General features: G+C 42.8%; 1 protein-coding gene across 1 annotated transcript; it reads right to left on the bottom strand.

Annotated features, from left to right (window-relative positions):
* Positions 1-17,496: 17,496 nt before the first annotated feature.
* Positions 17,497-57,223, bottom strand: Pold3 (DNA polymerase delta 3, accessory subunit). Its single transcript, XM_005073994.4, has 12 exons — positions 57,057-57,223; positions 56,293-56,348; positions 48,919-49,021; positions 45,495-45,534; positions 43,530-43,662; positions 36,786-37,047; positions 34,813-34,885; positions 31,564-31,729; positions 28,701-28,807; positions 23,437-23,543; positions 22,316-22,394; positions 17,497-19,417 (listed from the first exon to the last, which is right to left on the bottom strand). Exons 1-12 carry the CDS (start codon positions 57,114-57,116, stop codon positions 19,215-19,217), a joined length of 1,389 nt encoding a protein of 462 aa, XP_005074051.1. The 5' UTR covers positions 57,117-57,223; the 3' UTR covers positions 17,497-19,214.
* Between the last annotated feature and the right edge of the window lie 14,866 nt (positions 57,224-72,089).

Genomic DNA, 72,089 nt, shown 5'->3' with positions numbered 1-72,089 from the left:
ATGGGAGGAATGGCTTAGTGGTTAAGGATGCATACTTTTCTTTAAAAAGACTAAAGTTGAATTCTAGCACCAATGCGCAGAGGGTTACAACCACCTGCGACTCCAGCTTCAGGAGATCTGATGCACTCTTGTGGCCTCTACAGGAACTGTACACACACACACACACACACACACACACTCACACACACACACACACACACTCACACACACACACACACACACACACACACACACACACACACACAAAGGCTTATTCCTTGTTCTGAAGTCTACTTCATCTGATGCCGTTCCAGGTTTTTCCGCTATTTATTTTATGTAGTCTATCTTTTTCTATTCCAGGAATCTTAACCTATCTGCATACTTTATGCTTAACATGCTGTCTTACTTATAGCATAATTGGATCTAGCTTTTTTTATTATTGAGACAGGGTTTCTCTGTGCTAGCTCTGGCCTCAAATTCACAGAGATCCTCCTATCTCGGCTTCCCACATACTGGGATTAAAGGTGTGTGCCACCACCTTATTTTTTTCTCCTAATCTGTTCCGAGGCTTCTGCTACTTAATTGGAATATTCAGTCTATTTACATTTTGTGCTAATATGGTTATGTTTGAATTCTGCCAACTTCCTTTAAGTTTTTGCTTATATGTATATATGTGTGTGCATGAGTATATATGCATGTACATATGGTTTAATTTTTTGCTTATATGTATATATGTGTGTGCATGAGTATATATGCATGTACATATGTGTGTGAGTGCTCAAATCCCCTGGAACTAGACTTATAGGTAGTTATGAGCTGTCTGATGTGAGTGCTGGGAACCAAATTTAGGTCTTTTGCAAAAGCAGTACCCACTTATTTTTAGATAGGGCCTCACTATGTACATCACATACAATTTGTTGCCATATAACAACATGGTAGGCTTGCTTTCATGTACTTGTACAGGCATGTCTTAAAGCAATTGTGTGTATATGTATGTGTATGTGCAGGTGACATATGTGTACATACATGTTGAAGCCAAAGAGCCAACCTTGGATACTGTTCCTTAGGCACTTGTTTGTTTGTTTGTTTGTTTGTTTGTTTGTTTGTTTTTAATACAAGATCTCTCATTGGCTTGGGGCTTGCCAAGTAGGCTAGTCTATCCGACCAAGCAAGCCCCAAGAGACCTGCCTGTTTCTACATCCCAGGTGCTTGAGATTACAAATGTATGCCACCAAGCATAACTTTTTCTTAATGTGGGTTCTGGGAATTGAGCTCCAGTCCTTATGAACTTTACTAACTGAGCTGTCACCCAAGTCCCTACCACATAGTTCCTGATGTCACATCAAGCATTATACTAGCACACTGAACTTAGAGATGTGCATGTCACACATTACCCTGCCAGCTTTCAGCCCACATCTGCCTTCTGTAGTCTACACATTATCTTTGGCTACTGAGCACAGCACTCAAGGCAACTATATACCTCTCAAATTCACCAAATAACATTTCACAAATGTTGCTTTTCTACAGCCTCTATCACCAATCCATGTAACTTAGAACAGAATTTGGGGTTCTACTTGGGCAACCATCATAACGATTCTTGCAGAAGCATTGTAATGTCTTGTCTGACTGATTTCAATTACCTTTTAAGAAGTGAATAAAACAGGAAAACATCTTTAATGCTGACCACATATGGGGCATTTCCAGGATCTTCATGCAAGCATGTAAAACTGGGTCTCCACCTCGGAGTATGTCTCTCCAGCCTGCAGAACCTCCTTTAGTGTTTTCTACAGCACATCTCAGGAATGACAAGTTCTGTTTATCTGCAATGTCTTGTCTTAAATATTTTTTTATTTTTAATTGTGTGCACATACACAAGTTCAGGCACCAGTGAAGGCCAGAAGAGGGCATCACAGCCCATCGAGCTGGAATTACAGGTGGTGTGAGTCTCTTGACCTGGGTCCTAAGAAACGAACTTGGGACCTCTGCAAGAACAACTCCTGGTCCATTTCTCCAGCCCCTGCCTGTGGTGATATCTTGTTTGTTCTCTAACAAATGAAGCTTGCCTGAAGATCAGAGGGCAGAACTAGACACTAGTTAACCATAGAGATCTGGAGGTCTGTACAGACAGACAGGAAGTGATATGACTGGACAGAGAGAGGAATATAAGGCAGGAGGAGACAGGAGCTTGACCTTTTCAGAAAGAAGTTGGCAAGGTAAGGTGTGGATGTGGCTTGCTCCTGTGTCTCTCTGATCTTTCAGCATTTACCCTGATATCCAGGCTTTTATTATTAAGACCAATTAGAACTCATGCTATACCTACCTTGAAGTCCATTTTATCTGGATACAGAGTTATGGATTTTCTTTCTTTTATCACCATATTGTATTGTCCTCTAGTTTATGTCATTATTTGCCTGCACATAATGATATTTCATTCCATTGTTGCTTTCTATCATTTGTTTGTTTACAAAAATTATTATTATCTGGTACTAGGTATCAAATCCAGGGCCTTGAGCATGCCAAGCAAGTGAGCTATATCTCAGCTCTGTTGGCAGAAATTTTACTTTGCTACCCCAGTGTAAGTTTCTTTATTTCATCCTGCTAAGGGAACTTCTTGGATCTATAGACTTAGAATTTCCATAAAATTTGTACTTTTCCAGTCATGACTTCTCTAAATATACTGAAGCTTTATTATTTTCCCCTCCTTGTGTTTTAAGAACATCTGTTGCTTGTTTATTTGTGGTTTTGGTCTTATTTCAGTGTTGGAGTTAAAACCTTGTACATGCTAGACAAGAGCTCCAACACTGAGCTACATCCCTACCAACTCTGTTATTTCATTTCAATCATTTCCACTTCTTTGCTTCAAATTCACCAATCTTTTCTTCTACAGTGTCTGATCTGCTGTTAATTTTATCCTGTAAACTTTTTTTAAAGATTTTATTTTTAATGTGTATCTGTGTATATGTGAATGAATGCAGGCGATGACAGAGGCCAGGAAATGTTATTGGATCCTCTGGAACTGGAGTAAAAGGTGTTTGTGAGCCACCATATATGAGTACAAGAAACTGAACTCAGGTACTCTGCAAGAGCAGCAAGTGATTTTAACCACTGAGCCATCTCTTTGGCTCCCAGTACAAGATTTTTAAAAGACCTTTTTATAAAGTAAAGCTTCATATTCTCACCAGGACTGGTGTTTGTCCGCTGAACTTGGGTTATTCTAATGGTGTGTGGTGGGGGCTTCGTTGTTGCTTGGCATTCCTAACAAAGGATGTTGAGTATGTCCTCACTTGCCACCTGTATGCCTTCTTCACTGAGGTCTTACTCAAGTGTTGTCCATTGTGGTGATTTGAAAGAAAATGGTCTCCAAAGGGAGTGGCACTATAAGGAGGTGTGGCTTTGTCGGAGTGACTATGACCTTATTTGAGGAAGTGTGTCATGTGGGGGTGGGATTTAAGGTCTCCGATGCTAAAGATACACCAGTGACACAGTTCACTTCCTGTTGCCTGTGGATCAAGATGTAGAACTCTCAGCTCCTTCTCCAGCACCATGTCTGCCTGCATGCCACCTGCCATGCTTCCAACCATGATGATAATGGAATAAACCTCTGAAACTGTGAGCCAGCCTCAGTTCAATGTTTTCTCCATAAGAGTTGCTGTGGTCATGATGCCTCTTCACAGCAATAGAACCCTAACATACCCACTAAAACAACAACCGTAAAAACAACAAAACAAAACAAATAAACAAAAAACCCCACAGAGGCTGGGGAGACAGATCAATCTGTAAAATGTTTGCCCTGTAGGCACCAGGATCTGGGTTTGGTACCCAGACCCACAGCGTGATACAGGCAACCCCAGTGCTGGCGAGAGTAGACAGGATCCCTGAGGTTCGCTGGCCAGCCACATTAGTCTACCTGGCAAGTTCCAGGCCACTGAGAAACCCTGTTTCTAAATAGGTAAAAATGCCTTCAATCCCAGCACTCAGGAGGCAGAGGCAGGCAGATCTCTGTGAGTTCGAGGCCAGCCTGGTCTACAGAGAGTCCAGGACAACCTCCAAAACAATACAGAGAAAGCCTGTCTTGAAAAACCAAAAAATAAAATAAATGGATTAAAAGGTATATGGTGTTGGAGGCTGTTCTCTGGCCTCCACATACATGTACAGTTGCACACACATAAACATGTATGCATATGCACCCATGTAAAAAAATCAGTTTATTCTCTTAATGTATTAAAAAATCCCTACATTCTGAATAATGGTCTTTTTTTTTTGATGTCTTCACAAAAATTTTCTCTCATTCTACGGTTTGTCTTCTCATAGGTTTAAAAATATGTCCTCCAGAACACATGTTCTCGTTTTAGTGGAGTCCAGTTTATTGATTCTTACACAAATCTTGCCTTTGGTGTTACACAGCTGAAAGGTCATCACCAAATCCAAGGTCACAAGTTTTCTCTTGTTTCTTAGAGTCTTGTATTTAGGTCTGAATTGATTTCTATGGTGGTCATAAGATCTGTAACTTGGTTTTCTCCTTTTGTACATGAATGTTCAGTTGTTAACTAACTTCATTATCTAAAACACCGACTTTCCTTTAACCTACTGCCTATGCCTATCTGTCAGTCATTGGCTGATTGCTGTGGATCTATTTTCTGGATTCTCCTGTTCCATTGATCTATTTGACCATTCTCTTACCAAATTACACTATATTTTGTTTTGTTTTTGGGACAGAGCCTCATGTAGTTAAGTCTGACCTTGAATCCTCTTGCGTCCACCTCCTCAGTGCTGAGGTTACAGGGATGTGCTACCATGCCTGGCTTACATAATCTTGTTGCTGTGTTGTCTCATGTCTTACTTAGGGTTTCTATTGCTGTGAAGAGGCACCATGACCACAACAACTCTTGTAAAGGAAGATATTTAATTGGGAGGCTACATTTTCAGAGGTTTCAGTCCCTTATCATCATGGTAGGACTTGGCATGTGCAGGCAGACATGGTCTAGAGAGGTAGCTGAGAGTTCTACATCTTGCAGACAACAGGTAGTAAGCTGAGATAGCCGGCAGGATCTTGAGCATATATGAGACCTCAAAGCCTGCCTCCACAGTGACATGCTTCCTGCAACAGGACCATACCTACTTTAATGAAGCCACACCTCCTAATAGTGCCACATGCTTTGACAGTCATTTTCTTTTAAACCACCACATAGCTTTACATTAAAAATCACCCCCTTTGATGAGAAAGAAATCAGAGAGACATCACCCTTTACAATAACCACAAATAACATGAAATATCTTGGGGTAACTCCAACCAAACAAGTGAAAGACATGTATGACATGTATGATAAGAGTCTGGTACAAAGAAGACTTGTATTAGACAATACTCATGTATGTGGGCAAAAAAACTCCAGGACTCTATTTGTGACTAATTGTATAACAGGTTATTTTAGTTTCTGTTCTGTGGAAAGTGTAAAGCATTCCAACAAAGGGTTTTACTGTAGACCATTTTTCACCCATGCTGTTGATTCCTAAATGTAGTAGACTGATCATGACACTGAACAAATGTGTCTTTTTTTAAAAAAAGTCTTTGAAGAAAGAAATTGAAGAAGACATCAGAAAATGGAAAGATCTCCCATGCTCTTGGATAGGTAGGATCAACATAGTAAAAATGGCAATCTTACCAAAAGTAATCCTCAGATTCAATGCAATATCCTGCAAAATTCTTCACAGACCTTAGAAAGGACAATACTCATCTTCATATGGAAAAACAAAAAACCCATATAGCCAAAACAATCCTGTAAAATAGAGGAACTTCTAGAGGTATCACAATTCTTGGCTTCAAACTCTACTATAAGAGCTACAGTAATGAAAACAGCTTGGTATTGGCATAAAAACAGATAGGTAGGCCAATGGAATGGAATCAAAGACCCTGATATCAATCTGCACATCTATGAACATCTGATTTTTGACAAAGAAACTAAAATTATAAAATGGAAAAAAGAAAGCATCTTCAATAAATGGCATTACTGGGTGTTGACACGGAGAAGAATGCAAATAGATCCATATCTATTGCCATGCATAAAACTCAAGTCCAAATGGATCAAGGACCTCAACATAAAACCAAGCACATTGAACCTCATAGAAGTGAAAGTGGGAAGTAGCCTTGAACACAAGGGCACAGAAGACCACTTCCTAAACATAGCACCCGTAGCACAGACACTGAGAGCAACAATGAATAAATGGGACCTCCTGAAACTGAGAAGCTTCTGTAAAGCAAAGAATATGGTCAACAAGACAAAACGGCAGAGTGGGAAAAAATCTTTACTAACCCCACATCTGACAAAGGACTGATCTCCAAAATATATAAAGAACTCAAGAAACTATAGACATCAAACTACCAAATAATCCAATTTAAAAAATGGGGTACAGATCTAAACAGAAAACTCTCAACAGAGGAATCTCAAATGGCCAAAAGACACTTAAGGAAATGCTCGACATCCTTAGTCACCAGAGAAATGCAATCAAAACAACTCTGAGATACCATCTTACACCTGTTAGAATGGCCAAGATCAAAAACTCTGATGATAGCTTATGCTGGAGAGGATATGGAGTAAGGGGAACACTCCTCCATTGCTAGTGGGAGTGCAAACTTTCTCAGAAAATTGGGAAAATCTACCTCAAGACCTAGCAATGCTACTTTTGGGCATATACCCAAAGGATGCACACTCATACCACAAGGACATTTGCTCAACTATGTTCATAGCATTATTCGTAATAGCCAAAACCTGGAAACAATCTAGATGCCCCTCAACCAAAGAATGGATAAGGAAATGTGGTACATTTATACAATGGAATACTACTCAATGGTATAAAAAAATGACATCTTGAAATTTGTAGACAAATGGACGGAACTAGAAAAAGTCATCCTGAGTAGTAACCCAGACCCAGAAAGACAAACATAATATGTATTCACATAGGTAGATATTAGACATGAAGCAAAGGACAACCAGACTACAGGCCACAACCCTAGAGAACCTAGGTAATAAAGAGGACTCTAAGAGAGACATAGGAAGGGGAAAAAGACAAGATCCCTGTAGGGGTGAGCCCAAAAGGGGTGTGGACAAGGGTACATAGAACAGGTAAGATATCTAAGGAAAGAGAAAGAAAAAGAACTCTCTCTTGGAAGTTAGCCATGATCCCAGAGCTTCTATCCCTGTTTATCTTGTAAGTATATTGAATAAAAATATTAGACCTCTTTTTCAGATAGCGTTACTTCCATCCTCAGATCTCCTGGGTAATTTGGAGTGGGGGAGTAGAGGTAGGGGGAATGAAAGGAGAAGGAAGGAGAGTGGAGAAAATGTATAGCTCAATAAAAAAAATCACCCCCTTTTAGCTGGGTGTGGTGGCACACACCTTTAAACTCAGCACGTGGGAGGCAGAGGCAAGTGGATCTCTATGAATTAAAGGCCAGTCTGGTCTACAGAATGAGTTCCAGACAGCCAGAACTACAGAGAGGAACCCTGTCTCAAACAAAACAAAACAAAACATTTATCCCTTTCCCTGCTTTGAAACATGGTCTTGCTGTATCAACCCACTGTTAGGCAAGGCATTGCAGAAATTCAGAAAGCATGTGTCCCATCATCCTTAGGAACCAGGTGAGGATGAAACAACAGCCATGGGCCTGGCTCTGGTTGCTAATGGGGCTCTCTCCACTCACTGTGAGCCTTGACCACTGCTCTCCAACTCAGTCTCTCAGTCCTCCCTCTCTCTGTCTCTGTCTCTTTCTCCCCCCCCCCACCGTGTGCATGAATGTGTGTGTGTGTGTGAACCAGTGTGTGGGTTCATGTGTCCAAGCACACACATGCTCTTGGAGACCAGAACAATGTCTTCCTTATTGTTGTTTGCCTTACCACAACGAGACGGGGCCTCTCACTGAACCAGCTCACATTTTCAGCTAAGTTGGCTGACCACCTTAGTCATAATATTACAAAGGTGCCTGTTTCTGTCATCCAGTGCTGGCGTTAGAGGCACCAGCGGCCACACCTGTCCCTTTATACTGGTGGTTCTCATGTTTGCAGAACAAGCACTCTGCCCGGCTCCCTCTCAGACTTTCAAGGCCTCCAGGGTGAGAATTCTGACAGCTTTAGACTCACAAGCCTCCAAGAAGTATACCATCTTCTGTGGTGGCAGCAGCACACACAAGACTCTCTCTCTCTCTCTCTCTCTCTCTCTCTCTCTCTCTCTCTCTCTCTGACACACACACACACACAGAGGACTTTCTCTCACACAAACATACACACAAGACTGTCTCTCTCTCTCACACACACAGAGTACTGTCTCTCACACACACATATACACAAGACTGTCTCACACACACACACACACACACACACACACACACACACGCACACGCACACACGCACCACACCATCCTGTGAGGCCTGAGCCTTTCCACTTCCTCCTCTGCCTGCTCCTTTGGACACTGTCCTAAAGTTCAGCCTTCTTCCTTCCATCAATCACAATGTCAAAGGCTCCAAGTGAACAAAACCAGTCTGATAAAGATCTGGGATCTACCGGCTTATTCAGATTTGGTCTCTGTGATTTGAGGCAGCAAGGAAAACTCTGTCCCTATGTTCATGTCCCTATAATGAGCATAAGAATGATAACAATCTTTGGGGAGGCAATCTGGAAAGATATCTTAAGAGTTTCTTCAAGTGTCTACCCTTTGGGGACTGGAGAGATGGGGATAAGGGCAGAGCACTGGCTGCTCTTGCAGAGGACCCAGGTTTGATTCCCAGCACCCACATGGTGACTCACAACCATCTGTAATTCCTGTGCCAGGGGATTTGATGCCCTCTGCTGGCCCCTGTGGACACTATGCATGCACCTAGTACACAGACATACATGCAGGTAAAACATCCATGAGTATAAGATCTGTTCTAAGAATGACCTAAGGGCTGGAGATGGTTCAGTGGTTAAGAGTACTGGTTGTTTTCCATAGGACACTGGTTCGATTCCCAGTATTCAAACAGCAGCTCACAACTGTCTGCAACTCCAGTTCCAGGGATCTGATGCCCTCTTCTGGATTCTGCAGGTACTGCAAGCACATTTGCACAGATATACATGTAGGCAAAACACCCACACACATAAAATAAGCAAATAAATAAAAAAGAATGATTACGCATTTAAAAAAGAAGAATGACCTAAAATGTTTCCAGGGTTTGGTTGTGGTGTCTCCCAAGCAGACCCCTGTATTCAGGAAGCAGGTGCAGACCAGGTCTGCTTAGACGGCATTAGATCCCATATTTAGCCATCTGGAAGACAGAAAAGGGATCAGATCGAGTCCTTCTCTTTTTAAGCAAGCACTGTGTTAACTGAGTCATCTCTCCAATGATAACTTGATATTTCTTTATGTGGGCAAGTCCTGTTTCCGATTGGTCATTAACTGTCTTTAAGGCTTTCCAGAATGTTCAGAGACATGGGGGTAATTTCTTGAAAAAAATTTTAATAGAGTCTCATGTATCTCAGACTGGTCTTGAACTTGCTATATAGTTGAAGATGACCTTGAACTTCTGATCTTCCTGCCTCCACCTTGCAAGTCCCAAGTTTACAGGAATATGCCAAAATGCTGTTTTATGTGGCGCTGAGGACTAACTCTGGGGCTTCTTAAATACTAGGAAATACTTTACCAACTGAGACACATCATCAGCCCCTTTGGATAAACAATTAAACCCTAGTGTACCCAGGAGAGAAGCCTTCGTGTTAGAGATGACAAAACTAAACCCAAAGAAGATAAATGACTTTCCAAGAATCACAAGCCAATGAATCAAAGAGGCAGTTTAGAACTCATTGATTCATTCATTCATGCATGCATCCATGCATTCATTCACTCATCTGTTGTTTCTAAGTGCCTGCTATGTTCCAGGCACTGTCTCAGCTTCAGAGATAGAATGATGGACAAGAAGGTCCTGACTGCCCGAAAAACTGGTAATGTCGTAGAGACGGCCCATAAGCAGATGGCCCAACAGATGCTAACAGCTGGCTCAGGGATGAGTGCTACAAAGAAAGTAGTGCTTCCCAGACTGAACCAGTGAGCACTCAAACCCTGGCTTTTGGCTTCTGAGAGCAAGGAGGGCAAGGCTCTTTTCACTCCACCACTATGTCTGCCCGAAGTAAACAAAGTCATAATTTATGAGGCTCCCTCAGCTGCCCGTGTGTGTGTGTGTGTGTGTGTGTGTGTGTGTGTGTGTGTGTGTGTGTGCACTTGGTGGAGCTGACACCCCATGCTGTCCTGAAAGAGGGCCAACATCAGCAGCAGCAGCAGCTGGCTGGCTTGCCCACAAAGCAGGTGTCCCAGCACTGGCCAGCCTGGCCTCTGCTGTCTTGAAACTTCACATCTGGTGCCCAAGAGTGTGCTGGAATAAGACAGCTATTGAAGCAGTGAGCTAGGAGGGCTGGAGTTGGCTGATTTGGGAAATGATGCAAACCACAAGGGGACAGTACTCAGGAACGACCAGGGAAAACAGAAGGACTTGAGCTGCAGGCGTAATTACTGCCTGAGCACCCCCTATGCATCACTAGGGAGGACTCGCCACTGCTGGGGACCTGTTCATTTTTGTGTCCGTCATGGCATCCTCTGATGTCTGTCTGCACTTGGAGAAATAGATTGTGCACTGAGACCACTGGCTTCCCTCTGTCCAGGTAGAGCTGTGGCTGAGGCAAGTGTTTTCTATACACACACAGAATGGCACACAGTCCACAGAAGGCAGGGGAGCTGACGGAGTAGAGGGAGCTATGGGATCACAACTGGGCACTATCCCAAGGACACCCACTCAAACACTGGGCCCACCAGCACTCCCTCATCATTTTGTTATGACGTCAGTTTTGAGGCTTACATGTTGTTTTGTAATATAAAGTAGACACTTGAATAAAAATGAATTGGAAAAAAATTAATGAAGTATGACAGCTCATTTTTCTTACAGTGGTAAGATTAATGGTCAAAGCATTGCTCTAAAAATAATAGTACTTGCTGACCAACCACTGGGAACATTTATTATCTGTCAGTCCTCACAGTAACCTTTAGGTAGTAGCTATTAGCTTAGCATAGCAGGTGAGCACCGAAGACTCAGAAGCTATCTCTGAAGCCGCACTTAGGCTGGGAATGCAGCTCCAGTCGTAGCGTGATTGCGTGGCATTAATGAAGCCCTGGGTTCAATCCCTAACACCACATGCATCGGCAGTGGTGGCACATCACAGCACTTGGGAGAAAGAGGCAGGAGGTTCCCTTTGACTACTTAGTGAGCAGCCTGGGATACAGGAGACTCTGTTTCTAAACAATCCATGCTGGTGGTAAACGGGCACTGAGCTTCATCCAATCAGTACAACTCTGAAGGTCAAGTCTTTTCTATTAAACCACAATGTGTCCATTTCTAGGTGCTTTGATGCTTCTAAAGTGTGGAGTCTGGGAATCTACCTCATACCATGAACTCAGGTATGTGCCAAGCTAGGAGATGGGAGTTATATGCAGTTGCCATGTTTTAGGGGTGAACTTTGGGGATCATGGCAAAGGTAGCCCTTATTGCTTGAGAAGCATTCTCTCATGGTGCTGTCCCAAGTCTGAGGACTGTTCGGTGGATGGCTAACACAAACATCAACTCTAACATGCAGAATTGTGTACTGCACTTCCCAGTGCTTGGGAAAACCGGTATCAAGAATGGATGGCAAGAGGACACTCATCCCGCCTCTTGACTCCCAGCCCTGCCATGTCGTAGCCGGGCAGCCTCTGGACTTCTTAATTCATGAAACTGGGCTAATCACACTTCATAAAACTATTATCAAGTTCACAGCAGCACCTGGCCATCCAGCAGGCTATGGCAAACATGACTGGGGCTAGGCCTAGCTGGCCAGTCTGTGAGTATGGGTCACTTTGGCCCAAAACATTCCAGAGAGCTGCTGTCATTCCAGGTTTAAGTCAGAGTGTGTACATGTGCGTCAGAGGAGGGCCTCCTCGAGTCCTGAGAGGAGCCGTGGAACCAATCCCATCTCCATGCTTTAACCAGGACCATGGCTCAGGCAAGAGCCAAAGGATTTCCAAGCAGGAGGTGACCCAACGATGGCTAATCACTCCACACTGAAGTCACTCCTAATGTTTTCCCGTCCTGAGTTTCCAGCAGGGTCAAGGGAGTCATCTGCTGAAAACAGAACAAAATTCAACTTCAACTCCTTCCCTCCACTTGCTCTCAGAAGATGCAGTTGCAGTTTGGCTATGGCTTCGTACTGTAGCTCACGGCTCTCTTTGGGCCATTAAGGGCGATTTTCTAATGTATGAATCTGACACATTAAGATTCTTTGCATAGTGCAAAGTCTAAACTACTTAGCAAAGACCCTGGATTGTCTGGCGTTATAACCCACTGCTTGGCCTCACTGAGACACTTGAAGCATTGTGCTCTTGCACACCCTACCCCCCCTGCCTGCCATGTGCATCCCTCCTTCCCAGCTGGCAAACTCCGGTCTGCTCATCAGCCTGAGCACTGCCTCCTGCGTATATCTCCCCTTAATCCCTCAGGCAGGCGTGTTAGAAAAGCTTCAGGCTTCAATCCACCTTTGGCCCTTCTTCCAGGGCAGCCAGATTATCAGCCAAAGGAAAAGGCTTCCTTCTCCAGCCCAGGTGCAGTTTTCCAGGTAGGGAGATAGATCTGGGGGATTACAACCAAAAGGCTCAGGGTCCTGAACCACCCACCACCTCTCAACCATGATCAACAACTTTAAAGGTGTGATTTATGTAGGTGGAGATTCTTTCCTACCAACTGGTTCTGCATCTTCCTCGACACCAAATAAACACACAGATGCTATATTAGTTATAAAACTGTTGGCCGGTAACTTGGGCTTATTGGCTAGCTGTGTCTTAATTATTAACCCATTTCTATTAATCTATATACATCCACCTGGTCTTGGTTTACCAGAGAATGCCTGGCGTGTCCTCTCTTACCCAGGCTCTACATGACCGTCTGCCTACATTCCCCAGAATTCTCATCTCCTAGCACTGCCTGTACTTCCTGCCTGGCCAATAAGCCAATCAGTGTTTTACTCATCAACCAATAAGAGAAACACATATACAGGACATCTCCCATCAGATTTGTTTGTTCCTCATGAGGAGTCAATATCCACACAGGTTTCTTAAGTGCAGTCGCAAGTTTTGTTGTTTTGCATGTATGTGGACGTGCAGGTAGGTGCCTGTGCGTGTGGAATCCCGAGATTGTGGTCACTGTAATCTTCCATTACCTTCTACTTTACTTCCTGAGGTGGATCTCTGGGCTAGTCTAGCTAGCCAACCAGCCCCAGGGAACCCTATCTCTGCCCCCCAAGTGCTGGGACTACAGACAGGCAAATATGCCCACCTAGCCTTATCTTCAAAGTTGCATGATAAATGCTTTATACATTGAACCCCAGACCCAAGGTTCTGATCCTTTAAATGGAGACTATCACTATGGCCTCACCTATTTGCAGTCATGGGCAATAATTGTCACTGGGCCACTTTCTACCTGTGAGCCTGTAGCATTGCTTACTTAGAGCAAAAATGCCTGAGTCAAAAGCAAGGCCAAGAATTGGATGAACTTTTCGAGGCAAAGAGTATTCTTGACTTCAGCTGAAACCAAATTGATGAATTCCTTAGGAAGTTTCATTTGCAGGAGTTTCCTGGTGACCTAAAGGACTGGAAAACTTACTTTTGTCCAAACATCTGCTAAATTCTTCTTAACATTAGTCCACTTATCTAGCTTTGTAAGTTAGTAAGTGTGGTATACAAAACATAATAACTGTTTGTTTATAGAGTCAAGGGCACCTGGCAGGGAGGCTGCATGGGCTGAGAAACAGTGAGGCAGGCTTTAAACTGGAGCAATGGGATCTGAACAGCCAGTATCCTTTCACTTAATAAAATGAGCATCTCCAGTTGGGCTGGAGTGATGGCTCAGAGATTGAGGACACTGGCTGCTCTTCCTGAGGATCTGGAGTCAATGCTCAGCATCTACATGGTGGCTCACAATCACCTGTAACTCTAGTTCCAGGGAATCTGATATCCTCTTCTGATCTCTATAGGCACCGGGCATTCACATGGTGCACAGATATACTTGCACACACACACACACACACACACACACACACACACACACACACACACACACACAAATGAGCATCAGCCATCATTGGACAGTATGAAGTGATAAACTCATATACAAACAACATGGGATACTGCATGAGGTTAGTGGGCAATGGAGTCCAACTGTCACAATGTACATATCCTGACTCTGCCACTTCTGAATTCTGCGATCTTAAGCAAACTGCTTCAGTTTCCTCATGCAAGAATGGGAATAAAAGAGCCTGTGGACTAGAGACATAGCTCAGTTAGCAGAGCGCTTGCCTAGTATGCACAAGCCCTGGGTTTCATCCCAGTACCACACAGGCTGGGTGTGATGATTTATGTCCATAGTCCCATCACTCAGGAGATGGAGAGGATCAGTTTAATGTCATTGTGGGCTCTACAGGGAATACAGGAGACAGTGCCTCCAAACCTAAAATACACACACACACACACACACACACACACACGCACGCACGCACGCACGCACGCACACACGCACTCACATTCGGGTTATCTCACTAATGGTTTGCAGCAAGGCAGGCGGCTGTGGATTTTAAATAGAGAAGCTGAGGTCAGGGCAGCACCTTGCCCACAGGCCCTGCTGAACACAGGTCCTTCTGCTTCAACCCTGTGTCTCCATCGGAGCACTCTGCTGTCCAGCATGCCAAAACTGGTGGGGTTCTACATAATCAAGTTCAACCTACAGAGAACCACTGTACAAAAATGCCTCGAAATAATCCTGGTTATCTGCTCCAAACTTGTCCATAACTCTCGAGTCTCAGAGCGGACAGGAGCTATGTTAGATACCCCCAATTCATGCTTTCTTTACACAAGACCACAGTATGTAGGCGAATGAAGTACCAGCCCAGCCGACTGAGAGAACGCACTCAGCCGGGAACCCTTCCCCAGCGTTCCCCTAAATTCTATGATGCTCTTGGCAGGGGACTAGGAAGCTCTGCCCATTGTGCTCACTCAGGTCTCTGCTCAGCTAAGTGCTGTCACTGTTATAGACATCGTTAGTGTGTATACAACTGGTCTCCAAAAAAAGACAACTTCCAGGCTCTTACAAATGCAGTCTCTCGTCCAGAACCAAGGTGGCTATCACTCAGATGCTTTGCATTTGAAGGATCCAAAGCAGACGCCAGACAAAGTGGTTTTTCCATCCTTCAAGTGCAGTCCAGGAAAAGACATGCCACATGGAAGAACTTTGAGAAAGCCCGAGAGACCTAAGGAAAAGCTGAAGGGCTAGCCACAGAGAACTCGGAGCCTTAAAAAAGAAGGTGGCAAGAGCCAAGGAACGAGGAGCCTGGCAAGATTGAGAGAAAAATAGAGGAGGAGGGGGAGTGTGGCACCTTAGGCTTGAAATGGAAGGGCAATTCTGGAGTTACGGTGGGTTCTGATCCAATGGAAAATGAGACCAGAAGCCTTACCAAGCTTCTTGCTAAGGAGCCTGGGTGGTCATCTGTGGGTGGCCCACACTAAAGGACACACACAAAAACTGGACAGGGACACAAGAGGGGAGAAGTGTCATGTAGTAGGGAGTGGCGGGAGTCGATCCTAAACACGGTTATTTGGGTACAATGTGCCCTTCAGAGAGGGCATGGTGACAGCATGGGCTAATTTACAGAGCCGCCAGGGTAATAACTCAGAGAGCAGCGTTGCCTTCTCACAACAAAACGAGGCAGTCCCTGAAGGTTTCATGGTGGTAAAAGCTGCATTAACCAGCATACTGAGATCCCGGAACCAATGAAAGGAGAGACAAGTTTACCAAAACGAGCCTGACACTGAGTACATTTCTGGCAGATCCGTTATTAGGTGCTCGCTCTACCCTGTCCTCAAGAAACCATTTGTTTCCTTATAAGGCTCCTCTCCAGCTCCCTGTATACCAAGCACTGTCTTCTTAAAGGAACAAAGCGAGCACAGAGAACGTGTCCCGCCCCAGCCCACTCCCTGTGTTTTGAGTAGTTGAGGCCCCTATCATTGAAGGTGTCCAGGAACTACCAGTTTTTAAACCACTTTTTATAGATATTCAAGTTGAAGAGGAAAGTCTGCAGAACAATGCAACTGTCTATGCCAGCTGCCAGAATGAGGCAGTCTGGCTGATGACAGTTTCTTAAATCCCATTAGCACTTTCCCCCTACTTACTAGACCTCAGATACAATGTACACTTACAGCTAGATGTGGTACACAGGAGCACAGGCATGCAAACTGTGACTCCTCAGAGAACTGGCTTCTAACGGAATTATAAAAATTCTCTCAACGTTTTTCAGTTGATCTCCATTGTCTATGAGGTTAATCCAAACTACTTAGCAGTACCCCAACTTCACATCTCAATGTCTTTCCCCATTTAAAAAGTTTACAATCCGGGGCTGGAGACATGGCTCAGAGTTAAATCACTTGGTGCTCTTGCAGAGGACTCCAGGTTCCATTTCTAGCACCCACATGACAGTTCAGGGGTGCCTTCTTCTGGCTTCCAGGGGCACCAGGAACATATATGATGATACACATACATACACGTGGGCAAAACACTAATACACATAAGAAAAAAATATAATTGTACAATTTACCCCTTCACCCCCAAAGCCATGCTCTTCTGCTTGGGAGATCCTACCCATTCTCCTTGGTAAGCTCACGTGTGTCCTTCAAAGAACTATGTGGTTCACTTCTTCCTAGACTCTAACTTTGAGACCCAGCTTCTTGAGAACACTGGCCCTGCAATTCCATTATTGTCTCATCTCCAATGGATCCTGAATACAAGAAACCCATTCTGCAGTTCCTATTGTATCCTCTTGTCCTCTGTCATGTGTTACACAATACACGTTTTAATGAATAGTAAATACTGCCATCTATAAATCTTTCCTTCAATTAAAAATGAACATTCTACTCTTTAAAACTTGCCGTAAAACAGGACAACCATCTTCCCCTTTGATCAAGTGTACTGCCGGGAGGCCTCTGGGAGAACGCCATTTGGGTCGTGTGCTGGGTGACAGTTCAAGAAGCTGGTAGCTGCCTGCATCCGCCATGGGTAGAAAAGCAGCACCCAGTACCTGCTGCTGTGGACCACAGTCAGGCTATAGCTACCAGTTCAGCTCAGCACACACAGTGGCTCAATTTAGTTCAACTTTGTTAAGGGAACCAAGGCTCAGAAATTTGGTCACCCAGCCAGCAAGGGATGAAGCCAAACCAATACAAAATGCAAGATCAGGACTAGGTTTTCTTCTATAACTAAGATTTCCCAGAGGACTGAAAAGATGATGAAGACAGCAAATAACTTGTACATTTCAGACCATGGCTATGCACTTTTAGCAACATGAACTGAAAACCAGCCTGCTCCCAGTCAGCATTTAGATAACTACACACCCTGCCACCAGTGTCAAGTAACAGACTTGTCAGACATTCAGTTTAAAGTACTGTTTCAAAACAGCTTCTCGAATTTATTGAACTCGTGGTTGAATACTATATAAAACGGACAGACAACACCACCACTCAATGCTTGCTTAGCTTTGCAGGCAGCTCGAAACCCAGGTGGCGTGTTGGGTACAGGGATCAGAGACTTGCAGTCTCCTTGAGAGGCGCAACCCCAACTTCCACCAGAGCTCCGATTCAAATTCAGTTTTATTAGAAATCCCACCATAATCAGATTTCTTTAAAGACTGAATTGTTGCCTTGTACTTTTCCATTCCCATTTAGAAAAATGACTAGAGGCAATGACAAAAATAACCACTTAAAATAAGGGATTCTTCTCCAGAAGTTTTTTTGTCAAGTTTAAGTCCAGGCATTCCACTCTTTTCCACTTTCAAAAAAAGCCTTTACTCAGTTTGGTGTGTGAAGCCTCTGCCCTGCAGCCTTCGACGTAAGGCCAGGACTCATCTCCCAAGCTGCTGGTCTTAATCAAGCCCATTCTTGGTTGCTAAAGCAGCTATGTTAATGCCAAGGTCAATCCCAACCCTAACCTCCAATGGTGGGCAGCTGCTTACATCTCTTACGACACAAGCCAGGCCTTGGTGGAAGGGTCGGGTCAGACACCCCTCATCAGCTGAGAATGAATCACACGGACAGTCACAGCTCTGCTCCCTTCCCAACAGCTCACTGCCATTGCCACACAATCTTAAGTGGCTCTCACCTCCTGCCCAGCCATGATGGAAGGTGCTTTGAAGTTACTGTCAGAACAAACAAATGTACAAAAGCAAATGTTTTAATTACTGTCTAGGTTAATAACAGTCAGCGTCCCATCTCCTCCTGGGGAGCCTGTACTGCTGAGCAAATGGAGAACCTGAAAATACAGAGGAGCAGCATCCGTGTAGAAACATGTGCCTGACGTTCTTCACTCCTTCCCGGAATGGGCAACCGCCATTCCTCCTTACTCGTCACCTCACCTTATTGGTTCACTCTCTAGGTATTAAGAATGGGAAATATGGGAGAAAGAAACCAGAAACCTAAGAGTATACAGAATGTCCTGGCTGGCAACATGGCGGTTCTGCCAGTGCCCGTTTTGCTGACTCGTGGCCGTTTGGTGAGGTTGGGTACATCAGGAAATTTCTATTTGTGCTCTGTCCCGCCACTTAGTGTGAGGAAAGTTCCGGAGAGCTTCTGTGGAAGGAACAGACACTTCACACTGGCCTGCCTGGAGCTGAATGTCACTATTTCAGTTTTAGCTTTTCATCTGACCAAGATTTAAAACATTTGCAGAAAATAGATTTGTGGGGTCAGAAGTGTAGCGGCACAGAGGAAAGTGAGAAGTGGTGAACACATCCAGTAGAATTCATAAAATAAAAACACTGTCATCACACAAGTTCACAGAATACAGAGGACCAGAGCAGGAACATGGCATAGGGTGAGTGGGGCCCAGCAGGTAATTCTCGAATGAATTCTCCTAGGCAGGTCAAAGATTGTGCTTTATAAACTCAATATAATGTAACAGCTTTTAAAATATCTTCTGCCTCCTGCTTCTAGGTGACTCCCTTTTGGTTGAAAAAACCCAGAATAGTACAAGTGTCACATGATGGCAGAGCAGCCTTTTGATACAGGTGAGGCAGGACTAGGCGAACTTACACAGTAAGTGAGTCTATGCTTGTTGGTCTTCTCCCGTGACCACCCCAAGTCCTGCTAGGGACAGCATTTACTTCTTCTGGAAGAAGCCAGTAATGGACACTTGTCTGTTGGCTTTGCCCAGAGCAGTAGTCCCTTTCTTGGGACCCTTTCGTTCTTCCTTGGGCTCCTTTCTCACAGCAGCAGCAGGGGGTCTGTGTACCGCCGTCACCTTCATCTTACTCTCCTCTTCACTGTCTGTGCACGATTCACTCTCATAGACTTTTTCAGTCACTGGAATAAGGAAAAGACAGAGACATGGTGGCCTGAGTCATTCACCAAGGGAAAGTTGTTCTGTGCATCAGGTCCTGCGTTTTCTCTTACTGGGAGAACACATCTAGCTTCAGCTAGAAGATACCCAGTGGTCACATGGCATCTAAGTGGGGCTGAGAACCGCTCCCCCCCCCCCACTCCTACACAGCTAAGCCCCAGGTCATCTGATGGGCCTTTGTCATCTAGTTGCCCAAGCCCATTACTTGGGTCCATGTCTACACTGGCTAACTTCCTAAGCTCTACACAAGGACTGTCTGTATCTCAAACAGCTATTCCTAACTCTATGCTCTGACTGGCTTCCTGAGTCCTATTCCCATGGCCCCCACACTTGCCCATTTCCAATGTTCACTTTCCTAGTTCTTCATTTAGCCCATCAGAGCCCTCACTCTCCTAGCCATCTCTCTCCATGGACTCTACTAGCTTGCTCCATCCTAATGTCAACCACTGCCCCCATCTGAAGCCACACCACAGTTTGTTACTCAATTGTTCCGTTCTTGAGACTAAATAACTACTAATGAACCCAAAATTTACTTCAGCTTATATCATGAAAAAAACTTCCCCAAACAAACCATTCTAGATTATATATTTGAAAGTCTTAAAACAATGATAAAATAAGCAAAGTTACCAATTTTCTTACTTCCTAGCAGCCAAAGGCATATTTAGCCTTCTCCTCTGCCATTAAAATGGGCCGGAGTGTATAAAATAAAATGACACAATATGCTTTTATTGGTTTTTGAAATCAAAAAAAAAAAAATGGGCCGGAGTGACAGCTCTATGGCTAGAAGCACTTGCTGCTATTGTAGGGAATTTAAATTCAGTACCCAGAATCCACATGGCAGGTCACAACTGTCCATAATGCCAACTCCAGGGTTCAACTGCCTTCATCTGATCTCCTCAGGCACCAGGCACACATGTGATGCACACACAAGCATACAGTATACATATAAAAAAACTAAAACTAAAACTCCCAAAGGAAACCTGGGAAAGAACTATGTCGATGAGTAGTCACAAAGAGACCCAGTGTGCACAGGCAGAAGCAGTGGCTTCCAATCATGCTTCCACAGAGCAGATGGAGAGGCTTTCCGATGCCACTGTAACATATGCACCAATCATAGGTCACATATAGTGACCTCCCTGTGATAAGGACTAAAGCAGAAGTACCTAAATTCTTCTTCAGCCTTTCTGGATGCAGCAAATGATAGATACAGAAACAGTGAAGGGAAACATCTCCTCACTGAAAAAGTAACCTCATATGCACAAAAGTGCTTGAAGCACCAGGCAGTGGTAATCCCAGAGCTCCAGAGGCAGAGGCAGGTGGATCTCTGTGAGTTCAAGGCCAGTCTGACCTGCAGAGTAGCTACACAGAGAAACCCGGTCTCAAAAAACAAAAGAAAAACAAATAAAGATATAACTCATAGAGGACTCTTTCTGGTAATCTAACTAGAAATGCAGCATCTCAGTCAGGTGTGGTGGCAAAGACCTGAAATCTATGTCCTTGGAGACTGGTGAGAGAGCCCTGATGAGACCAGTCTAAGTTATATGGTAAGACCATGTCTACAAAGGGAGGAGGAAAAGAGATAAACAAGAAAAATGAAGAAATTCCAATTTTAGCAAGACTTTCAGGTATTTCACATGGCTAACAATATTAGAGCAACGTGCCAATCGTTTGAGAATACACTTGAAACATTCCCATGAAATACCTATAGCCCAGCAAGCACAATCCCAGAACATCCTCCAGCCCCAACACACACTATGTTACATGCATCCTACAACTCAATTCAATTTCTGTTAGGAAGATCTGAAGAGCCATTATAGAAAAGAAATTTGACTTCATAGTTGGTAGTAAGCGCATTACGTCATGAGCTGTATTCTCCACTCAATGGCAGCATGGTTATGGCATCATATCTTGCTATTTCCTTACTGACTGAAACCACTGGCTGTCTTGTGGCTGATGTCATGTGTACATTGCTTGCAAAGTTAAAAGCCAGCCAGGCCATATCAACCCAATGTCTTGAGCATCACACTTGGTATATCAAAATTTAAAAGAGCGTTTCTATAGTCAAAGCTGTTGCTACTTCAAATTATAGGACAAATGAGATTTGAACTTCAAATCACAGCACCTTGGCTGCCATTCCAAGAAGCCTGCTTTGTGTGGACAGCATTCCATTCAGCTTCTCTGATCTTAGAAATCTATTCCTTGATCAGAAATTCATCCCAACCTAACTCAGGACCCAACTCCATAGTTCCTGCTACAAACCCACAGGAAAAAAATATAATCTAGCAAGGGCGGGGCTAGTCCCTGTGCTAGTCAACTGGCACAGTCAAAGCAGAGTGAAGAAAGCACTACCTTGGCTGCTCACCAGAGCCAAGATCCAGCAGGCTGCACTTGGACTGAAAACCTTGCAAAAAAGGTGCTATGTGAGCATTCTCATTACTGCCTCCAAGCCTGTTAACAGTCCATGTGGAGAAAGTTGCGAAAACAAGCCCAAGTCCCACACCTTGTCAAAACCTTAGGGCTTGGTTTTGAACATCAGCCACAGAGTCCTAATGAACTCTCACTGCAGTCTTCTGTGCACTCTGCTCCTCTGAGCGTAGGCCTCAGACAGGAGCAGCAGCCCTGCATGGCCTAAGCTCATGTGCGCTCACACCCGAGACAGCCTGCTCTGCAGGGATTACAGCAGCCCTGCATGGCCTAAACTCATGTGCGCTCACACCCGAGACAGCCTGCTCTGCAGGGATTACAGCAGCCCTGCATGGCCTAAACTCATGTGCGCTCACACCCGAGACAGCCTGCTCTGCAGGGATTACAGTGCCTCACTAAGGTACGAACTCAAGCCCGGCACCAAACAGTTGCCTTACCTATGCAGCCTTCTTCATCCACAAAGGTTTTAGATTTCAGTACACGCTTTCGTTTTCTTTTGTTTTCTCCACTTGAACTCTGAAAGATCAGAGAGTAACAATACTAAGCTGACCAGTGAAACTAAAGAGAAAAATGACAGAAGATTTAAAATCTACAACATGCCATTATGATAAAAGGTAGCACGAGGAACTCTCTACTGCACAGGCACGGAATGCTTGCTGTATACACAGGCCTGGCGTCTTCCTGTTTACACAAAGAGGAGCAGTATGCTTAGGAATGATCTGTGTTCCTCCTGAGAAAGACATACAGATTAAGGACCTTAGTGGAAAGGAGACAAGGAAAGCATACCACTGCAATATGCTGTGTAAAGGCTTTCTAGGACACTGGGCAGAGATGCCCCTAGACCAGACCAGGGGCTCTCATGACTGCAGAAGATACTTACATGTTCAGCCTTGGCATTTGAACATTACACCCAACTAGTTTAGCCAGAAGCACCTATTACTACCGTCAGCTCCCTTTATCTCCACTGTCTTCCATCCCGTTTCTTTGGCTATGATACAATAGTACGAGACTTACATTAAGTCTTACCAGAATGAATTAAAGAAAACTACTGGTTACAAAGCAAAGGAGGCGTCTCGGCACTCATCTTTTCAACACTTCTCCACCCACTACTGTCTACTAACTGACAAGTCACAGCTAAAGAGTGTTCAAAACTGCATGCTGCTGTTTGTTGTGGCTTTTCTCACTAGTCCTTTCCCTAAGAACAAATTTAAGTTTTGTTTCCTTTTATCTCTCACAATTTGCCCTGATAGAGGCAGAGCCTCTTTTTGGATTCCAACTGCAGCTGGGTAGTACAGCAGCCCTGATGGTGATGATCACAAAAAAACCAAACAGTTGCCCAGAGCTAGCCCTGTAGCCTTCCTAAGGCTATGCTCCACAGCAGGGTACCCCTCAGTAAGAGGAGAATCGTGTCCATGTGGCCAACCTGAAGGGAATCATGATGAGACCAGAGCCAGCTATAGGCACTGGAGAAGCACAGAGAAAGGCACACATGACAACACAATGACCGTAGGGTCCCGAGAGAGAAGACACACAGGATGGAACACTGTGGTGGGTTTACCTTGACAGGAGGGGGCTCGGTTTTAGGCACAGAATCAGGAGGTGGAGATGCAGGAGGAGGTGGGGGTGGTGACTCTGCTTCATACATCTCAGGAGAGTCTTGGAAGACTGGGGAAATAGAACAAGCTTAATGAAGACAACTACAAGCTCTAACTGGCACAATACCTCCTCCACTGCATCTGCCTTCTGCAAACAATAATTCATGACAAACAAGGACTGCAGTCAGAGACTTAAAATATATATTAATACAATTGGAGAGTCAAAAACTTCTAAAGTTGGTTGACATATACTGACCACTTACCACATGTCGGGAGTTTCACTTTTTTCTCACCACAACCCAAGAGACAGATCTTACTCCATCATACAGTTGAGTAAACAGAGGTTCCAAGAGGCTCTTCACTTGACAGAGGCTTACAACTCATAACAACAGGGTTTAAACCCAAGTGTGATTCCACAGCCTTTGTGACCCACCCATCCATGTCCTCCTCTCACTCAGTAGAGACAGCCTGTTATACTCAACGCTCCACAGCAGCATCTTTGCCACGATCGTCTGAGGATGAGTTGCAAATGCCTGACATGACTGTTAGACCCAGGCTGTCTAGCTGACATTAAGCACAAGACTGTGAGAAGAATCACCTTTGAAAGCTGATCTCCATGAAAGTTCTAAAACCTGCTGTGTGAGACTATTTCTAGTGACTTCCCTACAGATGAGCCTTATAAGCTTTGCTTTGCCACACAGAGAACGGGCAAGAAAAAGTTAGGAGAGAAACAATGTTGTGGAAATAGTACCCGACAGTGGAGCACCATGGGAGGGATCCCGGTTTCTCAGTAAGAAACAGGTCTGAGAGAAGGCCACCAGGGAGGAAGAGAGAAGCCTCAGCAGACCTACTGCTTTTTGCTTCTTGTTGTTAATGTTGTCATCATCATCTTCCTCGTAATTTTATCTTCCCCCAACCCTGGAAGCTGAACTGAGGTCTGAACCCAGAGCCCTGTACTTACTAGGTGAGCAAAGAGCTAATCTCCCTAACCCCCAACCTACTGCTTAATCACCACAAAGAAACTGCTGGCCATGGGCCTGGGTAGCTGCTTAGCCTCACCTGCTCCCTGAATCTCCTGGCTACATTAATTCTTTGCACAAATCTTGGATCTGAATTTCTCCCAACTGATTAGGTCAGTGTTAAAAATTATGACAGTGGAGGGTTCATGAGCAAATGACCTAAAGAGGTGAAGCAGAGTAAGAGCCAGAATAAAGCAATAAATTAGATACTTCAAGTATGAAATGGGCCCTAACTTTATAAGCTCGGTGAAACAAGAGACAGAAACAGAAGGGAAACAGAGCAGCTTCAGTCCAGCTATTAACCCAGCTCCGTGAAGTCAGTTCATGATGGGAGTCTAAGCAAGAGCAGTGACACCATAGAACCAGGAACTCAATGTTCTGAAGTAACGGCTCATTACAAAGCTGGGCCATAGTTGTCTGAGAAAGTCTAGGCAGCAAGGAAGCCAAAGAAAAGGACTTTTGAACACTCGGTGATAAAGCAAGGTATTCCGTTCCTCAAAAACATGACTTACCCAAGGGGACACCTTCAATGGTACCACCTCAGACCCCTCCCAGCACTGCATACGGCTGTTCACCTAAGCCCCCCTCACTTATAGTCCAAAGAGGCAGGGATGTCACCGTTGTTCTGGCACTGCACACAGAGCAACAGTACCTCTGATGTTTTAAATCAAGGAGAATAAGTACTTCCTCAATAAAATTCGGGGTGAGGAATATCCAGGTCAAAGGAAGACCCCAGACAGTTCCCACTTCCCACTTTCCAGCTGCCCACCTCCCAAAGAATCAGACAGTAATAAAATGTCATAATCCCCCTGGAAGAGAAGAGAATGAAAAAGAGATTTCAACACATCTGCGAGATGGAAGACAGCTGGGGAACACCGACAACAAAAGTCAGCTCCGTGATTCAGACGGTAGGGATTATCATCATAAACTTTGTTTTATCTGACTTTAAAAACTCTGTATATGTAATACTGTGTTTAAACCTAAATATTTTAAGGATAAGCAACCAACATTTTCTACTTTATAAACATCAATCATTCATTTTATAATAACTCCACAAATCATTTGTTTCGTATAGCTGAGGTTCAAAGAAATTTTTTTAAAAACTTGTCCATACTCAGTCTTTACCATTAAGTCAAGCATTCTGACTCAACACGCTCCTACTGACGTAAACATAATGATGCTTTGTGCATTAGTGTACTCAATGACAAGAAACATTCCGGTGGCGAAGCTTCACCTCAAGGAAGCAGCTTTTACTGGGGCAGAGTAAGAACTGTGGGAAAATTCACTACAGTGAACCAGCAATGTAACCACTTGTTTGTCAAGAGTCCTCTGGCAGAGACTAGTAATTCCAATTCCTGGAAAGCAGGCACTGCTTCCTAGGACTCAATATATATTCCTGTAATACCTATCCTTACTTAAAAAAAAAGTGTGTGTGTGTGATGTATTTAATATTCTCCACAAACAACCTATAAGGACTGAAAATGTTAGCAAATACTTAACACAGCCATAAAAACTGTTTCTTCCTAGCAACACACTGTTTTGTTTTGTTTTTTAATTACGCAGAACTACTAAGGGTGCTTATGACACTTCCAGGGTGAAGGAGAGCCTTTCCAATAAGAAGGTGAAAGGAATTGCCAAAGCTCATATATAAGGATCTCTGAACATTCAATGGAGGGTGGGGGGGAGAGCGCCATGAGAAAAGCTACTGTGTGTCAAGTGCTGTCATGGCATTTCTGATGTGTTGTTTAATGTCCAAACAGCTAGTATGTAGTAACACTGCAGTTCTGGGAGAGTAAACAAGGACTGGAGGTTAAGGCACCTGCCTAACATCAGCTAGTAAACGGTGCAGGAAGATTTAACCCCAGTCTGTCTACCTCTAGAGCCCCTGCCGTCTCCTGCACGCCTGCGGCACATCTGCTAATGACTAGCCTGAGACAGCACATCAAGCCATTATAATCAGTGGAACACAAGTAAAGAGACCGTGTAAACATTCAAAATAAAATCCTGCTGGCCTTCAGACACAGAAACTATAGAATAAAATGGTAGACTTTTATAAGTTCACTAGGATGCCAAAAACTATCTCTGCCAGAGAAAAGAACCTGAGGGCTTCTGCTCTCTGTCATCTTGTCACGTGCTGCTCACCTCCACATTTCTTCACAGTTCTTTCCCAACTAAGCAGCCGCAGTCACGTTTCTTACAGCCCTTGGTTATTAGAAATGTGGGCCACAGAACAACAGAGCATTTCAGAAGGATGCAATAGTGCTCATTCAACCCAGGAACTCAATTCAGAGGGGGCGCTTTCAATAGCACTAGACTCTTCAGTCTTAGCTTTGTGAGTAGAAGGAGTTGTGTGCATGTTCATGTGTGTGCAGGTATACATGTTTGTACATGTGTGTGGAGGCCAAAGCTCAACCACGGATGCTGTTCCCCGGGAGCTGTCTGTGTGCTCTGAGTTGAGCTCTGCCGCTGAATCATTAGACTAGGTTAACTGCCTAGCCAGCTCTGGGGATCAGCCTGGCTCCATCTCCCCAGTGCTGGGATGACAAGTGCATATCTCTTACATGGGTGACAGGAGAGACCTTTGTGCTTGTGAAGCAAACACTTATTGGTGAAACCATTTCCCTAGCCCCTATCTATCTTCTCAATGTACATTGAGCTTTTGGCTTAAAGTCTTTCCAGAACCCTCTCCCCAGCTTGCTTTCCTGGTTGGTAACTGGGAAGGCTGCTCCAGCTATCACATTTTCTTGAGCTTACTTCCTACTTATTTTCCCACATGCCCACAGAGTTTCACATGTTTTAATTCTTAACTGGCCAGGTGTCTCCCTCGTGAACTTCATTTATATGCTCTAGAATACTCTTTTAAGTAATCTCACTCATTTATTTTCATAAATGGTATGAAATGAAAACACATTAACTACCCCTCTGGGGAAGCCCTGCCCCTGCTTGTTTCAAAAAGCCATTAAGACCCATGCTTCTGAAAGGTCCTGTTTCCCTCCCAGGACATCAGAGGCTGTAATCCTTAGCCTCCACTCATGACTAGGATTCTCTCAACCCAGAAAACATGCATCTAGCATAGACAGGTCCAAGCTCCCGGTACTAGTTCCCAAGTCTGCTCATACTTCTGCGTTTCTGGTGTTCTTTCCGTTCACTTATATAGTTAGTGCCCTTTGGGGCAGAGGCTCTATTACCTTTTTCAGTTACTCCAGCAACTGTTTTCAGCAATTATTTCATCTTTAGTTTTGTCCTTTGACAGTCAGACTCCTTTTTGCATTATCATTCTTCTCTCTTTAATTAGTTTATTTACATTGTTCATGTTTGTTTCTATAATGCTGGATCTCTTCCAGTTACATAAAATGACCAGATACATTATACCTTAATTCTTGGAAAACTGCCTATGACAGCTCCAGGTTTAGCCCAGCTCTCTCTGCTCAGATTCCTGGATAGCACAATGTAACTCAAGAACCTTTCTCTTTAGTTTTTTCTGTATACTTTACATGGTTTGGGGTAAGGTCTTAAGAATACGTGATATTGGGGTTGGAGAGGTGGTGCAGCGGTTTAAGAGCACTGGCTGCCCTTCCAGATGATTTGGGTTCAATTCCCAGCACCCAGATGTCAGGCAGGTCACCACTTTCTGTAACTCCAGTCCAGGGAATCTAATGCCCTCTTCTGAGCACTATGTGTATATGATGTACATATAAACATATAAACAAAACACCTATACATACTTTTGAAATTGAAAGTACTCGATATTTGTTTTAAAAGCATATTAATTTCCCTGTAGAGTCTCCTGTGTTTATTCTGCTTGCTTATCTTACAACACTGCCTACATCCTGACCCCGGGAGGTTCACAGTGCCACTCCCTTTCAACAGTGACACTATATATATGACCTTCCAGTTTTACTGCAGTTTTATTTTTTAGTGTGTCTAAAATATGTATACAAAGGTAGCCAAAGGAACACTAGCCTTAAAGAGAAAAGAAAGGGCTTAGATAATGTGTAAAAGTAGTCACACTTTCTGTTTTCTGCATTTTCACAAGTTACCAAATGATCACTATTCAGATCAAAGGACTACAGCAGATTTCAAAGAGAGCTATTCTAATTGCTAGGATTACTGCTCCCATTGTAGTTCATAGTAAGAGAAAATTTTAGATCCTTGAGTATGAACCAAGAAATGATCCCTTAACAAAAATTATTAATACCAATATCTACCTTCATCTTCACTGCTATCGGACTGAGGAAGCTTGATTCTTCTCCTCTTTTTCTTCAGGTTTTCCGTTTCCTTTGCTTCATCATCAGACAAGTCTACTCGTTTCCCCCTGTTGCCATCAGGGAATAAATGAAGCACATTACAAAACAAAAAGTATGCATATGTCTAAGTGTGCATTTGTTCCTACGAAACTTCTTTCAAACTCACAGTCATAACTCCAGAAGGTAGAAAACAACAAAGTAGATGAGGAAAAACTGATCTGTTTTTAATTGTTTGTTTGAGTCAGGGTTTCTATGCAGCCCTGGCTGTCCTGGAACTCACTATGAAGACCAAGCTGGCCTCCAACTCAGAGATCTTCCTGCCTCTGCCTCCTGAGAGGTGAACCACCATGCCCAGCAGGAAGATTGACTATTTGAAGATATATACACTATATAAAAGGTTTCATCAGTTCTCTCTCTATAGGTCAGATTAGAGTCCTGTCAATGCCTTTCCCCCTCCTGGCCTTTCAGTCATTTAACATGCATTAAATAAGCAGCTAAACAACAGTACTGCAAAGACCAGAAAAGAAATACTGTTCTCAAAAAGCCCCGGGAGGTCAGATGTGGCACACATCTATAATTTCTGCAGAGGGGGGAGGATTCTAAAACTGAAGCCAGCCTGAGACACACAGTTAAAACCTTGCCTCAAAAGACGAACGTACTTTGGCCAACTGCACTAGCCATTATACAACATGATAAAATTTAATGGACAAATAACATTGAGGGACACAACTGTTAAAAGTTAAGTAGATATTCAACAGGTAGGAAGGGAAGATAATATTCTAAAGTTTAAAGAACACGGGCAAAGGCATAGACAAGACCATAAAGCCATTCTAATGATGTCATAAAAACCTAGACTCTCTCTCGACATTATTTAGCTTCTCTGTCTGCTTTCTCCATTACAGCACTCATCAATAAATAATTTAAGGGCCTGCTGTGTGTTAGAGACAAATACGTGCAAACCATAGTCTTTCTGTCACTGAGTACCTATCTTATTTGATTTTGAATGTCAACTTTTTTTCCTACTTTAGCTAGGAAAAGAATAAAATAAACCCAAAGTAAGCCTAAGGGAATAAACATTAGAGCAAAAAGCAAAGCAATAGAAAGGAAAGAAAACTCACGAAGCCTAAAGTTGATAGGTTAAGAAGAAAAGATTAATAAGCCTTTTACAATAGAGGGAAAACATGTATTTCCAAGTGGTAATTAAAGAATAAAAGAATCTGTAGTCAAAACTATAGTCTGCAAATACTCCAAGAACAAGGCTAGATTATGAACAACTTTAACAAGCTCAAGCACTTAGAGAAAATAAATTCCTTTAAAAGCACAACTTACTCAAAACTGATCCAAAAAGAAGTAGAAAATTTGAGTAACACTATATAAGGAAGCTCTCTCATACACATACACACACACACACAAACACACACACACACCCTTCCTATAAAGAAAATCCAGGTCCAGATTCACTGATAGATTTTATTATACATTTAAATGTATCAGAAATATATCTACATAGGGCTAGAGATAGCTCAACAGATGAAGGTGCTTGCTGCCAAGCCTAATGAACCAAGTTCTCTTCTAGGACCCCACACTGTAGAAGCAGAAAACTGACTCCCACAAGTTATGTCCTTTGTGCCATGGTATGTACATACACACGTACCACACATACACTAAATAAATGTAAAAGGGGAAAAAAAAGATTCACAAACTCCTTTGGAAAACTGAAACTCCTTTTAGGAAATTAACACACATTTGATACTAAAACTAGTCAATTACCAAGAAAGAAAATAGCTGAACTGTGGCCCTCAAAAATATAGAAACAACCCCACCCCAGGGGCAATGTTAACTAATCTAGCAGTGTGTAACGACAATAAATACAACCAGAGAGCCAATCCTAAGAATTCAAGGCTGGCTTAACATTTTCATGTCAATCAGAATAACCCAGCATAATTAGCAGAAAAACTGTATCAGCCAGAAAAAGCATGTTAAATTTTAAAACCAATGAGTAAAAGTCTCTCAGAAAACTTGGAGTAGAAAAAAAATTCAGAAAAAAAATCTTAACCTGGTACAGGACACCCACTAAAAATCTATACTTAACTTGCTATTTAGAGGAGAGATGCTCAGTACATGCCTGGTGACAGTCTCCAGCAGTGAGTGTTGTGATCATGGTTAGGGACATTTTAATCCATGTATATCATGTGTTCCTGGGAGGTAGGCCCACTGGACAGAGCCTTAACACTCTGAAATGTCACCATTTTGTTGCTCCAACTTTACCACAAAAGTTGGTTCTTTGTGGGCCTATCAGTGCTGACAGTGTCCTTTAAAATTTCTTTCAACAGACTAATTCCTACCAGCTATGAGGTAGTGTCTCAAACTCCTGGATCCATTTTTAACAGCTTGTGTGCTTTTTATTTTCTTTTCTAATTACATTTTACCACTTGAAAAATAAACTCATTGATATAAAAAGAAAACAAAGAACTTCTTCTCTTAAACTGGACTGGAAACAGTAACTTCTAGCTGGGTAATTTGATGTGAAACACACACATACAGGCACATTTTCACGGTGTCTATACACTTAAACTGAAGTCTCGGGGCAGAGAAGATCAATTTGCATTAGTGGGGACAAAATGTGGTCCTGGTTCCTAAACTACCCGTACAGGCTGCCCTGTGGTCCTGCTTCACTAGATGAGCTGTGGGGCTTCTCTCTTCGTACTAGCAGTATTAACAGGATTTAGTACCAAGCTGAAAACTGCCTGCTGTACAAAGTCCAAACAGACCTTCTCACCTTCCCAGGACACTCTCCCTCCCCCAAGTGACAAAATTTTCCTACCATTTTTTTTCCTTCAGCTGCATCTTCACGGACTCTGCCTTCCTGCTGGATTTCTTCAGAGCTGTGGGAGCTGCCAGCTTTGGTTCAGTGACAGATACTGGGGGCTGCTCCACTGTTTTGTCTTCTTTCACTCCTTGCTCTGAATCCAAATTGACTTTAAGTTTATCTACAAATAAAGCATAGCAGACGATATATCGCCCATCATGCAATATTAATCCATCATTCTTGTACAGTCCACTACGGGCCAGGTAACATGTTAGGAGCAAGGGATAAGAAACAGTGCCTGTCCTAAAAAAGAGCATAGTTGATTGAAAAACATCTATGATCTTCACTTCCGATTCCCACAAATCTCTCATTACACCATAGCCATAATAAGCAAACACAAGGCTTAAAAGTACCAAATTCAGCTTTGGGATTTAAAAATTTTTTAATTACATCTATGTAATTATTTTGTATATGCTGGGTGTGTATATGCCATGGTACAAGTGTAAAGGTTAAAGGAGTATGTTCTCTCAGCCGGGCGTTGGTGGCGCACGCCTTTAATCCCAGCACTCAGGAGGCAGAGGCCGGCGGATCTCTGTGAGTTTGAGACCTGCCTGGACTACCGAGTTCCAGGACAGCCTCCAAAGCCACAGAGAAACCCTGTCTCGAAAAACCAAAAAAAAAAAAAAAAAAAAAAAAAGGAGTATGTTCTCTCCTTCTACCATGCAGATCCCAGGAATCAAACTCAGGTCCTCAGGCTTCACAGCCCCTAAATTCAACTCTGTGAATTATCACCTTACTTTCAAATGAGGACAACGGAGCTGCAGGTAGTCATGATGTTCAAGAGTACAGCTTAAAAAATGGGCTAACAGCTAAGTTTGTAGCAACATCTTTTCTATTCTACCTTTTTAAAAAATCATTTTTTTGCTTGTATGGGTATTTTGTCTGCACGTATATCTATGTACCACATGCAAGTCTGGTGCCTGTAGAGGCCAGAAGAGGCACTGGATCCCCTGTGACTGCAGTTACAGATGTTGTGAGTCACCACTTGAGTGCTGGAAATTGAAACTGGGTCTTTAGAAAAGCAGCCAGTGCTTTCAACCATTGAGCCATCTCTCTAAGCCCTGTATCCTACCTTTTAATGCCTGGATAGTCCTATCTCACTACTACTTCCAATGAGAAAACGAAATTAATTCAAGTCCTGCTTTCCTTAGACAAGTCTAAAAGTCACTTTTCTTTGTGAGAACTGGGATAATATTTATAAGACTACTATTATGTGTAAACATTAAGGGCATTACCCAAGGTATCACTGGGAAGAAAAGTAAGCGCTGGACATGGGCCTTAGTTAGCTCAACTCCTGACCTGGGTCCCTATATTAAGCTGAGACACCACATGTAAGTGACCATGCAGGACAGGAATGGCCCAGCCATCTGAGAAATACAGAAATGCATAGCCTAGCCTTGTGTGTACCCAATGATAGCTTTTTATAGGCAAAGTCACAATATATGGTTAGAGAACTAACACAGTGAGAGGTTCTTCAAAAAGCCATTTGGCATTACCTGTTCTTTAATAGCTTAATCATCTACCACATGGAAAATCACCTATCTTAGTCTTGACTGATATGCCCAGGTTAGTACAATAGTTTTTAAAAGCATGTATGTTCTTTGATAGTATAGATGAATTGGAATATAAAATAAACTCTACTCATATTTCTGAGAGTTTATGTGGAAAACCTAAATGGCGGACTTTTACTAGCCCAATGGTGGTACTGTTGCTTCAATTTTGGATTCTGTTGTTCTTACCTGTGCTTTTCAAACTTTCCCACTAAAATATCCCAAATTGACTAAGGGAAGTGAACATTTTGCAAGTAACAGAATTTCATTCTTTTTAAGGCTAAGTACCCTTTCATTGCTTGCATCTATCTACAGGCAAAGGTTTATTTGTCTTATTTTCCATTCCATCACTAGTGTGCAACAGAGTCAAGCACATAGTAGGTATACAACCAACATTTGCATAATTTGGTATTTTTTACTATTAACAAATATTAACATATTTAATGTATTTTTTTAGATGATAAACAAAAGATTCTTCACTGGGGACTGGGGTGGCTCAGTGGTTCAGACCATGTTCTACCTACTCTTCCCAGCACCCACATCAGGAAGCTCACAAGGGTCTGCAACTCTAATTCCAGCAGATGCCACACCTTCTAGTGGCTTCCATGGGAAACTGCACTCATGTAACTTATTCCCACAGATACACGCAATAATCAAAAGAAGTTGTAAAAGGTTACACACACACAAAAACAATAACAAAAACATCAATTGTCAAGAAACAATATCAAACAGTACAGTGAACCAGTACCAGCCATGCAGGCTAATGACATGACATTACGATGTGTGTTCACAAAATAGGAACCTCCTGTGCACTGTTCTGGCACCATCACCAAAGCATGTTTCTGGATAACTTACAAGTGCCACATTTTTCATACTTTTACAACACAAACACATTCTTTTCTGAGAGTCTCCACAGCAAATAAAACTCCCCATGGAGTACCAATCTGAGCACCGTGGAAAAGCAGAATTCAGACTCATTTTGCATGGAAAGGCATGCAACAAAAGGTAAAACTGATGCTCCAAGAAAGTGTGTGGTAAGTACCCTGTGGTTCCTACATTCTCCATGGCATTACACCACACACCCCAGGGGATGTGGACTTGATATGAGAAGTATAAGAGTATGTAACTATTGGCTCTTTCCATTAAGAAAGAATTCTTATTTATATAAAAGAGGTCTTTCCTTCCTCAAAAAAAAAAATGCATTTAAATGGCCTGGCTATTATGGCCTATATTAACATTCACATTTAATTCAGTGCTGTGAGTAATCTTAAAAAATAACTTAAGAAAGGCAAAATATTTGTTTTTGTGGTCCCTGGAGAGACATTAGTAGTTAGGGTCACACCAAACAAACTGATGCCAGCATCCACGATACTAAGTGCAACTCTATATAAGCAGCCATTCTCCCACTTTAATTACTTACTTTCAAAAACTTCATGAAGCACTTTATTTTCTTCCTAAGACAAGAAGTAAAGGCAGAAATACCCTCCAGGAGCTCTCAAGTATACCCAGAAAGTTCTCTGAGTGGTTGGTTACTTTCATCAACACTGGTCAGTACACTGCGAGTATGTTAGGAAATGGGAATGCCTAGATGGTCTCCACCTCAAGCATATGTTACTCCAGTAACATTCATCAAAGAAATTAAGAGCATGCTTACTCATAGCAGCTTTTCCAAAAAAGTTGCTCATCACATTCCCTTTTCCTGGTGCTTTGCCCCCAGCTGAAGATGCCTAAAAGCATAAAAAAGAAAACATATCATTTCTAATTTTGTCTAATATATAGGCTGTTCTTAAAGTACCATGGCCTCAATCATCTCGAGCAATACAGCACACTAAAAGTCAGAGTAATTCCAGAATAAGGGAGGTGGAATTTGGAAGATCAGGAGTTCAAAATCACTATCAGCTATATAGCAAGATCAAAGCTAGAAGGGGCCAGGTAAGGAACTGTCAGGAAAACAAAGCACCACCTCGATAGTGTCAACTCTATATTAACAGCACAGACTGTATGTCATGGCATAATGTGCAGATGTTAGCTATAAGAACCTAGAACAGGCCAGGCGTTGGTGGCGCACGCCTTTAATCCCAGCACTTGGGAGGCAGAGGCAGGCGGATCTCTGTGAGTTCGAAGCCAGCCTGGTCTACAAGAGCTAGTTCCAGGACAGCCTCCAAAGCCACAGAGAAACCCTGTCTCAAAAAACCAAAAGAACTTAGAACAGGAATCCAGAACACCAGACAGCACTTGATGTTAACTCCCAAAGCTTGCTTTCTGTCTTTACAAATTATTTATGAATACACCTGAGCTTTTCTTGAGCACAGTTTAAAACTATTTGTCTTAAAAGAATTAAATCAGAAGTGGTATGTATAGTAAACAATGGGGAAGAACGAAAAGTATCTTTAATTATTAGAGGTGGGTCTGAATCCTGGGCCTACCACTTAATAGCCGTATGACCTGCAGGCAAATTATTTTACAAGGCTGGGCTCTAGTTTTACACATATAAAATAAAAACAAAACAGTAAGATTCCCACAGAACTGATGAGAGCTTGACACAAAGGTTGGACTGTTGGTGCACAGGGTTCCATGCTTGCTTGTTTCCTGCCTTCCCTCTTCTTTCTCAAAGCAGAGACTTGGAAATGACAATGGGAGGAAGGGTTAGTAGTAACAGCAATAACTGTGCTTTTCTGGATTTTTAAAATACTATCTTTATATTTCTCTTTCATTTTCTTTTTGAGATACTCTCATTCAGGCCTCAACCTCCTGAATGCTGGGATTACAGTCATGTACCACCAAACCAAGATATAGTTACTTTTCTTAATGCCCTTAAGTTAGTTCAGAGTACTGAACAAGAAAAAACAAGAGAAATAAATGAAGGATGAGGACAAGAAGGGGGAAAAAAGCCGGGCGTTGGTGGCGCAAGCTTTTAATCCCAGCACTTGGGAGGCAGAGGCAGGCGGATCTCTGTGAGTTCAAGGCCAGCCTGGTCTACAAGAGCTAGTTCCAGGACAGCCTCCAAAGCCACAGAGAAACCCTGTCTCAAAAAACCAAAAAAAAGAAGGAGGAGGAAAAAAGCATAAAACAGAGCATGAATGTTAAATGTGCCAGAAAGGAAAACACATATAGCAAAACCCCAACTAGATGCTTTCAAATGTCACACTACTACAATTCCTCAACTTGCAGTTTTTCAGAACCATATTTTCACGAACTTTATTTCAATGGCTGTCACAACAATTTTATTTAGTGTACAAACTGCGTAGCATCATTTTATAGAAAGAGAATCCAATCTTGGAGAGAAGTATTATGGGGGGGAGGGAGAATGGACTACCAGAGGAGAACATTGAACATTAACTAAAATATGGATCACACTAGGCCAGGCATGGCAGCTCATGCCTCTTCCCAGGCTGGAGAGGCAGAGGGAAGAGAACCTTAGCTTGAGGCCAGTCTGGCCCTGAGAGCAAGACCTCAAACAAATCATCATAAATGCTCAACTAAAGTAAAAAACTCAGCAATGATTGTGAGCCCTTCTGTAAATAAACTAGCATAACTTGTTTATATGTATTTATTTATTTACATAGCTCTGAAGGTTTTCCTGGATCCTATGCTTTTATAAAAAGGACTCACGTCAAGAAGACTTACATTTGTTACTTCTTTAGCCTCTGCTTTGGTTTCCTTGTTGGTGTCTTGAGTTTTAGTAGCAGCTTTGGAGAGCAACATTCCCATAATTCCTTTGGGCTGCTGGGAAGCCTGTTTGGAGGCAGGTGGGCCATGGCCATTGGTGGTCAGTTCATTGGCTTGTGCCTCACTTGCTGCCTGAAGATTTGATTGCTCAAATTTTCTAGAAGATGAGGATTCTGTAGGAGCTCTGGGGACCGCAGCGGCACACTGTATGGCACTAAACCTAAGTACAGAAGATAAGATTAATGCCACTATGAAACCTCATTTTCAAAATCTGTACTTTCTATATATATCTTTTCACATTAATATTAAAAACTAAGAAATTTAAAACTAGACTATCATAGAAAAAACTCATATAAACTCCCATTTAGGGAAAGAAATAGGCAGTGGGGAGAAGTAACTCTGCCTAAAATGTGCACTTACCTAGTTATGAAGCTAGGACTGAATCAACTGCTTTCTACCACATCATAGTGAATACACTTGCTTTTTTGTTTGGGTTTTCATCTTTTTTTTGGGGGGGGTGTCTTGTTTTTAGACAGGATCTCTCTACATAGTTCTGGCTGTCCTAGAACTCACTATGTAGACCAGGCTAGCACTGAACTCACAGAGACCTGCCAGCCTTTGTTTCTGGAGTGCTGAGATTAAATGAGTGCATACCACATCCAACTTCTACACTTGTTTTTATTCACCTCCTACTCTCCACTAAACAGTAATAACAAGTAAAACAAGATGGTCCTTTGACCAGGTTCAAAGACCACTATCAACCAAGAGAACTATCAACCAAATCAGAACTAAAAGTTATACAATATTAACTCATTTCTTGGCAACTCTCCTAGCCAGAGTGTGCCATGCTTTAAAACATGAAATAGGGACAGAGCCCCTGATTCCCATGACTCATTCTCCTTTGCATCCACATGTTCCTCAGGTCTAAAAATACCAGCTTACACCAGGAAGCTACATGCTGAAGGCTCAGTGACAACATTTGGTTCACAGTCTACACAGCACATCACTGGAAATATTCACCTCTTACTCTCCATCACGGCTAATGTGCCTGTGATGATTGTAACTTGATAGTCCACAACGTGAATGAGAACCTATTCACTCTTCCCAGAGGTCAGACATAAAGCAGAGTTCCCCCAGCTTTTCCTAATAAAGAAAGTATTTTACTTCCCAGTGCTTTGCTTATTGTGGGTAGGTGAAAGTTCCCCAGAGGCCGTCTTCATTCCTTGTATTATAGGCACTCAGCATATGACCTGGTACCCAGCAAGGACTGAGAATGACTGGCTGAAGAAAAGGCTTCTGGCTCTCCTTTCTTCAGTGGATCACCTCAACTTGGAATGGGAGATAGAGAAGACAGAAACTGTGGAGACAGAAGTTATTCAAAACTAACTACACTAACTGCCCACACAATGGTCCCTGAGAGTACTTCATTTCAGAGATAACTTTAGACTGAGTGGATCCAGAGCAACACACGGCTTCCACTGAGTCATACAGTCCACTCAGAACACCGTCAGTTGCTGAGAGCTGAGAACAGACGGAAAGCATTTGCTTTTACCCACTGGTCTTCCTCTCTGGCCTTGCAGTGCTTCCAGGTACAATGGAAAAGGCATGTTTTATTTCATTGTCAGCACCTAAAGCTGGCCCTAAGACAACTCTTTATTTGGACTGCATTCCACACCTTAGGATCAGGACCAGCAACTGGCAACCAAGAAGAGACCAAGTTAGGTGGCTGCTCAACCCTGAAATCTCACCTTCCCTGCTTTCGTACCATTTCCTAAAACACAGTATCAGATTTCAGGAGGCTCACAGTTCTTAGGAACAAGCACAGACTTCTTTGCTGGAGATAAACTCTCCTCTCTTTTCCTCTCCTCCTACTTCATCTCCCACCCCTACTCCAGGTAAGATGAGATGGTTAATCTCAACTGTCAATCTGATGAGATCTAGTATCACTTGGGAGTCTGGCTCTGGCACACCTATGAAGTTCACCATGTACCATGATTTGGCTAACTGAGGTAGGAAGGTCTATCCGCCTACTGTGGGTGGCAACATTCCCTAAAATGGGATCCTGGACTATATACAAAAAGGAGAAACTGGGACTGTGACATGACCAGCTGCATCAGGCTCCTGCAGCCTTGGCTTCCTCACCATGATGACCTGTGCCACTGAACTGTAAACCACAATAGTCTCTTTGTCCTTTAAGTTGCTTTTGTCAGCAACAGGAAGAGAAACCATGACTCGGAGGTCTCATGTAGTACATGTAGGCTAGCCTTAAATTCCTACATAACTGAGGATGATGATGAACAATCTTCCTGCCTCCACCTCCCAAATGCTGGGTTCAAAGGATGCATCATCATGGCTGGCAAATTCTGAAATTCTACAGAGGACGTGTTCAACAGAGTTCACGGCAGTGCTTTATTCATCACATTCTTATTTGCCCTGGTATTTTGTACATGGGCAGAGTTTGCTTAAACCACTGGTTCTCAACCTGTGGGTTGAGATCCCGTTTGGGGATTGCATATCAGATATCCTGCATATCAGATATTTACATTATGATTCATAACAGTAACAAAATTACAGCTATGAAGTAGCAACAAAGATTCTTTTTTAATGCATGCCTTTTTTTTTTAAGCTTTATCTATTTATTATGTGTATAGAATTCTGCCTACATGTATCCCTGCAAGTCAGAAGAGGGCACCAGATCCCATTACAGATGGCTGTGAGCCACTATGGGACCTGGACCCAGGACCTTTAAAAAAGCAGGCAGTGTTCTTAACCACTGAGCATCTCTCCAGCCCAGCAACAAAGATAATTTTATGGTTGGGGGTCACCACAACATGAGGAACTGTATTAAAGGGTCGAAGTGTTAGGAAGGTTGCAAACCTTTCTAACTTTTACTCTTGTTTATTTGCTGAACATTAACAGGACCAGTTTTATCTGATGTCAGATATGATGAGTCATAGCTTGTTTTTTTTGTTTTTGTTTTTTTTTTTTTTTTTTTTTTTTTGGTTTTTCGAGACAGGGTTTCTCTGTGGCTTTGGAGGCTGTCCTGGAACTCGATTGGTAGTTCAGGCTGATCTCGAACTCACAGAGATCCGCCTGCCTCTGCCTCCCGAGTGCTGGGATTAAAGGCGTGCGCCACCAACGCCTGGCTGATGAGTCATAGCTTGACTGCCACAAAATTTTTTTTATTTATTTATTCATTTATTATTTTTTTTGAGGCAGGGTTTCTCTGTGTAACAGTCCTGGATGTCCTGGAAACAGCTCTATAAACCAAGCTAACCTTGAACTAACAGAGATCCACCTGAGCCGGGCGTTGGTGGCGCACGCCTTTAATCCCAGCACTTGGGTGGCAGAGGCAGGCGGATCTCTGTGAGTTCAAGGCCAGCCTGGTCTACAGAGTGAGTTCCAGGACAGCCTCCAAAACAATACAGAAAAACCCTGTCTCGAAAAACCAAAAAAAAAACAGAGATCCACCTGTCCCTACCTGCCAAGTGTTAAGATTAAAGGCATGTGACACTAGTGCCCACCACGAGATTTTCATATAGATTATTTTTTAAATAAAATTAATGTTTTACATAAAATTAGAAAAGTACTACATTTTTCTTGAAATTCTTCCCTAAGACTTGTAAATTATTCTCCAGCTGTATATTTATCTAATAAATATTCAAAAGCTTATTATATTCAAAGTTTTGAAAATAAGAGAAAAAAAGCCCACCTTAATGCTCATCATTAACAGTCAACATTAGTTACTGAAAATGTTTACTGTATACTGGGCACTATTTGGAAAAGCAGTTAACTGGCACAAATCCTAATCAGATGGTGTTAAAGAAAATAGTCGCCAATTCTGCATCAGTTTCTCCAAGGAGCTGTCTCTATTGGTTATCCCAGCCCCTCTATTAACTTCAACCACCAAGCCTTTCCTAACAATACAACTTACGTCTTTCACTTGTTGCATGGCCTGGCTAGTCTGGTACTCGCTAAGTAGTAAGTTGGCCTGGAGCTCAGTGATTCCCCTGTCTCAGAACCAGTCTTGTCATTATTTCTGTGGTTGGGTTTATTTTATTCTGCAGTGCTGGAGGCAGAACTTGGGGCCTTATGAATGATAAGCAAGCTCCTGCCACTGAACCATATCCCCTCAACTCTAATATCAGACATATATCTTTCAAAGTTTCAGCTTCTCCTTAGCTACTGCCCTCCCTTCCTTCCATTTCAGTTACATTTTCTGGAAAAAGCTGTCCATGTTGGCTATCTCACTTCCTCTTGTCTGACTTAATCATCTAGATAAGTCTGACCCTGCACTGAAGCACTCCGTCCTATCTGACTTGCTTCTCCAAAGCATTTGGCACTGTCCCACCAGTCCCTCTTTCTTGAAATTCTACCCTCAGCTTCTGGAACCCCAAATATTTTTATAATTTTCCACTTCGCTGGAATGTTCCTCTTAGACCCTTCTTTTTTGTTCATTAAAATAAAAAGCTACCAGTAAAGAGTACTTACTATGTGCTAAATGCAGCTGTAAGAGCTCTTCTGGGAGGCCCTGCTGGTCAGAGGTTGCAGTCTATCATGTCCTGGCAGCTCTCTCCAAGCACGGCAACATGGAGGACTCCATCCCAGTGAAGGGCCTCCTGCTCTCTATCTGACCTTATTTGGAGAATGTCTCTAGGCCCACATAGATGCCTGACTATCTCTAGTGTGACCCGTGACACAGTTCTCTGCACCAGCTTTGCCCCTGCTACCCATATGGTAATTAGACACTGTGTTAGGAGCTTTACCATAGGACCATACGCTTCCAAATATGATAACCAAGCTTGTACTAGGAGTTTTATGATAGGAAAGTGCTGTTTAATGCAAATTAGGTGATTCCCCTGTCACTGTCCCCATCCTTTATATCTCCCCTCACTCTGGAATGAGGTTGAGCTGTCTCACTGAAGCTGTCTCCCAGAAGGCTATTTCCACTGTGTTCACAGGCCATACAAAGCTCTCTGTCACTGCTTCTGCCCCTGTCCGTGTAGACTGGTGGCCAATGGACTACAAGGAAAAACGGGACCCCACAGCACCCCACATACCTTCATTCACTTAATCCCTATTACATGTGAGGTTGGTACTATTTACCATAAGGAAGTTGAATCACAAAGAGACTCTCATTTGCCCAATGTCATACAGCTGGTAAAAACTGCATTCCAGAGTTTTCCTTTCTGGCCTTCTTTCACTCTACACATTCTCTCTACATAGCTGTGTCTGCTGCCCTGGCCCAGCAGCTTACATATGTTCTGGATCCAAACTCATTCTGTTTACCTCGAGACTTATCTATTGCAATGACTATCCTTACTTGAGATTTCCCAGCAATTGCACATGTCTAAAACCCAACAGCACTTCTCAGAATAAAGTCTAAACTCTCTGGAAATACTCAAAAAAGAATCTGACTCCAGTCTTCTAATTGTTTCCCAGTTGTCACCCTATGTTCTAGCCACAGACAACAACAATTATGCAATGCTGGGTTTCCCTCTCAGCTCCATCTTTATTCTCACACTTCTTTATCTGGCAGTTTCTACTGGACCTCTAAGTCTCAACCTAGATGCCTTAACCTTCTGGAAAGTCACCTATTTTTCTACTTCACTCCACCCATCCAGGAGTTGGTAATAAATACCTGTCTCCAAATCTCCTCATATCATTCCTCTCATGATAACACTGTACTATAACTGTTATCTCCTGTAGGCCACTGACCTTAGGTACTGGGCCACATTCACAAAAGTATGTAGAATGGCAACTCAATGGTATTCATCAAATATATGCAAAATTCAAATTATCTTTTTTTCAATTTATCTGATATTATATGTAAGAGTGTTTTACCAGCATGTATGTGTGTGTGTACCATATGCATACCTATGCCCAAGGAGACCAAAGGGTGTTAGATCCCCAGGGATTATGAGTGGAGATTGTAAGCTACCATGTGGGTACTGGGAATCAAGCCTAGGTCCTCCGTACAAGTACTATAAAGCACTAAGCCCCCAAACTTAAATTGTTATTAAGTCAAGGTGGTAGATACCAAGTATATTTTTAGAGAACCGACTTGAGCCCTCACTATAATCTTACAAAGTAGGAAACATCACAGCTGATTTAAAGATGAAGAAACCAAATCTAGAGAATATTAGGTAATTTGTCCAAAGCCACTGAGCTATTAAGTAGCAAAACACAACTAAAACCCAAGATCATCAGTTTCTAAAATGCACACCCATTATAGTCTGTCACGATCCAGTGCTCTGAAGAACACAAAAGATTTACAAGATTTAATCTTGGCTATGGAGCTTTGGAGCCGAGTTACTTTTGGCTGGAAGGAATAGGGACATCAAATTTAGGAACAGTTTTTTGAAGGGCAACATTTGAACTAGCTCCTAAAGGATGGGTAAGATTTAGACAAGCAGAGACTGGGGCAAAGGGGTAGTAAGGGCACACAACAAACATTGCTGGTGGTGATGACAGGGTAAATATATGAGAAACAGATTTATGGGGAGTCCACTGGGGTTTTCAATATGGGTTGTGGCTGCTATTTTTCACCTTATGATGTACTAATAAAACTAGGCATGTGTCTTACTGCAAGATAAATGGGGTTTTACTAGACTTGGCATTCACTCTTAAGAGGCAGCCACTGTGTAAACACCTTACAAAATCAATTTGTAAAGAAGCCCACAAGAACATTAAGGAGCTTACTTGCTGCAGTTCTGCAAATTGCTTTTAAGGATGTCATAGTCGGTATTGAACAGAGGCCCACTGTCCTTTAGCATAGCTTTCTGGATGCTGTACACATGGATGCTGGCAGTCACAGCTAGCTTGGACTTCACTGCTACAAGTTAACAGGAAAAGCAGTCTGTTAATACACAACTTCATTGCTTGTGGGGACTTTCACAAGAAACTTTTCTGCATTAAACCCATGTGCTATCTATAGTGGTCCAAAAACTCTAAAAAGCCAAACTACTACATATTCAGTGTAACATCAGGTCTCTGTGACGGGAACACAATGATACTGAGCTGTTTCAAAGTACAGCACCTGTCAGGGAATCACTCATCCGGGGACACTCAGCAAAGAGTAATTAATGTTGATGATGATGATGCTTTGTTTTCAACCAGTTTAGGATAATGAAGTGATCTCTATCTGAGAAGACTTCTCTCTACCAAGAAAACGTAGATGTTCCAATAATAGTTTAGAGAAACCAACTACACAATATTATTATTAATGAGTTGAGTCTGTAGAGCAAAATCAAAAGACCATCACAAGAACAAACTGGGGTTCTACAAGGGAAGACGCTGTGCCTAAATTGTTCCCTGTCCCCAGTGCCTAGCACAGAACTTAGGACACAGTAATCACATATGGCATAGTTTTGTAACACTAGCTTTTTCGCCAGCGAAATTTTTATGCAACCTTATATATAAAAAATAGGATAGTAAGGCATAAAGAATTTTATTTTAAAACAACCCTTTGACATACATATAATTTTATTACTTACTAAAAATGAAAACAAATTTAACATACTAATGAAACAAGTATGCATGCTTATTTTTCTTTTTCTTTTTCTTTTTCTTTTTTTTTTTTTTTTTTTTTTTTTTTTTGGTTTTTCGAGACAAGGTTTCTCTGTATTGTTTTGGAGACTGTCCTGGAACTCGCTCTGTAGACCAGGCTGGCCTCGAACTCACACCTGCCTCTGCCTCCCGAGTGCTGGGATTAAAGGCGTGCGCCACCAACGCCCGGCGAGCATGCTTATTTTTACACAAAGAACTGACATCTTGGCTGAATATTTGATACTGCAGAATAGAATGCAGCACACATAAATTTTTTTAAGCTAATCAATACTTTGTTTTTATAATCATTAGTCCTGACAATGCCACCATTTGCAGGAATATATAGTACAAAATAGAAGAAGTATATTTAGGTCATTTCGGAGTGCTGTTCTAATCCAAGCTGAAATTCACTGAATGATTAAAAAAAAAAATTTAGAATCAATCCCAAACATATCAATTTGATACATATTAAAGAACAATGATGGGAAAACAGTCTTTGTTTTCCATAGTTAAAGCATTATGTTTCTGTAAGAGCACAGAAGTTTGTGTATACAGTAAAACGTCTGCAACTGAGAACATCCAACACAACATATGTCATACACAGCCTCAAGTTTGGGCCATGGTGCTGCATGGCAGGATGTCACACAATGCGAAGAGCACGCACTGCGTGTTCAGAACTAAAGCTACAGTGAAGTTACATGACACAACATAACATGGGTGAGCACTGCCACAAAACCCTCAGATTCATCACGTTTATTTTGAATTAAGTTTCGGCTGTAACAAGCTCATTTTGGTAACCTTTTTACAAGCCCTAGATTCAGTTATTCAACCCCATATAGGATCACGACCCACAGTTTAAGGAACCATGTCATTGAAATTCATGACTATTTTTGTTTGTGTCATGAGGCTTGAAATCCTGTCATAGGTGTACTTTATAAATGTCAGTGCTACTAGCCTTAAAAATGGGAAGTTAGGCAGATGTAAGAAGATTTTAACGTTCAGAAACCATTAATAAAAGGAACATTTTGGTTAAATAGTCAAATACACTCTACGCAGACTGTACCCAATCAATGCTATAAGCAGAAAAGCAAAAGCATACTTAGTTACTCAAACTCTTACCTTCCAATTTATCTTCTCTCACTACTGCAACCTTGTGGCACTGCAAGGAACAACACTTCATCAGTGGTGAAGTTACAGAGCTTGGGATTTCAGCTTCCTTGACAGTAACTCAGCTATGCTTAGCTATGAAATTAGAAAAACACTGGGTACGCCGAAAATACATTACAGTATAGGATAGTCTGACTTATTTTTAATTTGCATGTTTTACAGCTTATCGAAAAAAGAGATAAAGGAAAATGAGAGGCCAGCCTCAACACTTTTATGAAACAAAACTGCATCTCAAATCACTGTAAGAACAATTTTTAGTAAATGATTTAATGACAAACACTATATAATCTATGGAACTAGGTAACAGATCTGTTTCACTTATGCATGTCAGCATAAGTTCTAGGAACTACCCTAAGATTAACTCAACATCCAGGATAAATGAAATAACCTTAAAGAAATGAAAGTCTTTTTTTTCCTTATTGCAACTTTTTAATAATAAACAATTTTTTTATTAAATTCTCAAGAGTACCCCAGGACTTAACCATGTTACACTAGAAACATATGCTGTTTTGAGAAATCAAGAATACTGACTAGCAAGTAAGGCATCTGCAATTAACCTAAAACAAAAGGCCAAAAAGAAAGCCTTTTAAATGAAAACAAAAAACTTTAAGCAACGTACAAAGACAAATGAAGGAAAAAAATTAAACCAAACTAAAACTTGTATCACAAAGGGCATTACATCTTCAGAGCATAAAGACAAAGATGAAGTGAGGAAAATGAAGAGCTTTTAGAGAAACAAACAGGAAGTGTGAGCCAACAGTTCACAGCCAAAACCCAGCAAGGGTCCTGACCCCCACCCTCTCAGCCCCCACCCCCCACCCCTGACTCCAGGTGCCACATGGAGCCCCGGAGCTACACCAACTGTTGTGGAGGAGAGCAGAAGCAGCTGCTAAGCCCGTTAAGTTAGCCCCACTCTCAAAGAACAGAGTGCAAAGCTCTGACCTTTACATAGCCATGCACACACATGCATACCTACACACAAATGTATGCATACCTGTACACACCTGCATGATCATATATACAAACTAAATGTTCTTCAAACTGTCACATTCTACAAAACTGCGCTTTTAAAAAACTTCAGCATTAGGAACTAACCATTAAAACACCACACATTTGAAGTACAACCTTAGGAACAGTAATTAATTCACACCCAAGGAAATAATGTAGACAGGCAGGCAGTTGAATATGGCTAAGTGCTCCTCTGCTTGGGGCTAGTGAAAATGCACTTGCCAACAGTGGACCTGGCACCTTGCTGGTGCAAAACCAGTGCAGAACAGAACAGAGTTACTGCCACATTGGCCCCCATTGAGGTGAAGGCACCAGCATCTCAAGCCTGACATACAGAAGCTGCAGATCATTACTAACTACCTTTTAGAATTTTATTTTATGTTTTTGAAAGAGGTCTTGCCCAGGTTGGCAACAAATTCTTGACTTTCTGCATCGGCTCACAAATGCTAGAATTAAAAGCACATACAACCACACTCAACAAAAGTTCTTCATAGAGGTCAGGTGTGGTGTTTACACATTTAATCCAGCACTAGACAGAGGCAGGTGGATCTTTATGAATACGGAGGTCAGTCTAGTCTACTAGACAAGCTGCACAAGTGAGACCTGTCTCTCTGCCTGGACTCTTAGGGAAGTGCCTGGACCCTATCCTGAATGAAATGATAGACTCTAGATATCCCCTATGCGGAAGAAATTGGCAATAGGGTGGGAGGATGGGGGGGATAGTGGGGGGGGGGTGCGGGAGGAGGGGAGGGAGAGGGAACTGGGATTGACATGTAAAACAAGCTATTTAAAATTTTTTTTAAATGTTAAAAAAATAAAATAAAAAATAAAAAAAAGAACTTACACAAAATTAAAAAAAAAAATAAAAGTCCTTCATAGAAAGACTCTAGCTTAAAACTTGACTATTTTAAACCGGGTGTTGGTGGTGCACGCCTTTAATCCCAGCACTGGGAAGGCAAGGCAGGCGGATCTCTGTGAGTTCCAGGACAGCCAAAACAATACAGAGAAACAGTGTCTCGAAAAACCAAAAAAAAAACAAACAAACAAACAAACAAACAAACAAACCTGACTATTTTATAACCGCTGGTAAATTAAATTAGGTGATTTTAAAAAATCATTCTCAGCCAAAAACTACTACATGGAATGCTAATGAGAACCTGCAATGAATGGGTAGACCAATCTGACAAGGCCTAAGCAACATAACATGAACCCACTAGCCAGCGGTTCTTAACTTGTGGATTGCAACCCCTTTGGGGGTTGTATATCAAACATCCTGCATGTCAGACATTTACATTTCAATTCATGGCAGTAAGTAGCAAAATTACAGCTATAAAGCAGCAATAAAATAATTTAATAACTTAATGGTTGGGGTCACAACATGTATTAAAGGGTCACAGCATTAGGAAGGTTGAGAACCACTGCACTAAACACTTGAGAGTTTCAAAATGCATGTGCCCGCCCCTGAGGACATGAAAGTCAGTAAGAGATCAGCACACCAAGGCTGCTTTGTGGTTGAGATGAAGAGGCAACAGTACCGAATGTTGGTGGAGTGAGTGGGACTAGAATAGAAGACTCGGGAGCCTATACATAATCCCAGCCCGTGGCTCTGTACTGCACCAGCAGCTAGGCCTTCAGGCCCATCCCCACCAGAGGGCCACTCTAAGTAACCTACCAAAATGAGTGCTCAAATTAAAACTAAAGTCAATTTTTCTTTTCTCTTTTTTTTTAACACCCCCGAGTTTGTGGCTTAAAATTTGAACAGGATGGCCGGGCGGTGGTGGCAAATGCCTTTAATCCCAGCACTCGGGAGGCAGAGGCAGGCAGATCTCTGTGAGTTCAAGGCCAGGCTGGACCGACAGCCTCCAAAACAATACAGAGAAACCCTGTCTCATAAAACCAAAAAAAAAATTTTTGAACAGGATGAAAATTAAATGCCAGTGTCTCTAATACATATTAAAGAGAAAAAAGGAGTTCAAGGACCATCACTAAGGTCTCATTTCCTAGGTAACCCTCTAATAATGGCAGTCTCTTCATCACATGTCACCTAAACTTTCCTGAGTGTCATATTTAGTTTAGAATTTCAAAATACAGCTGGGTGTTGGTAGCAAACACTTTTAATTTCAGAACTCAGGAGGCAGAGGCAGGCGGATCTCTGAGTTTGAGGCCAGCCTGGTTTGCAGAGCAAGCTCCAGAACAGCCAGGGCTACACAGAGAAACCCTGTCTCAACAAAACAAAACAAAGAAACAAAAACAACCCTCTCTTCAAGAGGTTCTTTAAAACTTCCACACCCCTCAATTTTGCTTTTCTCCTGCTGCTTCTAATACTGTTTCTATCTCACACATGTAGGCTCATTGCAAGAGAACTTACCGAATGTCCGTTCTGCATAAGACTGCCAGATACCAAGTAAGTAACATGCAACTGAGCTCCTGAATTTTCCTTCCGTTTCCTTTCAACATAGTCATAGAGCATCCTGTTCCAAACAAGACAGAATTGGCTCATTAGTATGCATCCCTGCCTCATCAACTCTTAATTCATGACTTAAAAGTCATATATAGGAAATCTGACAGTTCTCTAAAAAAGCACAATTTTAACTTACTGAACAGGCAGATTCCTGAAAAAACAATGGATGGACTTTAGATGGAACATGGAACTGGAGCCAACTTGTTTGAACTGGCTCAGTGACCCAGGAAGTAACTAAGATAAATCTAGAAATATGCCAGGAGGGACAGAACCCAAAGCCAAACAGTGGCAGTGATTAAGTAGCAGATACAACAGCTATGGGATCCAGAATAAAGCTTTCTAGGCTTCATATCTTGAGGTATAAAAGAGAAATACCATTACTACATTAGTAATGCTTATAACCCAAATCCATACACTTGCCTACAAGCCTCTACTCTCAAAGAAGTTGCAAGTCTGCATGTGCTTTTGGAGGACAGAGAAGATTTGGGATTTTAGTAATTCTAGGAGATCATCATGTTGAACATTTCAAGTTATCATGTACACGATGACAAACATATGCACTTTTGGCAGTACTGAATTACTCAGAATCAGATGTCTCATGACTGTAGACTACAGCAGGAGCTTACACCAGTCAGCATCCAAATGTCCACTAAGGTGGCACAGCCATACATTAATGCAGAACAATTGCTTACAGTAAAATCTTACTCACTTTCATCCCAACCACCCAGAATACTAAAAGTTGACTCCCCTCGATGATCTAGTTAAAAATGCACATCATTTATCTTTATTTCAAGAAATATTTAGCAAGCTTCTACCCGTCACACTTTAATCAAGAACAGCCAGAAACTCAGAAATTCTGAAAGCTAGGTCTAGTGGCACATGCCTTTAACCTTAGAGGAACCCTGTGAGTTCAAGATCAACCTGATCTACATAGCGAACTCCAGGTCACCCAGAGCTACATAGTAATACAATGTCTCAAAGTAAAAAACAAAGAAAACCTCCGCCTTAGTGTTGACTGCCCCCTTCTCCAGATGCCTCCTCTTAGCTTCCGAGATACTCTACCCAGTCGCCCGCAGCAACTATCCCACTTGTTCCCTGCAGTTTCTCTGCCTTCCTTTCCTTACTGGGGGTGTTGTCTTTAGTCATCTTCTTACTCTAGTATGGTCAGTCACTCCAGTTAGCCTTCGTCTAAGAGGTTTCCTGAGACATGGAACATGGTTCATCACCCCATGGTATTCTCTGTGGTCTATTTTATTCAACCCCATGGCTTCATTTTTCCCCAATGACGTGAAATCTGGGAGTCATTACCCTTTACTTATCCTTGTGCAGTAAGTTGCCAAGTCTCTTTAACTCTCCTTCCACACCTCTTGACTACACTATTTCATTTCCAAGTGTCAACTATACTCTCTTCTCACCATCATTATCTGTGAGGCTGTCATAGTGAAGTTTTAAAATGCAAGTCAATTAAAAAAGCCAACAGTTTAAAAAAAAATCAAAACTTTACTGAGTGGCCACTTGTGTTCTAAGCAGTGAACAAAGGCATCAAAGCTCATACCCATTAGGACTAGCCATCTCTTTCCTAGAGTGTAAGTTTGGAATGGGTAGGGACTTGAATCAGAGATCTCCTTGCCTGCCTTTCAGGCAGAGACAAGCAGATCTCTGTGAGTTCAAGGACAGTCTTACATAGAGAATTCCAGGCCAGCAGGGCTATATAGGTCTTATCACTTAATAGCTCATCAAGACAGAAGCTTAGGACCACCTCCTACTCCATGCCTTCTCCAACATGGCCAGCCCAGCAGAGCACCTCGGCCTTCCACGTGCTAACAGAGATTATCCCATGCCTAATATTATGACACTTACCACACTGCACTCTAACTGCTTTGTTTATATGGCTGCCTTTCCCATTAGACCATCAGTTCAAGTACAAAGTATGTCTCATCTGACAGTTTTGAGAGTTCTTTCACCTTGTTCTCTTGTCTTCCCCACTGTAGTGATTACGTTAGAAGCGCAGATAGATGGTGAACTATTTACACTAATTAGGACCACGAGAGTAGAAGGCCAAATAGGCAAGTACCATGTCTAAGGTACTCTGGAGCATGCAAAATGCAGGCTTTTCTCCACAGCTCTTGATCTCGTCTATGGCAACTGTCATTGTCTTCTGCACAGGTTTCCCAGTTTTCTGTAAGTTTCTTTTCTCACTTGTTTTTGTTTTCTTTTTAATCTATTTCCCTTTCTACTAAGTTCACAATAATCCCTTTAAAAAGGTATTTATACATATTTTCATGTTTGTCTTATTTAATAAAGTACTCTATTTCTGACAACAAAATATGTGAAATAATTTTTTATTTATTTATTTGTATTTTTATGTACATTGGTGCTTTGCCTGTGTGTATGTCTGTGTAAGTATGTCAGATAACCCTAGAACTGGAGTTACAGACAGTTGTGAGCTGCCATGTAGGTGCTGGGGATTGAAACCGGGTCCTCTGAAAAATTAGCCAGTGCTCCCAACCAGCAAGCAATCTCTCCAGTTTCCCATGAAATAATCTTAAAAATGAGTGACAAAACATGACTTCCTACAGAATATATTTCCTACACATATGATAATTATAGCCTCCCCTTTGAGACCACTAATTTTTCTCTTCTTATCAGTTCTAATCATAATTTCCCCCATGACTAACTCAATTTTAATCCTATATAATATGTTCACAATCTGAAATTATCTTAATTCAGTGAGAGAGGGTCTTACCTGTCAGAGACAAAGCCTAAAATAATACTTTTAAAAAGTAAGAACTGAAAACAACTATTTTTGGGGGAGGGGGTGTTTTGTTTTTGTTTTTTGAGACAGGGTTTCTCTGTGTAGCCCTGGCTGTCCTGGAACTCACTCTGTAGGCCAGGTTGGCCTTAAACTCAGAGATCCGCCTGCCTCCGCCTCCTAAATGCTGACTAAAGGCATGCACCACCATACTTTTTTATTGTACATTTTCTAAACATAGCTGAAACAGCATCTCCTACCCTAGATGCTTTTCTACATTTTCTTATTGAGAGGTGGAGTCCAGCACTGAATCAGAGGTGACTACTGAGGCACTGTTGAGGTGTGAAGCAAGTCAGAAAGTTGAGTGGCTTCTGCTGTGTGCTAGAACAGTGGTCAGACCTCTGAGCTGCTGGGTAAGAAACCTGACTGCTTAAAGGCATCGTGCTGCAAGGATGCCCAGGCCCTAAGACGGACCATCAGAAAACCCTGGTCCACAGCTCCAGTTCAGCTGATAAACAGCATCAACTGCCAGATGTACAGAAAGATGAAAAAGATGACAGGGCTTCAGTCACTGACACTTCCCAGAGACACCACAGAATCAATACAGACTAATTCCCACTGTGCCCTGTCCAAACTTCAGAATTTGTGAGTGTGAGAAAACGGCTATTTCTCCACTAAATTTTGGGTTAATTTGTTATACATCCATAATCAGAACAGTGACAAACTTCATCAACAATCAAATCCTGTTTCAAATACCATCAAGAATGTGCACAGACAACCTGCAGAACAGAAGTCAATACATCTCCAGTGGGTTTTTTGTTTTGTTTTTTAAGACAGTGTTTCTCTATGTAGCTTTGGCAACTGTCCTGGAACTCACTCAGTAGACCAGGCTAGCTTCAAACTCAGAGATCTGCCTGATTCTGCTTCCCAACTGCTAGAATTAAAGATGTGTGCCACCACCACCTGGCACAAATCTCTAGTTTCCTTGGAGCTAGGAAACTAATACATCATATAATGGAATATTATTTAGACATAAAAATAAATTATGTACCAATACAACCTTTGAAAACATATTAATTAAAAGAAGCCAGACAACTATACTATAATACATATATAAATATTATAGCCGGCCGGTGGTGGCATACGCCTTTAATCCCAGCACTTGGGATGCAGAGGCAGGCAGATGTCTGTGAATTCAAGACCACCCTGGTCTATAAGAGCTAGTTCCAGGACAGGCTCCAAAGCTACAGAGAAACCCTGTCTCAAAAATCCAAAAAAAAAAAAAATTATATAGACAGAAAGATTAATGGTTGTCTAGGAAAGGTGAGACAGAAGTTAGAAAAACAGTGACTGTTAACAGGCATTATTAATTTTGGAGTGATGAAAATATTCTAAAATTGCTGGTGGCTGTATTGGAAGGAAAAGGTACATCACAGAAAATTTAATTTATATTCAGCTCATCACTAGTGATGCAAAGTATGTAAGGCTGTTTCTGGTTTGTTTTATAATGTGCATGAGTAACAGCATGTATGCCTGTGCAACACATGCAAGCAGTGCTCTTGGAGGCCAGAAGATGAGGGATTTGCTGAACTTGGAGTTACAGATGTTTGTGACCTGCCATGTGGGTGCTGGGAACTGAACCTGGATTCTCTGAAAGAGCAACCAATACTCTTAACTGGTGAACCATCTCTGTAATCCCTCTGGTTATTTTTTAAATGGTTCAAAGTTTTTGATTATGTAGCTGTTGGGTTGCTTCTGTTTTACAAAGTGGGATGATCTCTGAATTGGTCTTAAATGTCTTTCCTGCTTTGAAAAGGTAAAAAACAAACAAACAAAAAATCTGATAGTGGTGAGAGCTTTACAACTCTGTGAAAACACTAAAAGCATTAAACTGTATATTTCCAATGGATAAATTGCTTTGTGAGTGAACAGTTCAAATCTGCTTTATAAAATGATTGACAGTAGTGTGACAGTACTAGGGAGGAGTAGTGATACTAGAAACAGATTAGAGAAGAATTGTTACACATGAAATCCTAATTGAAACCTAAAGGATAAGGCAAAAGCTGGAAAGGAACATTCCAGGCAGAGGAAATAGTACAAGGGACCTAAGCTAAGAATGAGTTTAGCATAATCTGTTGAAAAGCAACTGTACTAAGTCTGTAATAAGGGAGGTATGGAGCACTATGAGATGAAGTTGGGCACATAGGCAGGAGACAGGTGGTATGTTAAGGCTAGAACATGTGTAGCTCTAATCCTTCAAATGCATCCTTAAAGTCTACTACTCGAATACAGTAGCAGTTGCTTCATTTCATATTCAAACACTGATCACTGAAAAGAATAAAACACAGACAGCACTGGGGAGGCGGAGGCAGTTCGAGGACAGTCTGGTCAACATGCAATCTGGCCTACTTACAGAGTTCCAGGCCAACCAGAGCTACACAGTGAGGTCCTCTTTACAAACAGAAAATGAATAAAGCTCTTACATGTGTCCACTCCCAAAGTTACTACTGTGGCTCTTGGGTTTGGGCTAAAGCTGATCTTGGGCAATCTTGGTTCAGGTGTTGAAAGCTTAAACATCAGTCTCCTACACCCACCTAACGTTAACTCAAATAAAGCCCAATTGACCTGCTCTGGAGAGCAGTGGCTTTCTAAGACATGCGCCATGCTGGTACAGCTCAAAGAAAGCCCCACTAAAGGAACAAATAAAATTAGACCACCCAGGAGCAGGACAAACCAAACAGGGCATTTAACCCATGCATGATTTCTCAAGTGGTTAACCCATTCCTCCTCTTGGAATTTAGACAACGTTTTGTACCTTTGCATATCAAAACATTCTAACACTGATTTCAAGGTTGTCTTTTCTCTTTTGGCCTCAAGTCAGATCTGTTTTTAACAACAACAAGCAGTGGTCTGGCATCCTAAACACACATATCTTTTTTATTTTATTAACTTTTTCAAGACAGGGTCTCTCTGTAGCTTTGGAGCCTGTCCTGGAACTCGCTCTTATAGGCCAGGCTAGTCTCAAACTCAGAGATCTGCCTCCCCAGTGCTAGGATTAAAGGCATACACCACCACCGCCTGGCAAATACTCTCCTATCTTTTTAAATTATAATTAGTGAATTTGTGTGTGTGTGTGTGTGTGTGTGTATGTGTGTGCAACAGTCACCGGTGGAAATCAGAAGACCAACTGTGACTGTCTTTCTGATACCTAAGTCCTCAGAATTGAACTCAGGTCATCAGGTTCAACAGCAAGCACCTTTGTCCACTTGAGCCGTCTCATTGGCTCCAGGTCTCACACCCTATACTATCAGATAGTTAATGTCAAACACACGTTGGCCTCTGACACACTCAGGAACGGAGAACCTGAACTGAGGACCTGCCTCCATTGGGTGGGCCTGTGGGCATGTCTGTGGGGCATTTTCTTAACTGTTAATTGATGTAGGAAAGGCCAGCCCACAGTAGGCAGATGATCCTGAGTTCTATAAGGTAGCTGAACAAGCCAAAGAGAGCAAGCCAGTAATTTGTGCTCCTTCATGGTCTCTGCTTCAGTTCCTGCCTTGAAAGGCAAACCCTTTACTTCCCCACGTTGGTTTTAGTCAGTGTTTATCACAGAAACAGAAGCCATTAGGACCAAAGTTAGGCCTATCCAACACAAGTGGAAACATGTAGATAGATCTACGACAACAAACACATAAATCTGAGCTATAAACAGGACTGGTGAACCCATTTAATAAAACTGACATAACATTTTCTGTTGCTGTGATAAAAGACCACGACAAGAGCAACAGAGGGAATAAAGAGTTTATTTGGGAGTACTGTTCCTTAGAGGTAACAGTCTATCATGGAAGGAGGTGTGGCAGGCCAGGGAGATTGAGAAGGAAGCTGAGAGCTCCTATCTTCAAATGTAAGCCTAAGCACAAAACAGACCACCCCCCAAACAGAGTCACCAACTGGGAATGAAAATAGATGAGCCTATCATTCTCATTCAAATCACTATACAAAGTGATATTAACAGAGGCCAAGGCTGGGGGGAAAACAAAACAAAACAGCAAGTCCACTGACCTAAAAGAGAGAAAAACAGGGCTGGGGATGGCAAAGCTAGTCAAGTGGTTGCCAAGCAAGCATGAGGATCAGGACCTGAGTTCAGATCCCCAAACCCACAAAGCTGGATAAGGCAGCACAGCTCTGGTGTGGTGAGGGGGAGGCAGACAGAAGAAACCCAGAAGCTCGAAGGCCAATACAGCAGAGAGTAACAGCAGCTCCCATCTCATGGAGCCCAAAATCATCCTGACTGTCCCATGCACGCGCACGCGCGCTCGCACGCACGCACGCACGCACGCGCGCGCACACACACACACACACACACACACACACACACACAGAAAAAGAAAGACAAGTTGTGAAAATAATATTCCTCCCTATTAACCCAAGGGGGAAAAGTCAGATCTAACCTAAGAGCTCTATGAGCATTAAAAACAAGGTGAAAACAAATTCCAACATCATTAAAATTAGCAGTAAACTGGACTTACTGTTTTGCCTGGTTAACATGAACTCCTAGTGTATAGCTTAGCCACTTGTAAGTCACCTGAAAGAGAAAACAATGTTTAAGGTTTTATTAGATGTACAGAGTACAGATGAGTGCCAAGAGCCTGCTCCCAAAGATTCTTATTCTTGGATGATTATGCCCTGTAAACTACAATAGATATCGGTAACAAAAACCATCTATGTGACAAGTAAGACCAATACACTTATCTTACAAACACAGATTGATCAAAGCAAAAGAATCTACACCGGGTACCAAACAGTGTCCATGGGTTCACAATGACAAACTTGCTTCACTTCCAGATCTGTCTTGATCTTTACACCAGCCCAGAGAGGCGGGTCATGCTGCTTTCAATATTTAAATTTCCAGGAAGAGGAAACTGTCTCTGGAGGGTAAACCACCAGTCGGTAGCCCAGATGAGATGTCGCGTCTCCTCAGCCGCTCCAAGGTGGGCCGCTTGAGGGGGCAACCACCCGACAGGGCATGGGGGAGGAAGCGTCACGAACTCTTGCCTCCTTCCCTGGCTCCACGCTCCAGCGACCCACACGCCCGCCCAAGGCCCCCAGACTTCGGAGCACGCGGGAGGCTCTGCCCGCAGGGACTGTCTCCCACCCGAGGGTGCGTCGCGGTGACCTGTGCCCTCCTCAGCCTGTCCCCCAGGAAGCCACAAGCACCCCCCGGCGCCCTGGCAGGCCCAGGACCCCTCACATCCGCCTCCAACACGCCTGCCCCCTAGTCCTAGCTCCTCACGATCTTGTTCTGGTCCGTGACGAACTCGTCTATGTTTTCCAGATACAGCTGTTCCGCCATGGTGCTGCAGCTCAGATCCCTTTGCTCAGCCACAGCCGCAGCTCCCGCCGGCGGGAAACGGATTCGCTCACTCCCAGGTCGCGGGTCGTCTCCCGCAGCAACCGAGGCGACGCGCTACGGCGGCGGACGAGGGCCAAACCACTGCGAGTCCGGAAGGGACTGACGTTTAGGGGAACTGGATTTAGACCGGAAGTGAAGGAGGTGCGAGTTTGGTTGTGCACCAGGGAACCTTCCAATGTCTCCTTTGTCACTGGTATACTGACTCAGGACCATTTATTTTACTGCTCTGAGCAAGAGTTTTTCCACTTGGAACGTGAGAAAAATACCTCTTGCTGTCTAGCACTGCAACTCAATGGTAGCTCACTTTCCCAGCCTCGGTTTCATTCTCAGTGCCTAGGGTGGTAGTGTGAACTAAACTCTTGAAAAGAAGCCATGTCTGCAGAGACTGCTGGGCTGATCAGCATTTCAGTAATTTGGAGAGATTGGAATGTTGCAGGTCCAGAGGCTAATTACCTCATCTTGGCCTAGCTCCAGGCCTCTGGAACAGCCCTTTCTTACCCACTTCGGAATCGGAATCATCACCTTGTGACTTCATGGACGGAAACCTCTTGGAATCTACTAAGTTAGCAGACCACTAGCTTCCACCAAACTAAAAGCTAAGAATTGTCGTCAGATAGCATCTGGATCCTATAGGAAAGCTTCCCCCATATTGACGTACCTGCCTGTCTGAATGTGTTTTAAACTGCCTTGATGTGTGAATTCATTGCTCTGTAGAATTATAAAACTTCATGAAACTACTCCCACATTGGAACATGGAGTTTGGGGTACCCAGGCCATGGTCACTCGAAATAGCTCCGGAATAAACTATTTCTCATTCCCTTTAAGATGAGAGCTGTGGTTATTGTATCCACAGTGAGGTAAAATGGGATGCCCCATCCTTGCCATTTGATACCTTTATTCAACAGCAATAACACCAACAGAGATTAAATGGATGTTCTGTTCTAAGTGCTTCTCCAGCAGTGGGCAATAGTGACAGCATGCCTGTTAAAATCCTTCCAAAATAAGAGTGGTGAAGGTTTTCCAGAGGGGACTGGAGAGAAAGACTGTCTCAGATTGTTCTAGCTACTCAAGTGTTGGAAGAGGCCAATGGGGAGAAAACACTTGGGAGGAGCAGGTCCTGCTGTGCCTACTAAGCTGTGTAATGGGACTCACAATCTTTATTCCTAGGAAAATATCGTTAGATTAGAGAATTTGTACTTAAGTTTTTGCCAACAGTATGCATACACACAAAATCCTTAATAATAGCCCCCAGCCATTGTAGTTCAATCCTGTAGCATAATGGATAAAAAACAGGATGTGGATGTGGGCTGGGCAGTGGTGACACACGCCTTTAATCCCAGCACTTGGGAGGCAGAGGCAGGCGGATCTCTGTGAGTTCAAGGCCAACCTGGTCTACAGAGTTCCAGGACAGCCAAGCTACACAGAGAAATGCTGTCTCAAAAAGAGGGAGGGAGGGAGGGAGGGAGAATTTATGTTCTTTTAGAAACAGAAAAAAAAGCTGCTAATTATATGGGGGGGGAGTGTACAGAGGATAGGAAACATGGGGAGTGATGAGATTAGGGACCTAATCTTTAGATCAACCAGGAGTTTCTTGGAAGATGTGAAAAGACTGGGAGAAGAGCAGATGAGAAATGAAATCATTCTATTTGACTGGAGTTATAAATGAGATAATAAAACCATGCCCGCCACAGTCACACTAATAATAGGTGGCAACTAAGTTATTAAATAACAAAATAACAAACATATTGAGCAGGTGCTTTTAAAATAATAGTTCATTTAGCTTCATAGAAACCCAGCAGCTGAGCCAGGCGTTGGTGGCACACGCCTTTAATCCCAGCACTCGGGAGGCAGAGGCAGGCGGGTCTCTGTGAGTTCGAGGCCAGCCTGGTCTACAAAGTGAGTTCCAGGACAGCCTCCAAAGCTACAGAGAAACCCTGTCTCGAAAAAACCAAAAAAAAAAAAAAAAGAAACCCAGCAGCTGGACTGTGTGGGGTTTCCAAAAGAACCATAGCTTGCAAATGCCATAGCTAGTAAATAAACCTAGGACCGTGTCAAGGGGATTAGAGTTTATCTACAAATTCACTGAAAGGTTTTAGGGTAAAAAAGAAACCAGAGAAGAGTATTCCTTGGGATTTTCCCTCCCACAAATGAAAGATGAAAGGAGTCTTTTTAGCTGGGCATTGGTGGCACATACCTTTAATCCCAGCACTCAGGAGGCAGAGGCAGGTGGATCTCTGTGAGTTCGAGGCCACCCTGGTCTACAGAGTGAGCTCCAGGACAACCTCCAAAGCAATACAGAGAAACCCTTTCTCAGAAAAAAAAGAAGAAAGGAAGGAGTCTTTTAGTTTGTATATAGCCCTCAGATAACAATTACTTATTTATTGAGTACCTAGTGTGAGGTGGGTGACCCTAATAGCAACCCTAGTCCTCAAGTAGCCTTGTTAGATTTTAGCATCCCTTCACATATATACATACAAAAGATGATTTCCTATTTGAAATCAGTGTATATTGTAATGAAAAGAGTGACTATGAAACAACCTATATGGAGTCTGAGAGAGGGTTTGCTTAGATAAAAACAATTTTACGTATGATCTTGGGGCTGGTGAGATGACTCAACAGGTACAGTGCTTGCTGTGCAAGCCTGATCACTTGAGTTCAGTCCCAGGAAGCATGGAAGCAGAGAGCTGACTCCACAGAGTTGTCCTCTGATCTCCACACACCATGGTACATGCAACACCCGCCCCCACATGTGCACAGTAATTAATAAATACAAGTTTTAAATTACTGTCTTTATAAAGTCATAACATCAGCATCAGGTGTATTTTGATTTAAGTTTACTTACAATGAAAGCAATGAGATGTAAGTGGAAAATATTCTTGAGAAAGGAGAACTGAGGTATGTTCACTATGATTTACCACTCACTGAATGCCAGGTGCCACAATAGACTTTACTTAAATCTTCTCATGTAAAGTCTTCAGTTATCTAGGATGTAAATGTTACCTGTATACTAGTATACTTATTGTACAGATGTTGCACAACTTAAATCCTTATCTCAACTTTATAGAAATTGTTCACAGTTAAGTAGTTTGCTCCGAACCTTGTAGGTAGTAAGTGACAGAGATGTGTTTCTATCCCGGGTACGCCTAAAGCCCACTTTCTCATACTGTGCTTGCTTTAGTGGTAGCACTGAGCTGCCTTTTGTTCTCTTCCTTGGTTTTTATTTTTATTTTTCTTATAACTGTTTGACTTTTTACAGATCTATGTAATTTTTACAGTCAGAGAAATCAGGGGGAAAGTGAAGCAGTTAGCAATGTAAAATCAATTCATTGTCTTCTCCAAGATATCTGAAGTGATTTTTGTACTTGAAACATAAAATGCAAATCTTCAAAAAGGACTGGAGCTACTGTTTCTGCCTACACCTTGTATTCCTTTAAAAAGCAAACAGAACTCTTCCTCCTTCTATCTTAAGGATTAAAGTTTAATATCAGTGTGTCTTGTTGGGAATACAGTAGTTTTCTAGAAACCAGAACAGTTCGCTAGGAACCAAGGACGGCCAGACAAAACTTAGGATGTCAGTGTCAGGAGACACCAGCAGTGGGAGCCAGAGAATCAACACTCAGCCTAAGGTTGCCATCAGCTATGGAAGGCTGACCACCCTTCCCTTCCTTTCCATCCCCAGAATGGTTGGCAGCAGTGAGTACCGTGACTCTGTCAGGACCCTGAGTGGGAACACAGACAGTTCAGTAGGGTGAGAGCACTCTACTTAGGTGCAGTCAGGATCTCAAGACCCAGTTATGGGGAAGGGGCAGGCCTTTGATAGGAAGGGGAGACCTGGAGTGGTGCACTTAGGAACTGCACCCTGAGCTCCAGGACTGCCCCAGGTCTGGAGATAACATCCATCGTGGCAAGAAGTTAAAGATTAATAACTGTGATTCAAGGGTTACATAATTTACCCAAGGGGCATTCCAGAGGGTAAAGACACAGGCCTTATTGACACAAAAGTGTCAGGAAGATATTAACGCATTAAACACCTGTTGCTTCTATACCAGGTCTTGTATGATCAATAGGGACACAATGAGGTCTTCATCTTGAGAGCTTACAGTCTGGGATTACAACTGGATATAATGTTAGAGCATCGCCTGGTTCCATGGGAACCCAAAGGAAGTGACCATACAAGCTTAAAAATAGAAATGAGGAGGCAACGTTGAACTTGGGTATCTGAGGCTAGACACCATGTCTTTTCACTGTCTACAAAAATAAATAAACTCATGATATTGTCTTTATGATGCCCCTTAACAACAAATAACAAGCTCACATTTCCTCCTTTCAAAAAAAGGTTCTTCCAGGGGCTGAAGAGAAGTTTCAGGAGTTAAGAGCACTGGCTGCTCTTCCAGAGGACCTGAGTTGGACTCTCATCACCGCTATGGTGCTTCACAACTGTCTATAATTCCAGGTACAGGCAACCTGATGCCCTCTTCTGGCCTCTGTGGGCACTGCATACAAGTGGTGCGCATACATACATGCAGGCAAAGCACCCATATACATAAAATAAAATTAAAAAGTAACATCTTGTATATCTGCTCCTGTCCTTGGGGGGCTTGGAGACTGCTTTGGAAAGTCCACATTGTAGGAGAAAATGAGCAGGAACCCCAGTTTGGAGAGGTCCAGTAGGCTGCTGAATATGCTTGTCCTTAGGTACAGGCTTGACTAGTAACCTGATAGTTATACAGGGTAACGGGCAGTGAGGAGGGTTAGGTCACCGATGGAGCTGAAGACTGAACTTCAGGAAACACCTCCAGTTAAGGGACAATGACAGAGAGACCAGAAAAGGAGAAGGAGCCAAAGGAGCTCACAAGGAAATAAGTGTCAGTGCCCCTCCACGTATCACTGGGAGGGTCTAAGAGGAATACACCGAGTTTGGTGGTTAGAAGGCCTTTGGGGCCTCCGTAGCTAGGGATTGTGAGGTGAGAGGGTGAGAAGAGGTGGGAAGACCTGAAGACAGGGTGGAGACAGCCCTGGCCATTTAGCCAGCTGGAAATGAAAAGCTGGGTGGGGCTATGGCAGGTCATGTGCTTCCTAACATCTGCTCCTCCCCCAGAGGAGCCGCAGTGGGTATCTGTAGTAGAAACAGACATGGTGAGCATTGGGGGGGGCACCTCCGTGTGAAGTCAGGGTACCCAACTACTTGACATTGTGACACACTTTCATCAACAAAGTCCATGCTTAAGAACCTGAATGATCTAGTTAGTTACACACACACACACACACACACACACACACACACACACACACACACACAACTAAAAAACAAAACAAAAGCCCTCATACTGTTTGAAGTAAGTTCATGACTTTGTGCTGGGCTGCCTTCATGGCTATCCTAGGTTACATGCCTGATGGAGGGGTCTCAGATACTCCAGCTGCGGGAAGTAAAGGCCTGAATGCACGAGAGGGTGACATGCAGTAGGGCCTCAGTTCCCATGGAATGAGACACCCTCAAAAGGCCTTTTCACTCCAATCCCCAGCCCCCAACTTGGCCATGAATGGCATGGGCTAGGCCCTTGGCAAATATTTGCTGACAGATAACTGGATGGATGGAAGGATGAAATTGAATTGGATATTGTTCTACTCTGTAATCCCTTTTGCTGAACTATAGAATGTTGTTTGTGGAAGGTGTTGCTTCCTTTTCTTCCACCACTGAAATTCTTTTATGGTCTGTTATCAGAGTAGCCATTGTTGATAAGCTAACCAGGGAAATCCAGCTTACTTCAAAGGCCTGGTGCTCAGAAAGGCAGAGAGATGGATGGCTGAAAGCAACAGTTGGGACCAAGTCCACGTCCTAACCTAGCTTGAGTGCCACCAGGCACAGTACTGCTAGAGACCCAAGAGGATGGCTTCAAACGTCCCTCACACTCACAGCCTTTGCATGTTGCAACATTAAGAAGCTCACAGTGGTGGCTGGAGGTGGCTCAGAGGTTAACAGCTCTTTCAGAGGACCCAGGTTTGTTTCACAGAACCCACAGCCACCTGCAATTCCGGCTCCAGGGAATCCAGTGCCCTCTTCTGGCCTCCATGGAAATTTGCACTCACATGCACATGCCCACACATAGATACATGTATAAAGGTGTAATTAAAATTCTCCAGCTTCAGCTGGGCGTTGGTGGCACACACCTTTAATCCCAGCACTCGGGAGGCAGAGGCAGGCGGATCTCTGTGAGTTCGAGGCCAGCCTGGTCTACAAAGTGAGTTCCAGGACAGCCTCCAAAGCCACAGAGAAACCCTGTCTCGAAAAAACCAAAAATAAATAAATAAATAAATAAAATAAAATAAAATAAAATTCTCCAGCTTCATCTCTGTCCCCATTCACCCAGCCCTCTCCTGGTTCATCTTAAACACCAGTTTCAGGGTGACCCTGTTGCTCCCTGCTTGTCCCTCAGTGGTTCCTAGTAGCTCCCCGGATAAAGTCAGTTTCTTACTGAGAAGAGGTTCTGGGTTCTTTAGATCTCACCCTCTCTCTCCCCCCCCAGTCAGACTGCCTTAGGCTTTGTTTATGTCTCCACAGAGCACATTATCATAGACTGTCCTGATCACCTCCAGATTTCCTTTTCCCTCCCTCCCTCCTTCCTTTCTTACCTTTCCTTTCTTCCTTCACATTAATTGAAGTATCCACATCTTACACAACTCTGTCCCTGAGTTTGCTGTGAGTCCCTGTGTCTGGGCCTAAAATTACCGTGGCTAGTCTACAAGTAATCCACCAGATGTGGTGCGGTTGGTGACATAGGAGGCCAGTGAGGAATGTCCCCAGACTGGAGTGCTGAGTTTCTGACTGCCTGCCACTCCCCATTGTTCTTAGAGCTGATCTATCCCCAGACCTTGTGGTCAGCCTTTGCCAACAATTTCTGCCTCTTGGCCATAAAAAGGGACCATCCATCTTCTGGGCCCTGTGATAAGGCATTTCTTCCTCTGGGAAGCTAGCCTCCCACCTGGCAGTCCACAGGGGCCACATTGCCCACAGATCACCTGTCTGAGGGGCAGGCACCAAGTGGTTCTCCCCCTTCAGCCCTGAGCAGAGGTCACCTCAGCCGCCCCCCTCCAGTCCAGCTCTCTGTAGTCTACCTCCATACTCACAGCCCCAGTTCTCATGACACGCAGACCTTGACACCATCACATGACCACACTTCAGGGGAGGGGGAATCACATATCAGAAAATCCACCCATTTTAGTATGAGCTAGATGGATTCCAGAAAATTTATACAGCTGTGGGAACATCATCAAAATTCAATTTTAGAATTCTGTCACACACACCCTAATTCTCTTGTGGCCTTGTTTCCTGCTTATACAGTCAATCCCTGCTCCCAACCCCGGGACCCAGACAACCACTCATCTCTTTTATGTCTTAGAATTTTGCCTTTTCTACAAACTTCCTATAGCACATCACATGTTTTGTGTGTATGATTGTTGTTATGGACTGAATTATTTACCCACGCATACTCCTACGCTACCCAGATTGATATGTTGAAATCTGAACCCTGAGTTTCCCATAACATGACTGTACTTGAAGACCATCTGATGTATAAATGAGGTTATGGGTGTGTGTGGAGGGCGGTAAACTAATAGGAACAAGTCCTAAAAGGAGGAAGAGGCTATTTCTACACACAAAGGAAGGCCACATGGAGACACAGGGAGTTGATACCTACATGTCAAGAAGAGGGACTCAGAAATCAAGTCTACTTGGACCTCTCTCAAGAAAATAAATCCCTATTGTTTCAGTTACCTAATCTGTGGTACTTCATTTCTGCAGCCCAAGCAAGTGAATGCAGCTCGTTACCCAGTGCACACATTGGTTATGTAAGTCAGCTGTCCATCACTCTGACAAACATCTGTGCATAAACAGAAGGAAAGTCCATTCACAGGTGCTTAATTTCATTGCATTGAGTACAGCTGTTCACCACCCCTACCCTCCACCCCCCACCCCGGTGACCAGGCAGCAGAGAGAGGAAGGGGCTGGAGATACAATATACCTACCTTCTTTGATAATACCTCATCCCTAAAAGTTCCACTACCTCTCAATAGCCCATTGAGGAATGAATCTATGCATAGATTAATTTAATCATGAGATTAGAACCTTCACAATCCATTCATATCCCAAAGTCCCACTTCTGAACATTGCTGAGTTTGGGAACACCAAATCTTCAACACATGAGCCTTGGGACACATTTAACATCCAAACACTATCATCAGGATTTCACTAATTTATATTGCCAAGAAATAGTCCCTTGTATAACATATTTTGCTTACTTACTCTGCAGATGACGAACTTTTGGGTTGTTTCCAGTTTGGATGCTAAAGGTTTTGCATACTAGTTTTGATGTGACCTTGTTTTTAGTTCAGTTGGATGGATCTTGAGATCTAGTTCTTAAGATTACATCTTCTTATCCCAGCTCTAAGCCCTTGTTGTGTCTTACCTGTGCTCTACCCACACAAACTGATGTTAAATCCTTGGACATTTAGCTGGTTAGTTGATTTACTTTACTCATTTATTTAGTGCAGTGTTGGAGATCAAGCCAAGTGCCCCGGGCATGGTATGAGAGGCCTCCATTACTGAGCCACACTCCCAATCCTGTATTTTGAGTTATTTATCACAAAGTCTTTGCTTGCTGGGTCTCATTCAGAGGCACACCCTCATCCAAATTCCCTTTCCCGGTGCCTTCTCTGCTCCCTACTCTCTCTCCACCACCAGTTTAAGGCTCTCCTGTGTTTCCATAACCATTTGAGTTTCTGTCTAGCACACTACACTAGTGTCAGTTTGCTTCTTCAACCAGGCAAGTTCCTTATGAAAAAGTAAGCTATCTACTTCAGATCCTCACTGTCCAGGACCTGTGTGAACTGGTACTCAGGAAATGTTTGCTTTAAAATATATCCATCCATATAGATGGATGCATGATTCAGTTATTAGATAAATGTTCCCTGAATGCCTGACATTGCTAGTTACCTGCAGAGGCCACATGCATATACACAGTAACAAATTCATGTAAGGGGGGAGTTCTAAGTCCTTTGGAACTTTTAGTTAATTGAGGAAACAAGGCCTATTGAGAAAAACTGATTAGAGAACAAGGCGATGAAGAATGAAGTTGCTGAGGCTGGAAAGAATGGCTCAAGGGTTAAAGACACTTGTTGCTTTTCTAGAGGACTGGGGTTTGGTTTCAAGCATCCTCATGGCGGTTCATAACCTTATGTAGCTACAGTTTCAAGAGATCAGATGCCCTCATGTGGTCTCTGAGAGAACTACATGCATGTGACACAAAGGCAAACATGCAGGCAGATATCCTCACACAGAAAGTAAAAGGAAACAAATTTTAAAAGTTCTTTAAATGGATACACTCAAGACTTTTCACATACTAAGCAGGCACTCTACCAACTGAGCTACATCCCCAGCCCTACCTAGACCTTTTGAAAGTGGTCCTCCACACTTCCTGATTTGGCTTAGTTTTGTTTTTTGTTTGTTTGGTTTTTGTTTTTGTTTTTTTAAGACTAGAAAAAGCTTGACTATGGAGGGTTGATTTCTCTTGTTATACTTACAGTCCTGAACCACCATGTCAACAATCCTACACTTGGAGGACAATCAAGGTGTCCCTGCAGCTGCCAATCACCAAGTGCATGAATGAGGGCATGCTAGATCACCCAGCTTCACCCACCTTGCCAGCTGGTCACAGATGCACACGGGGGCTCAGCACAGGTCAGCCAAGCTGGCCAACACCACAACTGTGGGCTAGATAAATCTACAGTCCCATGTGATCGTAGACTGTAGAAAGAACAGTTGTTCTTTAAGCCATTAAATTTCAGTTAGCCACTTAGCTGCAGAGGCTGCGACAGATTTAGGAGACAAAACCTTGGCACAAAGCAAGCTGGGTACGAATTACAATTCTGTCACCTTCTAGGGAAGAGGTCGTCAGCAAGCTGCTCCACCACTCTCGGAGCTTCAGTATCCCTAGGTGAACAATGAGGTGATGGTAGTGTCCATTCCCCAAGGTTGAGGGGACTTAGTAAGACGTGGATGATGTCGAGAGTTGTCTTCTATGAATAGAAGGAGCCATGGTTATCATGTCCCATCATTCAGATGGCTAACTACAAATGAGAAAACTAAATTCTGAGGTGTTTCCACAGCAATAAAGTGATGCATTAGGGACCCATACTCGGGCCTCTTGACACTCACCATTATAGGATTTCTGATATCAAGTGGGGGGTGACAGGTGGGGTTAGGGAGGAACAATTAATCTCCACCCAGTGACAGATTGTCTTCTGTCGTGATTTCCCGGGAAACCAAAGCAGGCCGGAGTTGTTAAAATTTATTGTTGTTATTTTGGGTTTGGTTTCTTTAATCTTTGTTTCTTAGGCTGGGGTGAATGAGTGATCAAACTAAACGTTTATAGAAGCCACCAGTAGCATAAAGCGCAGGTCTACCAGGTGCTGGCATCTCACCCCATCCTTCCCCAAATCCTATCTGAGGCTGGGTCTCTTCTTCTACTAGATTTTTAATACTCACCTTACCCCGAGTGGTGTGTGTGTGTGTGTGTGTGTGTGTGTGTGTGGTGTGTGTGTGTGTGTTTGTGTGCGTGTGTGTGTGGTGTGTGTGGTGTGTGTGGTGTGTGTGGTATGTGTGTGTGTGGTGTGTGTGTGTTTGTGTGGTGTGTGTGTGGTGTGTGTGTGTGGTGTGTGTGTGGTGTGTGTGTGTGGTGTGTGTGTGGTGTGTGTGTGTGGTGTGTGTGTGTGTGGTGTGTGTGGTGTGTGTGGTTTGTGTGTGTGGTATGTGTGTGTGTGGTGTGTATGTGTGTGTATGTGTGTGTGTGATGTGTGTGTGTGGTGTGTGATGTGTGTGTTTGTGTGTGTGGTGTGTGTGTGGTGTGTGTGTGGTGTGTGTGGTGTGTGTGTGTGTGTGGTGTGTGGTGTGTGTGTGTGGTGTGTGTGGTGTGTATGTGTGTGTGTGTGTGGTGTGTATGTGTGTGTGATGTGTGTGTGTGTGGTGTGTATGTGTGTGTGTGTGGTGTGTGTGTGTGTGTGTAGAGACAAGGTCTCACTCTCACTGTGTGTCCCTGTCCCTCCCACCCACACCAAGTACTGAGTGCAGTCATTGCCCCCCATGCTGGGCTTCTTTCCGTTTGCTTATCTCATCCATTGTCCCTTTCCTAGAAGTCCGCGGTGCCTCCAAACTCTTCCGATGTCTTCTATTGCATTATTTCACCTCTCCTGCATCCTCAGCCACACTTTGGCCCTGTGCTAGATATGACCCTGATGCCCAGCAGAGCATCAGAGCATGGACTTTGCTCTTGGGTTTTACATAGGTACTGGCTATGTGTTTTCTGGGAGTCAGAATGTAAGACCTTTAGTTACCTAACATACCCCAAGCATGAAATGAGGGTATTGAGTAAATGTCCCACAACAAGACCTTGCAGATGTAACCGCTAAGGTAGAACCTGGTCCCTCCTAGAGGGCTGGCAGGTACATACAGCACTGAGCAGCAGGTGGCAGCTCTCCTTTGCCATCTCCGGAGAGAAGGTTCTGTCTTCTTTCTCAAGGAAAAGAAGACTTCATCAGCTGATTAGAAAACACTCTGTGTGACAAACTTTAATTGGATGGATTGCCTAGATTGAAAGAACAGGAGATTTTGCATTAAAATAGAATTTTAGGAGCTGGAGAGGTGGCTCAGTTAAGAGCACTGGTGGCTCTCCCAGAGGACTAGGGTTCAGTTCCCAACATGGTGGCTCGTAAACACCTGTAGATCCATTTCCAGGGGGATCTGATGCCCTCTACTGGCCTCCATGGGCACCAGCACACAAGTGCCGCACATCCATGCATGCAGATGAAACCTCCCTACACACAAAGTAAACTGAAAATGCATTAAAAAAAAAAGGTTCCTAAGTGGACAAAATACAAAAGATCTACACAGGAACTTGTATGTAGTTGGGTTTTTTTTTGTTTTGTTGTTTCGTTTTTACTTTTTACTTTTTGGGGGCTCAACATCCACCTCCCAAATAAACACACAGAGACTTAGTCTTACTTATGAATACCCAGTCTCAGCTTTGCTTGTTTCTAGCCATATTTTCTTAAGTTGTCCCATCTATCTTTTGCCTCTGGGCTTGTACCTTTCTTTGTCCTATACGCCTTTCTTTCCTTCTTACACTGTGGTTGGTTGTGTGGCTGGGTGGATGGCCCCTGGCATCCTCTCTCCTTCTCGTTTTTTCCACTGCTCCCCTCTTTTTCTTCTTTCTGCCTGGCATCTCCATCTATCCTTCTCCTGCCTAGCTATTGGCCATTCTGCTCTTTATTAGACCAATCAGGTGTTTTGAACAGCAACATAGCTTTACAGAGTTAAACAAATGCAATATAAAAGAATGCAACACATCTTTGCATCATTAAACAAATATTCCACAGCATGAGCTAATGTAACACATCTTAAACTAATATTCCACAATACTTGTGTATGAGTGTTTATAGTGGCAATTTTTCATCATGGGGAAACATAGAAACAACCCAAATAGCTATCACCTGATGAATGGATGAGCAATATATGGTACACAATGAAATATTATTTGACTAGAAAAATAAGTGAAATACAGATACATGTTACAACATATATGTTACTGCCTAAAACACCTGATTTGAAAACTGACTATGGTAAATATTTCATACATCTGACTAAATTAAATTGTTGAAATGTACCCTTTAAATGGGCAAATTATACAGTGTGTAAAATTGTGGTTCAATAGAACTTTTCTAAAAATGGCACACACACAAACATGGCAGCCTGTGGTGGTGCATACCCGTATTGCCAGCATTTGAGAGGAAGAGGCAGGAAGATCTTCACAGGTTTGCAGCCTGTCTAGAGACAGTGAGATCCTGCCAGACAACAGCAACAAAAGTCCAAACAAAAGAAGCCAAAGCAGGTACCATGCTAGCCTAGATCATACAGAAGCTACTTCTATCCTGGTTAGAATACCAGACATAGAGGGAACCCCTAGTCTGCTAGTCTTATTGTACCCCATACTAGAAATTACTGCCACTTCTCCCACCACTAATGAAAAGAACCCCATTCTTCCTGTTTCACCTAGGTTTTTATTTTAATTTCATCATTGTTGTTGTTTTTTGTTTTGTGTTTTTAGCGCTGGAGTCTGAACCTCTGTACCTCAAGCTTCACAATATTAACAAGCTGTCTATATCTGAACCATACTCCCAGCCTCCTGCTTATTTGTAGACAACCCCACACCCCGTCTCATTTTAGTTGTACAATAACTAATGAACAGCACTATTGATAAACATCCCACTCAGCCTGGAACCACTACGGTACACATGCCATCAAAACACAATAAGCAGTACTGGCTAGCAGGCAAACAATACACTTTTTCCCCATCAGTGTCAGCTCTCATATTTACAAAATCATATTCCTTCCAGCTCTTCCATGGCCACAGTGGTGCTATTGCTCCTAATAATTTTCTAGAAAAGGAGCTTGGAGTTTTTGATGAGCAATTACACAACCAATAAGATCTTAGAAAGCCACTAACTCTTCTATTAGGAATCAGGATTTTTGTTTTGTTTTGTTTTTTTGTTCCAGACAGGGTTTCTCTGTGGCTTTGGAGGCTGTCCTAGAACTAGCTCTTGTAGATCAGGCTGGTTTCAAACTCACAGAGATCCGCCTGCCTCTGCTTCCCGAGTGCTGGGATTAAAGGTGTGCGCCACTAGTGCCTGACTGGAACAGGTTTTTTTTAGTCCCCAAGCTTGGAAATCCAGCTCCTTGCTTTCTTCTCTCCAAACAATGAGTATGCCACCTTGAAAGGGGGAAGCTGGAGGGAACCAGGTGTGAAAGAATAAGCTTGGCCCTTGCAGAACATGGCAGAAAAATAGGGAAATTCATTCAAAAGAAGCCATTGAATGTTAGCAACATAAAAACACAACCCAGGCAACTAAAAATGAGGTTATTTTCTCCAAAAGATAGCATGCTTTGTGTCAAAGCAAAAACACAGCACTCACCTCAAGGGGTATAAAAGATAGTTTATTCTAAACCAGGCGTTCGTGGCTCATGCCTTTAATCCCAGCACTCTGGAGGCAGAGTTAGGTGATCTCTGTGAGTTCGAATCCAGCCTGGTCTGAGGAGCCAGTTCCAGCCAGGACAGCCTCCATAGCAATACAGAGAAACCCTGTCTCAAAAAACCAAAAAAAAAAAAAAAAAAAAAGTTTATTCTAGAGTCAAACATGTGTGACCATGGCCTGGGAATACAGACTGAGGTTGCCCTGAATTCCATGTTTCAATGCACAGGTGATCTCATGAAGTTTTTATAGGAACAGAACAAAGAAAGCCATAAATCAAGGCACGTTTCCAATATAATGGTGGGCGTCCCTGATCTGCAGGTCACAGGGTGTTAGTTGTAACACAGAAGTGGGCAGGGAAGGTGTTCCAGGAAACTGAACCAAGATAAACTGTCATCAGGCTCTGAATGAACATTCCCCATTCAGTTAGTCACCAGCTTTTGCAGGACTCTTGTTCACAAACGTGTAACTCTGCTGCTAAAAGTACAAGTTTTCAACCTAAGGGATGATCTAAGTACATAAGCTGTAGCTGCTGCTTCTTTTTTGTTTTGTTTTTTTTTTGGTTGTTGTTAATTTGTGTGTGTATCTTGTTGCTGTTGTTGTGTTTGTTTGTTTGTTTGTTTGTTTGTCTCTGAATACAGCCCTAGCTGTTCGGGAACTCACTCTATAGACCAGGTTCTATCTCCCAGTGTTGGGATTGAAGGAGTGCACCACTATGCCCAGTCCATTAGATTTTTCTTCTTAAGAGAAGATGTTAAACAAAATACTAACTCTACCAGAGATAATAAAACATCATTATGTTAAAACCATGTACAAACTAGCCGGGCGTTGGTGGCA

Source organism: Mesocricetus auratus, unplaced genomic scaffold (assembly GCF_017639785.1).
Source record: "Mesocricetus auratus isolate SY011 unplaced genomic scaffold, BCM_Maur_2.0 Super-Scaffold_4256, whole genome shotgun sequence".
Lineage (NCBI taxonomy): Eukaryota > Metazoa > Chordata > Mammalia > Rodentia > Cricetidae > Mesocricetus > Mesocricetus auratus.
The sequence above is the reverse complement of the archived record's forward strand: the minus strand, read 5'-3'. Positions and strand labels throughout refer to the sequence as shown.

Excerpts from the sequence above, each read along its gene's own strand:
- Pold3 (XM_005073994.4), bottom strand. The coding sequence starts at position 57,116 with ATGGCGGAACAGCTGTATCTGGAAAACATAGACGAGTTCGTCACGGAC. Across the intron at positions 49,022-56,292 it reads CATGTTAACCAGGCAAAACA|GATGCTCTATGACTATGTTG; the intron begins GTAAGTCCAGTT and ends TGTTTGGAACAG. Across the intron at positions 43,663-45,494 it reads GAGAGAAGATAAATTGGAAG|CAGTGAAGTCCAAGCTAGCT; the intron begins GTAAGAGTTTGA and ends GTTAACTTGTAG.